At 36.5% G+C, this 72,089-nt stretch overlaps 1 protein-coding gene across 1 annotated transcript; it reads right to left on the minus strand.

Annotated features, from left to right (window-relative positions):
- Positions 1-4,147: 4,147 nt before the first annotated feature.
- LOC138707433 (Kruppel-like factor 3) lies at positions 4,148-54,900 on the minus strand. Its single transcript, XM_069836844.1, has 2 exons — positions 54,804-54,900; positions 4,148-5,378 (listed from the first exon to the last, which is right to left on the minus strand). The coding sequence occupies exons 1-2, from the start codon at positions 54,819-54,821 to the stop codon at positions 4,314-4,316; spliced, it is 1,083 nt and encodes a 360-aa protein (XP_069692945.1). The 5' UTR covers positions 54,822-54,900; the 3' UTR covers positions 4,148-4,313.
- Positions 54,901-72,089: the final 17,189 nt, after the last annotated feature.

Here is a 72,089-nt window from a genome sequence, read left to right on the forward strand (position 1 = left end):
GTTGTGTTGCCTCAGTGGATCGTCCTAACCACATACTCAAGGAGTCTCATATTATGTGATTATGCTGTTTTGGTTTACACAAAAATAGAACCGGACGCTTGAAAAAGTCAAAGATTGATATGTAGGGTGGAAGTGAAATAACCCTGCAGATTGAAAGGGACGATAGGGTACACGTAAATGAATAGAAAACCTGTATTACGTTATGTGATTAAATGCACGGTTAATTAGAAAATTAAGTTTGAAGTTTGAGCAGTCCGGCAACATCGCCGCTAACACACTCTACTCGTGATACAGATGTAAGAGTCAACTAACTCGATGTGTCTCGGTATGTGAGCTGCTCTCTGCAAGACGTTGCCACTTAATCGCTTCGTGCAATGGCTTGAATTTTGAGGTTTTCTAAATTAAATTTACATGAAAACCGTGCACGTTATTGAAATACGCCAGAGGGATAAATTATTCTTTATTACGTAAAGATTAATTTCTGGTCGTACAGAATTCATCTGTTATGGTAACAATGGCTATAAGAGGAAAAAAATTCGCTTCGGCGCCGTGGACCAAACCCTGGTCCTTGGTTTTACGTACCAAGTGCTCTTACCACTCAGCTACACCGAAGTTCAATCCACAGTACCGGATCGAATCCCACTCCTTTAGTGTTTTTTCCTTTGTGGTCTGACTCCATGTTCGGCATATAAGTTGACATATATTAAGTTAACTGCCATTATACAAGGAGCGCACTCAAATCAGTGACTTTAATGGCCGGGATTCAACATTCAATAACCATTGTTACCACAACAGATAAATTCTGTAGGACCAGAAATTAATCTTTACGTATATTGTTCGCCCAACAGTGCATATACTGTTGAATCCCGGGCATTAAAGTCACTGATTTGAGTGCGCTCCTTGTATAATGGCAGTTGACTTAGTATATGTCAACTTATATGCAGAACATGGAGTCAGGCCACAAAGGGAAAAACACTAGAGGAGGGGGATTCGATCCGGTGCTGTGGATTGAACTTCGTTGTAGTTCAGTGGTTAGAGCACTTGGTACATAGAAATAAGGACCCAGGTTCGATTCCCGGCGCCGGGGCAAATTTTTCTCCTCTAATAACCATTATTCTTTATTAGTTTTCCTATCGATATAGACAAAAATCACGATCCTACTCGCAACAGTTACTGGATACGAGATTATTAAACATTTGAAGGAAAAAGAAAACTATGAACATTCCCCAATATGATATTATAGTTTTTTGTTACATACAACATGAGTTATTCGCTCTGGATATCTGCAAAGCTGTTGCACTTCCACCCTGTAGAGTGAGAAGAATAATGTGTTGGAAGGAGTAATGGTAGAAATACATTTTTTCTTGGTTATTTAACGACGTCGTATCAACTACAAGGAGAAATACTTTTATTGTAAATGTAATTAAATAGAAGGCAATGAGTTCCAAGTTTGGCGATGTTCTGTCAGATGTGACGCGGTCCGTGAAAGGTTGGAAGTCTCCCATGTGGATGATTGCCCATTACTGAGGTTTGTCGGGGGAGTCTAGCCTATGTGCTACTGAACCCTCGGCTCGTCCCTTCTGTCGTAGTGTGCCGTCTACTCTGGAATTTACTTAATTTGCTACGTTCGAGCCGACTCAAAAACTTCCCATGCCGGCGTTGATGTATTTACACTCTGAGCTGCATGGCGAGTTTCGTAATATGGTGAGAATTTCAAGGGTCAATATGTCTCGGAGTGGCGGGATGAGTGTCTGCCAGGCTCGTAGTCTTGTGTAAATCCAAACATGATATATATTGGAGTCAGCTGGGCACCTTGTCAGTCAAAACTTGATGTTAAATAATGAGATCTTTCCTTCCGGAATGCGTGACTTTATTTGCAACTAGATAGCCTCGTCAATGCTTCTGCGGTCATTGCAGACAATCGAGTTTATAAACGAAAAATTACCAGTAAAATCGTCTTGAAAATTCAAATGTGAATTAAAACTTGTTCACTCAAGCCAAAGAACAAACCAAGGTAACCTAACTAAGCAAGCCATGCCAATCAAAAACTAAATAAAAAATCTAAAATAATTGAACATATCCCAAGTAAACAACCATCGCAATAACCTGACAAGATCCAACCAAACAACATAAGCCAATGACTAATCCAACTAAGTCAAGCCAGTGCAATCGAACCAATTGATCAACGGAACAAAGCGATCCAATCCAAGTAGGCCTAAATTCCATAACCCAACAACCTAATCCAATTCAATCCAAAAATCTAGCCTTTCTAAAACAATCTCATTAACACCAATCAATCAAACTCATCCAAAAACCTAAATCCATTCGGAACAATCTAATATATCCCAAATATACGACCAACGCAACAACCTAACGCAGTCAAAACAAATAACATAACCCAACAACTTAATCCAACCAAGTTAAGCCAATGCAATCGAGAGACGGAACAAATTAATCCAAACCAACTAACAAACCTATTCTATAGCCCAACAACCAAACCCAGTATTCAACCCAACGCAGTCAAAACAAAAATCAAACCTCTCACAAGACAATCCAACCAAGCTCAATCAACAAAAGAACTAATCCAAAAACCTAACATTATTCAACACAATCCAACAGATCCCAAGTAAACGACCAGCACAGCAACCTAACACAATCCAACAACCAAGTCAAGTGGAAACTTACAAAACCTAACTCAGAAATGTAACCTGATGCAGAAAGAGTACTTTAGTAAACAAACCCTAAATAAGTCAAACCAAATACAATCCAACTCACTTCATCCAATGCAAGAACAAAATTTCTACTCATTGTAGTGAATACCTGACTAGTATAAAGTGAGGAACGGACACGCATCTAGATGTGAATATTGTATTGAGTAATGTGTTCCCAACAATAAAGAAACGTTAGAATGTAATTGTATGAGATTTTAGACTTCATGGTGGTTTCTGTTCAGAAGAGGAATTCTGGGTTTAGAGCCACGTGTTGACGAATGTCAGGTAATCCAAGGACAATGCCCGGACTCATGTTGTTGTCAGCAATTTCACCCACGCTAAGTAATCGCTCAGTTGATTCAGCGTAGTTAATCTACCGATTACAACCAACCGTGTGTTGAGAATTTTTAGGCTATCTGCTGTTAGTTACGGAATTGTTTGGAGGTTCCAACATCAGATTGGGCCTATATTTGTCTATATTACCTAATGGTGAAATCTGCAAGTAGTTCCGTAACATTTGAGATATTCATTCTAGACACACATTCGAGAACCTTGAATTCCTGCTCTGAACATATTTGTTTTTCAGAATAATAGATTTCAACTGCAGAAAGTAAACGCTTTAACATTCCAGTGTTAAAGCGTCGTTAAACTTATGTTTAACTTTAATTGTCATATTGTATACCTACTACAATTTTTCAGTCATAATTCTAAGACATATCTTGGATTTGCTTTATTTATTGCTGTAATTTTCTACACAAGCATTCATGTTTATTAATTGCCTCGAAGTTTGCGCCCACGTCGTCCTTCCAAGAACGGAGTTTGAATCCGGCTCTGTATAATGTCTTATTGAATCCCGATCGGGGCCCTGCATTCCCAGTGAGCGAATATCTTGAAATTAACAATGGACTGAAACTTGTCTGGTTATCCGTCAAGGACGGGAATGGTAATTTTGCCAATCGCCTCAATGCAGGTGGGTGTACGTTGCCAGTTTATTTACTTATTCTACTTAAAAAAAACTCGCCTTATATGTCTCGTTTGGGATTCATCTAATTAAAGACTTACAAAATGCTGTTCACACTGCATCGAACTGGTCGTGCTGGGCTATATTTTCAAGGTGAAAAGAAAAAAGCGAGGAAGACGTGGTGACAGCTCGGAGGTGTTGTGGTTGGAAGAGAGATGTTCACGGACAGGCTCGCTGCAATAAGTTGAGATATTATCGGCTAGAGCTGTGGGGTCTAGTTTATTTTAACTGGGTAAAAGTGGTTTCTTTTTCTTTTTCTGCTTCCTTTTTAACTCTGATTAATGGAAGGTTCCACTAAGGCCATTCGACTTTCAGTAATTGATCAAGGACCGATCACTCTTCTGGGTTCCCAATTTAAACCGAGCTGTCCGTGTAGGATGAGGAGGTCTGCGGGAATGCGGCTGTTCGTCACAAGTGCAATAAGAAATGGTACGTTTATTGAGTATACATGAATCTACACACTACAGCAAGTGTATTTACAGATGCTCGCTCGTGGCAAGATTTACAGATTTACACATTGTCCATGGCACATGGGGCTGGCCTTTCTGACTAGGTGGGTGATGCCGGTGGCTGCGGCGCCGCTACATGGTCATGTGGCGCTTCATGTGCAGCGAGAGGTGGTCGGACCGCGAGAAGGCCCGCTCGCACAGGCGGCACTGGAACGGGCGGTCGCCAGTGTGCTTGCGGTAGTGGCGCGTCAGCTCGTCCGAGCGGGCGAACTTCCATCCGCAGCCCTTCCAGCTGCACTGGTACGGCTTCTCCCCCGTGTGGGTGCGCAGGTGCGCCTTCAGGTGCGACGACTTGGTGTACGTCTTGCCGCAGCCCGGGTGCGAGCACGTGTGCACGATCACTTTCCGTCGACTCCAGTTCCTGCGACGCCTCGGCTTGGGCGGCGCCTGCTCGGCGTTCGCGGGGGGAGGGGGCGGCGGGACGGGGTTCCTGGCGTGCGGGTGCGGGTGCGGGTGTGAATGGGGGTGCGGGTGCGAGTGGGGGTGCGGGTGCGGGTGAGGGTGTTGGTGTTGATGGGGCGCCAGGAAGGCTCCGCCGGCATTCTGCAAATGACCGGCGAGGTGCGGAGACGACGGGGGCGTCAGTATCTTGAAGTGTGTGACTTGGGGGTGGTGATGAGTGTGGCGGCTGTGGTACAGGTCGCCGTAACTCGATCCGGACGGGTGATGGTAGAAGTTGCCGCAGTTTTCTGGCGTGGCCGGCGGCGAGATCTGTCCGAAAGGAATGTGTGTGGAAGGCGCGCTGCTTCCTCCGTTCGGAGGGTAGATCTGCGACGCCTGTCCGCCGTACGGGGGCGGGCAGAATGGCTGCATCCCCGAGTACCCGGCGGACGTCTGGCGCTGCAGGTACAGCTGGTCGGAGGGCACGGGTTCCGACTTGACTTTCCCTCCGGGAAAGTAGAGCGAAGACGGCTCGGGCCTGGCGGCGCCCAGGTCCTCGGACGGCAGGTACAGGTTGCCGGGCGACACCACGGGCACCTGCTGGTCACCCGCTCCGGAGCGGCAACCGGGTTCGTAGTAGCCCGGTTCCGCAGGAAATGCACAGTCTACCTCGAGCTTCCGCGGCGCCTCTGCGTGCGCGTGGACTTGACCCCCGGGCCCGACTCCCAGGATGACTGTCTCTATGTCTTGCCACATCTGCAACAAACAGGGACATGAGTTATAGCCGTTCACCCTACTGTCCTATAACTATGCACTTAGGCTGGCAACCCTTCCCATGAAAATACTGAAGAATTCAGAACCAATCAGAACGTAGCGTTTTCTATCAGCTGCTTCTGCTACTACGCAGAGCGCCGCTGTGTTGTCGGTTTGCTACCACATGCGTAACTTGTGTTAGTGTTATAAATAATAATAATAATTTGTAGCGATGGTGTGAAATGTCCTTCGAAGATGGTTACTCATGGCGTTAGAATCTTTTGCGTAAAGACGTAGCAATGAATAATCAAGCGTCAGAATTGGTGCGAAGTACTTGTGAATTTTACAAGAAGAAAATTTTGAAATGGACATAATATTATAATGTGATATAATGTAAATGTTCGACGTTGTGTCTCTGAAGATAGCGTGTGCGTTTCCGAACCCAACGGTCCTTGGTTCGATTCCCGGAGGAAGCAATGCAGGAATATTTCTTCCGTACAATAGCAAACCTAGGACAGGTCGTGATTCACATACCCAAGGTCTCGATTAAAGGATACATCTACTCTTCTGCCATTCATCCCTAATGTTATTGTAATATTTATTTATTAATATTGACTATAATTAAAAGTTACACATTAAGTAGCATTTGAATTAATGGAGTAGAGTAGCAAATTCCAAGTGATATGTCAGCTGGTTTGTAGTGGTCATTGTGGCAACGCCGCATCCCTCGCTACCAATATTATGAAAAGCTATTAGGTGCGTATTACAACGGCTATTATGATGCAAAAATACCAAAAAAAAAATGAAAGAGGTCTTTTGCGATAACGGAAGCGAGCGTGTTGCCCTTTTCTGGTGGAAGTAAAGGAAATTGCGTTAACTGCCCGGTCACACGTTTCCCGTGTAACTGCTGTACGTAGGCCGAATGCCCGCATAGCAGTGTAGTGTATTCCCGAGTCTGTGAGAAATTTGCTGGTTGGGCAGGCGAGAGTGCGCGGACCGTTGCCGGCGACGACGGCCTCGTTCGCCCGGGCACGGCTGCGCGGGCCTCGCGCTGGAAGACGCGTCGCGCAGGGTCCCCTTAAGCCTGCATTTCATTAAACTTGATAAAATCCTTCCGATGCTTCTAAATTGTCGTCCTCGCCGGTGGCAATTTTAAGAAACAACAGGCTCTGTTTGTAGCAAGGCTTGTTTTAGCGCTTCGCAGATGAGTCATCTTACGGAAGTTGTTAGTTACAATATTGTGTCACCTCTGTACATCGGAATAGGCCTGTCACTTCCTTCTCTTCTGTTCTAAACACAGGCGTTTCAGAGCTAGAGTATGTCAAGTGCATAATCCTGTTTCAGAATTATTACTCGTAGTTGCTGAAATTGTCACTTGTCTCAAGGAATATTTTAACTGGTATTTATCTGTTGCTCAACATCCAGTCCGTTCCACATTTTCCTATCTCGATTGGAATGGAATTTCTAGTCCAGGAATTTTGAACGTAACTTTCTATAGATTAGGAATAAGTATTTGTTTCGTTTGTTTCCACCTTCAACGTCGGCCGCTGCGAAGATTATAGAACAAGTGCAACCGAACGTTTTTGGGGGAGGAGACAGCAACTATAAGAATGATGAGTCGCGAGCCACATGTTATACTGATAATAATAAAGGAGAGGTTAAGTGTCCTATCCATAATGCACCAATTTTCAATTAGCTTATTTAATAACCCATCTCAGGAACTACTGAAAATATCATACTGAAAATTTTATAGGATGAAGATAAACGGTCTCTAAACAATGTGACATAAACTTTAACAATAAATATAAGTTCTAAATAGATTTTTGAAGTTTTAAAGTAATAATGTTGATGTTTTGTTATTTTTTTACAAATTTTCTCAGGGACTATAAAAAGTAGGATGAAATTTTGAACACATATTTACAACGCATTACTGAAATTCACACACATTAAGTGGTACATGTCTTAGATAACGAGAGAAATTTTTAGTAGAAAAATAAGAATATAAATTTTATAAGATTAAATTCTTTTTAAAAAATTGTATTCCTGACAGATGTGCATCAGTTTGCTTAGAAACCTTGTATTTTTGTCATTTAAAATTTCAATACGATATTTCAGCAGCTCCTGAGATAATGGGTCACTAAATAAGCAAATTTAACATTGGCGGTATAGGGTAGTTAATCTTCGTTTAATCGAATATAAATTCACAGAAAAAAGCTGTTTGCAAATGTTTGTAGAAAATTGCATGCATATTTACCTAATGGAAAGTGTGAAACTGGCTTTTTGAAAATACAGTAGCATTGCTGATATCTGGGTTTTGTTCAGTGGTGTTGTGTTGATTTTCGTCACACAAGCTCGATTTAATTTTGTATTTTTAATTTTTGAAGATCTTTGCTCACATACACAGGGTGAACCATAAGTAATGTCGCTAATTTCAGGAGGTTATTCTTTGAGACAATTCAAACAAAAGTTGAACAAATTTTGCTCGTTTGTGCTTCCATTTCGAGATGAAAATTGTTTTATTGAAATACTTCATTGCGTGTTTAGGAAAAGCCATTGATTCAATTCCCAATATCTTCAGTCAATTTAAGATAGCAGGGTATAATGATAATAAATGATTAAAAGAATTTTGGTTTCGTCATTTAAATGTGCAGAAATTTGATCCTTTTCAGATCGAAAAGTTACATTTGTTCAGATCAAATTTCTGCAAATTTCAAAGAACAAAACTAAAATTCTTTCAATCATTTATTATAATATACTGCTCTCTTAAATTGACTGAGCATATCGGGAATCAATTCAGTAGTTTCCTCAAAATACGCTGTGAAATGTGTCATACAAGATATTTTTTTCTTGAAAAGGAAGCAAAAATGAGCAAAATTGTATTAAAATTATTTGTTAAAAATATCTCAAAGAAAATTTGGTCATTATTGGTTGAATAGATTAAAAGATAAAATATTTAAAAAGTGGTAACACTTATCAGTCTTAGTCATTTCACCTTTAAGTCTCCCCTTAAATCATAGATTATTATCAGCTCTTTAGGGTAGAAGACATCTGTCATTGGATCGCCAAACTACAATTCCAGATGTTCTATTTGCAGTTGTTCCGGTGTACAGTACACATAAGAAGCAAATGGAGACCAAAATAAAAGAATTTCAGAATATGTTTTCACAAAACCTATTAATTTCTAATAATGGTTTTTCAATACCATCAGTAACTTCCACAAATAGTGATACAGGTAAAAGGTAAAAGGTAAAGGTATCCCCGTAACATGCCATGAAGGCACTTGGGGGGCATGGAGGTAGAGCCCCATGCTTTCCATGACCTTGGCACTAGAATGAGGTGGTGTGGTCGGCACCACGCTCTGACCGCCTTTTACCCCCGGGAAAGACCCGGTACTCAATTTTATAGGAGGCTGAGTGAACCTCGGGGCCGTTCTGAAAGTTTGGCAACGTGAAAAAATCCTGTCACCACCTGGGTTGTAGATAATTAACTTTAGGAAAATTTGACTGTTTTTTTTTTTGCAGAAATTCAAGTGTTGAGTAACATTAACTTACACTGAAATTACTTCGTTGCACTATTAAAATATGGTGTTGTAAATATGGTGTTCAAATCATTCAAACGTGTTGTTAAAAGAACTAAAATGCTAAGCAGAAATAGCAATCGGGGTGATTTCACACATGCGAGCTTTTTCATAAATCAATTTGCGGATATCCACTCGTAAAGCAAACGACTAGCTAATGTGTCCACTTATTATGTTATATTCACCAATATGGACTAATCATCCCGCACAGAGTCGGACCAAGTTTCGCTGGAACACTCGTGTTCAAGAAATAAAGCTCTAAACTCGCTAGTAGACCTAATTTAGTTTATTAATTTCTATTTTTGCGAGAACAAAGGCGGGCCACAAAAAAAAAGCCATGGTGGGTTGTATGTGGCCCACGGGCCGTAATTTGGTCGACTGTGCGTCTAGAACATCTCACAGTCACACTATTTCCTTGTAGTTACTTCTTGACATGAACAGAGGTCATGATTACATTGTGTATGCTTTAAAGTGGAACACCAAGTTGATAAATTTCTGCTCAAGAAATGATAATTTGTTCTGGAAGACGAGTGCACCGTTGTAAAGGTTGTGACCTCAATGACGTAATGTTTAATTGCAATACGTTCCACGGTCCTTGCCTTACCGACAAATATTCACGGTACGCAGTAAGTCAGTGTCTTTAATAACTTCGAAGCATTCAGCTAATTTGAATAATGCTTAGATATACGAAGCGCATATGGTCGTCACGATGAGACTATAGAAAACAGAAATTTATCATTTAGGTTGTAGAAGTAGTTGTAATGTTCTTACATGAAAGATGCATTTACGACAGATTTGTTCTCTGAAAAATAATTTCATAAACTTGTAGTTGCCTAAGAATGTTGAATATGAATCCTGTCTGTAATGCCTCTTTCACACTAGACGATCGCAACTATTGTTCGAAGAGATTAGTCGTCGATGTGATAATTGAAAGAGCAACTAATCTGATCGACTGCACATTTCCTCCTGTATCATTGGTGATGGCGCCGGAGAATGAAGAGGTATTGTTGCTTTCTTACCTGTTGAAAAATAGGAAATGTAGAAGGGCAAGAAAATATCATGTTCATTCTCTTATAAGTGCTCAACATGAAAGGGATTATTCTGTACACTTCGTGACGATCTAATTGAGGATTAAATGATATATTTTTTAATTCTTTCAAAATGTCCAAAAGATTATTTGGCTCTCTACAATCACAATCGATAAATTAGCACCTGAGGACAGTAATGAAACACTTTCCTGCACGTTGTTTTCAAGCAAGACTGACTGCAGAAGTTTGGTCGTGCCGATCGGTCGTCTAGTGTGAATGGCGCAATTGAAAATAATGCCCCACCTCGAGCCGTTGCGATTACAGCCTGCAATAGTGAGCGACTGCAAGAAACTGTTGACCAGCTCGTCAACTGCTGTTACCTCGTATGAAAGCGGAGAGGCTGATTCTATGTTAAAATGTGTTTTACAACAAGTTTCACCAAACGATCGGGGGATTGTTCGTCTATTGTCAAGAGACCTAAAATGCACATGTTACATTAAGACATTGGCAGTATTGAGAGACAATTTGTGTGTTTTGGAATAATTTGACCGATTGATTATAGGCCTATTAAATACTTTAATCCAATGAAGCATTATGGTCTAACCGAAGTACGGGTTGCAAATACTTATTACGTTAGTTCATAAATTACTTCATTATTTTTATGACTAACAAGTGATTAATATATTAATATAAAAAGTGAAAAAATATTCATTACTTTTGCCGAACAACGTTCAAAATTCCATATTCTCACTGGTGTAAAGCAATATACCACATGCCAAGTACATCCACTCTGTCGATAATTTATTCCATTATGATTAATAATTTTACTTTTCTCATTACACTGTATATAACAATATGTATTGAGATGCAAGATCTTCACGGAAAAACACGTTTACAGCATGTCTGCCTGTCTGTCTACCTGCCTGCCTGCCTTCCTGATTACCTGCCTGTCTACCTGCCTGCCTGCCTGATTACCTGCCTGTCTACCTGCCTGCCTGCCTGTCTGTCTACCTGCCTGTCTGCCTGCCTGAATACCTTCCTGAATACCTACCTGCCCACCTGCCTGCCTGCCTGTCTACCTGCCTGCCTACCTGCCTGAATACCTGCCTGCCTGCCTGTCCACCTACCTGTCTACCTGCCTGCCTGAATACCTGCCTGACTACCTGCCTGCCTGCCTGTCTACCTGCCTACATAACTGCCTGCCTGCCTGTCTACCTGCCTGCCTGCCTACCTGCCTGTCTACCTGCCTACATACCTGCCTGCCTGTCTACCTGCCTGCCTGCCTGTCTGCCTGCCTGCCTACCTGCCTACATACCTGCCTGCCTGCCTGAATACCTGCCTGCCTGTCTAACCTGCCTGCCTGACTACCTGCCTGCCTGTCTACCTGCCTACATACCTGCTTGCCTGCCTGTCTACCTGCCTGCCTGAATACCTGCCTGCCTGCCTGCCTGCCTACCTGCCTACATACCTGCCTGCCTACCTGCCTGCCTGAATACCTTCCAGCTTTCCTGCCTACCTGACTACCTGCCTGCCTGTCTGCCTGTCTACCTGCCTGCCTGCCTGTCTACCTGAATACCTGCCTGCCTGTCTACCTGCCTGCCTGCCTGAATAGCTGCCTGCCTGTCTACCTGCCTGCCTGCCTACCTGCCTGCCTGACTACCTGCTTGCCTGCCTATCTACCTGCCTGTCTACTTGCCTGCCTGCCTGACTACCTGCCTGACTACCTGCCTGCCTGTCTACCTGCCTACATACCTGCTTGCCTGCCTGTCTACCTGCCTGCCTGAATACCTGCCTGCCTGCCTGTCTACCTGCCTACATACCTGCCTGCCTGCCTACCTGCCTGCCTGAATACCTTCCTGTTTGCCTGCCTACCTGACTACCTGCCTGCCTGTCTGCCTGTCTACCTGCCTGCCTGCCTGTCTACCTGCCTGTCTACCTGAATACCTGCCTGCCTGTCTACCTGCCTGCCTGCCTGAATAGCTGCCTGCCTGTCTACCTGCCTGCCTGCCTGCCTGCCTGCCTACCTGCCTGCCTGACTACCTGCTTGCCTGCCTATCTACCTGCCTGTCTACCTGCCTGCCTGCCTGACTACCTGCTTGCCTGCCTATCTACCTGCCTGACTACCTGCCTCCCTGCCTGCCTGAATACCTGCCTGCCTGCTTGTCTGCTCAGCTGTCTGTCCGTCCATGCGTCTGTGTACAGCAGTTTCTACTGAGATCTAAACGAATTTTATTCGCGTTTAGTATGTACTAGTTAATACATCAGGTCAATGGCTGTTCCAGCTTTAATGTAGGGTAAAAAAATTCGGCACTGAATAGATCGGATCGAAGGAAGATCGATTGTGCAGAAATGAGATTTAGAAGATAGACCTTTGTGCAGAATATTATCGACAAGACGAAATAAACTACCTCACAATCATTAGAAAATAATTAAGAACATTAATTTAACTTAAATGAGAATAGAATAGTGATGAAAGAAAGCTGGTAAGATCACATCTCACGGATGGACAAGGAAGCTTCACTGTACAGTCCCTTCAGGTTTAAAGATTTGGGCTGTCCTAAGAGAAGATGGCAAGATGATTTTCCAGTGTGATTGGAACTGATCGATAGGTTTCATCATGATTTGTATGAAGATGATTATAATTGTGATGATAATTCACCAGGAAATATTTCACATGAAATATTATATTCTTTTATTTAACCCTCGCAATAGCCTACCAAGTGGGGTATGCTGGTTACCCCAGCTATAATATTAGTGTATGAAATCAATGTGCACTAGAACAGGCATTTGTGGCTTTGTGCTTTTGCTAAATAAGCTTCTCACAAAACAAAATGCATTGTATATTTATTGTTTTCTAGTTTTGTTAGTAATATTGTTTAAAGATTACCCCGCTTGTTATGGTATGTTATGTTTTCTTCCTCTTCTCGGAAATGTGTCATATTATTCGTAAATTTTGTTTTAGTTGTTTTTATGTTGTAACGACAGACGGACGGAAAGACAGACGGACAGAGAAGCGGACAGACAGACGGAGACAGACGGACAGAGGAGCGGACCGACAGATGGAGATAGACGGACAGAGGAGCGGACCGACAGACGGAGACAGACGGACAGAGGAGCGGACCGACAGACGGAGACAGACGGACAGAGGAGCGGACCGACAGACGGAGACAGACGGACAGAGGAGCGGACCGACAGACGGACAGAGGAGCGGACCGACAGACGGAGATAGACGGACAGAGGAGCGGACCGACAGACGGACAGAGGAGCGGACCGACAGACGGAGATAGACGGACAGAGGAGCGGACCGACAGACGGAGATAGACGGACAGAGGAGCGGACCGACAGACGGAGACAGACGGACAGAGGAGCGGACCGACAGACGGAGACAGACGGACAGAGGAGCGGACCGACAGACGGAGACAGACGGACAGAGGAGCGGACGGAAAATGGGTTCGAACGGATAGGCAAACAGATAGATATATAAATAATTTTAGTATCATAAATAAATAAGTAAAGTTTAAATAATGTCACTAAATCTTTGATAGGCGGGAAAATGCACATAAGTCAAAAAGTCGATTTTTTTGTTCTACCTAATCACGTAAGTCTAGTATTTTTTCTAATTTTTGAAATAATAATATTTCTTGTATGTTAAATTGAAAAGGGTCTTACTTTGGCAACGTACATGAATTTCATTATTATACTTAGGACCTATATTTAGTTAAGAACAAATTTTAAAAATCTCTTTCCTGAAAAATTCATTTTTCTGACTTATGTGCCTTCTTCCGCTGATCAAAGAAATAATAAAAAATTGCTTTAAACAACTGAAAATATACAAAAAAAATTACTGGTGTATTTCAACTATCTCACTTGGTATAAGGAAGGCGCTGAAAAGCTTGTGACCATTAGGGTTAATATGAAGTCACACACAAAATGACGATTTAATTAAAATCTGACGAGATTGATTTGTTTTGTATTGGCGTGTTATCTTGTTATAATTTTACATTGCTTTAATATTTCAACATTGTTTGTCAACTGTGTAAATGAAATTGATTCAAAATACAAACAGACTTATAAAATAATTGATCAGGCAATTTTTAATTACAGCGACATGAATAATTCTCACAGAATACTGCGTATAACGAATGGAGGTACCACTGACTTATTGATGTTGTGTTCGAGTGACGATTAGCTACGTTATAATTACAAATATATAGCTACACATATCGTATTTGTCCGGTTATCATTGTTACGGAAATTTAACTCAATAAAATTTTGTCCAGAGACATACGGAGTTTTAATGTTTGATGATTTTACGGGTCAGTGTTGCCCATAAATAGTTAAATTACATCTCTGCGGTGGAAATTTCTGATCCTAGCAATCCTTCCGTCTACATCAGGGAAGGGGAACAGCCTCTCTCTCAGAGCTTAGCTCCTCCCGCTAAAGTTGCTGTTGTACACACACGGAATTAAAAGTTGGAGCTCTTTTTGACGCGTGTCAACCTGTATGTAGGCAACAACACGACTCTCCACAAGTAGCCTATATACAGGGGCTCTTGTTACTGCACATGCACATTGTGTTGTGAGCGAAACATGCAATAAGGAAGCTCCAAATTGTATTTCCGTACCTGTACGTACGTAATCATGCGGCCTGCTCAGTTCCCCGTCCCTGGGCTGTATGTTGTTCTCTTCCAAATCATTTGGACGGATTTCTTTCTTTTGTGTCATTATTTACTGATGAAAGCCTGCAGAATTATTCACAGTTAAATGCGAGCATTATCAGCTGTTACTTAATCAACAACATTGCATCAAACTCTTCATCTTCACGCCACAGTTAACAGGAACTCGCTGTAGATAAAGATCGCTACACGTGCTGTATTCAACACTTGAGGGTAATATTTACGGCTTAGATTTATCTTCCCTGGCGATTAGTGCAGTGCGTCCATTATTATGTAAGTTGATTATTTAGCCGTGTACATTCTTGTGGAATGAGAGCATTAATTGTGCGCAATTCTCCGCGCCTTCCCCTGACACCAGCAGTAACGTTACGTTTATGCTTTTATGGTTCCGTTTCAGTTGCCGAGGAATTACGGCAAAGAGACTACGCTAAAACTGTAAACAATGAGCAACTGCAACTAACAAAATGACTGGATAATGGATCACTCACCATGTGACAATGATAAAATACACGATTTTATTGAAACATGTGACGAATTTGGGCAAGGAGAAGCTAGGATCCGATCCCGGACGCATGCCTGATGTGACTGAAGCAATTTCTGTTGACTTCTTTTACACGTGTTTATAATTGGAAATTACGTACTGTAGAATCTCGTCAGTCCGAAAACCGATAGTCCGAAATTTCGGTTAATCCGAAATGGAGAAAAATAAAAAATTGACGAAAATTTCAGTTAACCTCGCCGGACTCAATATCGTTCTTTGAAAATTTAAGTAAGATGTTAAAAAGGATTACTCATAAATTTAAACGTCCCGTCAGTTTTGAGATTAATTCCTAAATATAATATTTCTGATAATTAGAGCTCGTTCATTGACCTAAAATCACAGAAAAATTACCTATAAAATGATCTTAACCCTTTCTAACCCAAATTAAATTTACAAGCAATCCATGTTGAAACAAATAGCTGTATTAGGATCAATTCAGTGACCAAGTTACGGGAGTGGCAACATTTGAAACAAAACTATATTGTTGAAAATGTATTGAAATAGAAGTTATCCAACAAAATTTACCTTCATATGTAACACACAAGTATATAAATGTTATAAAGTTAATTATTGCCATATGGTATCTATAGGTAAGAAAGGATTAACGGTGACCACTTACTATGGATGCAATGCAACATACGCCATCTCGTGATACAGCCGCTTAACTTCGAAAAAATGCCATGATTTATGCCACAACCTTCATATTTTTTTAGTAACTGTACATATTGGTCACAGGAAACGATGCAAATTACTGTATCGTTTACCTCACACACCAACAATATAAAATTCATTGGGATTATTGGAAATAAAGCATTCAAACAATTTATTTCGTCGCCTGGAATCGGACTAAAAAAATAATAAAGTGTTTTTGATGGCTATTGCAGTTACATTTTTGGAGAGGTGTTATGTTATGATTCACTACTTTGGCATGTTGAGCAAGATGGTTGCATGAACATCCGGTTGCGGAGTATCAGGCTGGGTGACATGGATTATTGCGTATCGCCTTCCTTTTATTTCATCGTGGACTGAATAATGAAGCTTTTCATACGAGAACGATCACATGGATGTTTACTTGGACTTTCATACCAGACTAGCCATTTTGCATTTGTCAGTAATTCCGTAAATATAATGCAGATTGCGACGCTAGCAGGAATTAGGACTACTCCGATAAACCCTGTCCTCGCAAATATTTTCATAAAATATCACGGGAATCGCGTATCCCAACCCTTAGATTTGGACTGACATGGGAGAAATGAGAAATATCTCCCCTATAACTCTGTTTACCATTTCGGGAACTCGGACTCTGTCCCCTGCATTCCCCCTCAAATCAAATAAAACTAATTTCACACGAATATTCTACTCTCATAATATTTGATTTTATTAAAAAACTAAATTCATAATGCTATATGAATTCGGTGATGCTTAGCCATATGTATTATTACGTCTTTCTCTGTCACAATTTTGACAGGCATGGTCCAGTGAGCAATATCCAGAATGCCTAATTGGAGATCCTATATCTTTTTCGGGGTCGTTCTTTGGATTTGGTGAACGTTACAAAACTGCTGACTGAAAGTTCACTTAGTGATTCAAGACGGCGCTCATCCCGTCGGATCCCGGTCACTTAATCACTCGTAATGAGTAAGGACCGGATTTTTATGTAATATCAAGGTATGAAATATGTACATATTTATGTAAGAAAAATAAACTGAATATGTACCAAAATATGTAAAATCATGAAAATATTTAATATCAATATCTGCGCTGGTTTGTATTGTTAAGCCTAGATATTTGTAGTATGGTACAATTTTTTATTTTCTGTTCTTCATGACGATTTCTACTGTTTCTGGTGCTCTTCCTCCATTTGTGAGTATCATCATTTCTGTCTTGTTCACATTTATATCAAACTTGTTTTTATTGCATCATTTTACTATGATGTTTATTGTATCTTTTAACTTTGTAAGGTCTTTACACCTACTACTATGTAGTCCGCTTATGCGTATGAGATTATTCCCTCCTTAATTTTCACAATACAGAGTAGTTGTATGAGAAAGGTTGCCTTTTGTTCATTCATATTTACAGTGGGCGGTAAGGGGTGAGTGCCTCTTTTACTTCCTGGAACTTAGATGTTATGTTTCGTCCCGAAATATATCCTTTCTCGGGTAGGTGAAAAGGCTTATTTCAAATTGTAAACTTCTTTTTCCTTTTAAAGAAGTAAAAATGAATAAAACCTCCAAATATGTAGACTTATGTAATACCAAGCCATAATATGTAATGTTGGGTAAATATGTAAAAATTTGTAGTAACAAATTTTAATATATTAATGGAAATTACTAGATTCACAAAGATTTGTTATTTATATACTGTTAGGTTAAAATAAATATAATATGTAATTATATAAAAATCCGGTCCCTATAATGAGTGCACCTCTGCACATTAGTGTGTTGGACATTGTGCCACTGTCATATATTCTGTGACACAATACATTGAGGGTAGGTCACTAAAGGGAAAACTGAGAGGTAGAACTTAAATTGAGTGGATTCGATCCGACATCGGTACTGGAATCCGGTGTGACTTAGTGGATAAAGCGTCAGCACGCAGAGCTGAAAACCCGGGTCCAGTCCCGGTGCCGGAGAGAATTTTTCTCTGTTCTATCCATTCTTCATCAAATAATATGAAAATTCACAGTTTGGAACACCATACAGCAACAATATTGCAATGCACTGGAAACAAGAAAAATAAACATAGACTGACCGGCTGATCAACACTGAATATCGCTTGTGCCGAGTACGAGACCTTATGAGCGCAGAACAAACTCCGCTCTTAGTTTCACATTGTAAACAGACACACAGAACATAAACCACATTCCGCAATTCTGGTGGAAATGCAATTTGGAATTTTGTACACAGTTCTTAAGATGACTATTACATTCCTACTACGTCATACTACTTTTGACCAATAAAACGGTACGAAAGGACGAATTTCAACCAATCATGGCTGCTTATCGCACAATTTTATCGCGTCCCTAGCATTTGTTTAATTTTATCGCGCCCCTAGCATTTGTTTAATTTTATCGCGTCCCTAGCATTTGTTTCTTTGTTTGCCAACATTTGAAACTGCGCTGGTCTGGACGTCAAAAATATATATATAATTACAAACCACTCCAGTCGATGCACAGTAGTTTCAAATATGACTCTCATTGGCATTCAAGAACAAGAATTAATAAAAATCACTGATCATACCTGTGCATCTTCTGAAATCTGATTTACAAATAAATGAAGAGCACCATTCGGAAATCCTGAATAAGTTGAATACACCATGTAGGCCTAAATTAACGAGTTCCATTTCTATTACGCACACGTCCAATATAACATCAATTGAACCACCAACCACATTCAAATTTGAAAATTGTACATTCAATAATTATTCCTTTTAAAATTATTCATGTTTATTTTTTATATCATCGTCGTTAATTAAAACTTTTCTAACACTTGTGTATATTAGTTAGGCTATGTTATAGCTTCTGCTATATGATATTATGGATAATCACGTATCAGAGATTGTTTAATATTAAGATTTATTGAAAAACATCTGTCAAGTGACGTTGGATTCGGACAATTGAAGTGGAATAAGTTATTGCATTTTAATAAAAATGAAACTGAATCAACAAAGCCTTCTTGACTAGTAACATTGCCATCGTGTATAATAGATCGAGAACTTCTCGACGAGAAGGCATTGCTCACTACTGCCATCTAGCATGCATCTAGCGTAATATTTGTAATGTTGAGATGGTACAATAATGCATTTGAAGACAGTTGTATTTTCGTAAGTCAATTAATATTTTATTGTATTGGAGTACTTCGTTACTTCTAATCTTTATGTACTTTCTTCTAATCGTGTAATAGTCAATTAAATCCCACTCGAGTTTTGATTTTCTCTAGATAAATCAAAACGTCGTTGATAAAAATCAATTTATCTGTCAGTACTAGGACGGAAAAGATGGCTTGAAGTACATAATAATGTTTTCCATTGTACAGGAACTTTATACTAAACACCATCTCCTCGCCAATCATAAGTTAGGTATAGGCCTACCACTATTTATGCTACATTTGAGAATCACCGGTAGCATTGTGGTAGTAGGTTATTTAATGACCCTTTGAAACACACAGCAACTCAAATTCAGATTTTATGATATTTTGGAAGCTGTTCTTGTGAATTACAAGTTGTGACTTCGCAAACAGGATATTCAAGTAGTCTACCAGCAGAGCTAAATATTTCAAGCCATTTTATAAACAATTTCTTTAGCTTTAGACCCTACAGTTTTGACAGCTAAGTCTTTCTTTGTAGGCTATGTGTCTTTTCCTACAGTAGTTACCCTACACAAACTTTCGAGGTAGAAGTTTCAGACATAAACTGTGACAGTTTCCCTTACGAGTCCTTGTCATATTCAATCATTTCTTCGTAGTCTATTAAAGATCTCTCACATGGAACATAGTTTTCATATATATATATATATATATATATATATATATATATATATATATATATATATAACAATGTTCGAGCTATTCCATCTCAAATCGACCGAAATATAGAGAAAATTGACCTTACAATTTCTAAATACAATAAAACTTTTTTCGTACGTAGAGAACTGTGATACAATGCTTTGTGCAAAGTTTTTTAGGCATCAGAACTTCATAGTGTTTAAATTAAAAATATTTAAATTTATCGTATTTTCATAAAATTTGCAAATTTAAACTGTTGTAGCTCCGAAACCCTTTCACCCAATGATCAAAATCATGGTTTATTTTGATTCTGAGAAATTAAAGTTTATATTGACATATAAACAGATTTTCTTACTTTTTATGGAAATGGAGAAATTTAGATTTTTCCTCATTAGGACACCTTTGCCAAGGAACAAATATTTTAAAAATATATAGTTAGATTCCGCATTGAAAGTACAAATAAACACATATTTTTTACTGATGGCATGTTGATAAAGTATTGAAAATACCAAATAAAGAAAATAAATAGTACGCGCGTGAACTAACCAGCTGACTGTGAGGCGGGAGCTAGCCGAGTTAAGCAAGGCCAGGAGACATAAACACGTGATGTGTCGTCTAGCAGTCATGGCTGTGCTAGCTTTATCACAGGTTTTCATAAACACAGGAGTAAAATGACGCCAAACGCTCGCTTATCTTCAGCTCTCGGCCAGTGCGTGCGGTACTGCACCGTTCAAGTCTAGACGTGTGAAAATAATATATTTAATACCCTCAAAACTTATTGCCTAAGCAAACAATGCCGAATTCCTCTTAATAATGCAAGGTTTTTTCTCAATATTTTTTACATTTTTACAAATGGGCAAAAAACCTAAAAGTAATTAAAATCAGATTATCTGTCTCTCTGTATACAATAAAGATAAGGCTTACTTCTTAACATAACCTACTAAATGTCAGCTTCAAAATGAGCTTCCGTTCAATGTTCCGCAGTAAATGGTTCCAGAGTTCTGAGCGCTGAAAGATGCTTGTTTTTCTAAAAGACGCTAAATTTGTCGCTCAACAATACGCAAACCGTTTGACTTTCGATAGTATATTTTTGCAGATGCACTCTCCTCAGCAACTTGTATAAATAGGGAAAAAGTTAGAGTATAAAAAAATGCGAAGTTTTTTACTGATCGATTTCATATGGAATAGCCCGTTCATTTTAAGCTTCTCGTAGAAGTGTGGCAAGACATACATTTAGGCTACTTGCACTGAATTAGACATTTCCTTCTGCTTCTGTATTTAAGTCTCCTGCTTGCTTGAGAGCGAGTGCTGTTCGCAGTTCGATCTCCACAACGACGTGTCGCGAATGTCAGCTTTTCGACTTGGGTCACTCTTCCACTGCGCGCTCAACAATGCCGAGATATTTGTCGTCATTGTCACGCACAGGGTGATTAGCAGTGGTCGCCACATCCGCATTCCTCCCGGCCTCCACAGTGCGTAATATTTCTGATATTACGGTGTTCGGCGAATTATCTTCACCTGCTAGATTGAAAACTCTTGAAAACTGTGGTTGCTAGCAGCTTCAGTTACGTCAGCGATTTGCCGATTACAAAGCGAATGTTGTAGTTCTGAATAGGTATTATCTGTTTGGAAACATCGTCAAAATGCACCACTGGGAACCTCTAAAATGTAACTAGTCGATGGCTCTGTCATAGCTGAATGGTCCAGACCTTCGAACTGTCACGCAACCAATCCGGGGTCGAGTCCCGGCCATTGAAAAATCCTTAGCGGCAGTTGGGGCGGAGAAGGTCGCAGTTGGTGTTTTTCTCGGTTTCATCCCGATTCCTCATTTTAGACATCAACATTATTCCATTGTGTTCCTCAATTGCCGGCTAGGGAAGCAAAGAGCGATCTGGTCTAGGAAATCTAGATACACAACAAACTTCAGTGTAGTCAGCTAATATGATTTCGGAATGCGCCTAGCAGAAGGGTAAACGTAGTAAATTTACTAGGTCTCACTGCTGGGTCATAGTAACTCCGAATAGAAGGCCTAATGTGAACCAGCCGTTTATAATAATAATAATAATAATAATAATAATAATAATAATAATAATGATGATAATAATAATAAGGGATGGTTACAGGAGAATGGAGAAAGTCACACAACGCAGAACTGCACGTATTGTATTTTTCACCTGACATAAGTTAATTAGAAACATTAAATCCAGACGTTTGAGATGGGCAGGGCATGTAGCACGTATGGGCGAATCCAGAAATCCATATAGACTGTTATTTGGGAGGCCGGAAGGAATCAGCCCTATGGGGAGCTGGCGATTTGCTTGCAAGATTGTAGTGCCGAGAGATGGGAGAAGTGGTTTCACTCGTCGTGTAGAATAGAATAAAAAATGTAAACAACTCAACGACCTAGTAATTGAGGCGTTCCCTGCAATAACAACTTAACTTACGTCACCTCGTTTTTTTCCCCGTTTCCAGCATAACTTATATTGAATCCTTAATAACACTTCTCCCAACTGACAAAATATTATTTACCTTCAACAAACACAGTGCCCTCTAGAAACATTTAAATATCGATCTGCAGCATGCTGTTATAGGTACGAGATTTAAAATGTTTGATTCTCTATATTTCAAATTTAAGATATGTGGTACAATAAGCTCAATACTACAGGGGTTTGGCTACTTCCCAAGTGGCGTAAAATCCATCCATATTAAACCGAAGTGTTTTCTGATTCTGAATTGTAGGCATTTATGGCAATTGTGATTGTAGGGGGTATTACATTTGCAACACTGCTTCTATTTTTTCTTTGCCATCTGGCAGTGATTGTTACTTGAATTTTAGTGGAGCTTCCACTGTTCATCCTATAATTACTGATCGAGGTTGTATTGACAAAAACTTAGCTGCAATTAAATGAATTTGTGAGGCTTGTGAACAATTTAATATAAATTTCTTCGTGTAGAGTTCCTTCTCGCTTCATAAAGAAAACTTGGAGTGTAACCAGAATTTTATGTTCAGCTGTATACAGGGTGAACCATAAGTAATGTCATTAATTTAAGGGGGTTATTCTTTGAGATATTTCAAACAAAAAAGTTTCATAAAATATTCCTCGTTTTTACTTCTTTTTAAAGATAAAAATTGTTTTATATGAAATATTTCATAGCGTATTCTGGGATATCCATTTATTTAATTCCCAATGTGCTCACTCAATTTAAGAGAGTAGTGTATTATGATAATAAATGATTGAAAGAATTTTAATTTCATCCTTTAAATGTGCAGAAATTTGATCCGAACAAATGTAACTTTGTAAAATTGTTTGCAGAACGATGAGGTACATTTGTTCGGATCAAATTTCTGTAAATATAAAGGACAAAATTAATGTTCTTTCAATCGTTTATTATCATAATACATTGCTCTTAAATTATTGGTTCAGCATATTGGAAATTAAATCAACGGCTTTTTCAGAATACACTTTGAAATGTTTCACATAAAACAATTTTACCTCGAAAAAGAATCAAAACAAACAAAATTATATTAAACTTTTTTGTTCGATATATCTCAAAGAATAACTCTCTGAAATTAGGGGAGAGTTAGGTAATATCGGACATCGGGTAATATCGAACAGTGCGTTTCTTTCATCTACCAGAGATGGTAGTACCTGAATGACGTGGTTGCGTAACTGTATGCGACATCACAGAAACGTAACCATGTCATTCAGGTACTATCACGTGGTTGTAGATGAAAGAAACTCACTGTCCGATATTACCCGATGTCCGAAACTACCCAACTCTCCCCTAATGACATTACTTACGTTTCACCAGATATAAGTTATAATATTAGGATGTACAGTAGCTGCTAGAAGCATGGGGTTGTGTTAGTGAAGACAAATTACGCTTCTGTTTTCTATCGTACTTACAAATTTCTGTTAATCCTACTTCATTAGTTGACTGCTGGGATGAGAATAGATTTGGCATTGTGAACGAAAGGGCACGCGATTAAGAAAATAGAACATTATTTCAATAGTGTTTAAGTAAAGTGCAGTAACTGTTTTTTTTAAGTTGGTTATTTAACGACGCTGTATCAACTACGAGGTTACTTAGCGTCGGTGAGATTGGTGATATCGAGATGGTATTTGGCGAGATGAGGCCGAGGATTCGCCATAGATTACCTGGCACTCATATTAAGGTTGGGGAAAATCTCGGAAAAAACCTAACCAGGTAATCAGCCCAAGCGGGGATCGAACCCGTGCCCGAGCGTAACTTCAGACCGGCAAGCAAGTGCCCTACCCGACTGACTGAGCCACGCCGGTGGAAATGCAACATTTAATAATCGGAATGTTTGTTTTGTGCTTGTAGTTTGTCTTTTACAGTATGGGTTAAAAAATTATGTAATCGATAGACTCAGAAAAAGTTGAATACTTCTAAACAAAATACAAATTGAAGAGAAAATGTCACTAATAAAAGAGAAACCTTGCTCTAATTTACACAACGGTAAATACTATCGCTGCTAATGAAAGGCATTTCGGGATATTGACTGTCATTGCAAAACTGAATGTCACAGTTTGATAAGTGTTCAAGAACGAAATTCGTTACACAACCACTTTGGGAAACTGGTGGGTTTGGAAAACAGATGTTTTCATATACCGACATTTGTTTTGTGTCGTAGTTCAGTAATGTATTGGAGATGGATACAAGACTCCATGTTGCTTTGTGGACATGTAAAAAATAAAGAGGAATGATTTCTTTAGTGCTGTTACCATGAAGAACAACATATAGGCCTACGGTATATATATATTTTTTTTTAATTTTGTTTTGTATTTTTGTCAGAGTATAAAAATAATAATGAACTTTACCTGTATTGTTCTTATTTTATGACACTGTAATGAATATCGAAATTTAGTGTAGTAAATGTCTTTATTTTAAAAAAATATCATTATTCCGCCTTCCATAACAAAATTTCGTACAACAATCTACTTGCTGAATTTAATTTAATGTCTTTTGTCAGTCCTAGATTATTTGCTGAGCAACTTTTATTGTATAAAATATTCAACAGTCTACTGGATAATAACGAAATATTATCACAAATTCAGCTTAACCCTAGAACATCACATTTAAGAAATCGTCAATTGTTATAGGCCTATTATAAAAAAACCAAAAATTCGGCACAAAAAATTCACCAGTGTTAAAAATGTGTTCAAAATTCGATGAAGTATGTAAAACATGGGATCTAGATTTCAGCATTTCTTACATGAAATATAAACATTTTCTTATTAATATACTGAAGGTAGTTTATTTTAAATATTATTGCTATCTATTTGTTAGGCCCACTCTGTAATTTGCCATTTATAGCTACATTTTACATCTTTTGGTTATGACATCTATATTTATCTATTCTTCATTATTTTTTATTTTGTATTTTTCATTCATATCTGTATCTGTGTCTCTTATTTACGTAGTATGCATTTGTCTGTTTTTTTTTCATTTTTAATTTGTATTTTTCATTTGCATTTAATCTTTTTTTTATCTCTTTCTTATGTTATTTCCAATTGTATGTTCTAAGCAAATATTTTACTGTCTATTGTAATTGGGGCTTTGCCCTGTTATAGATGTAAATAAATAAATAAATAAATAAATAAATACATAGAAAACTAAATAAATAAATAAATAAATAAATATGCTCATTATTGTACTATTTACTAGACGGGTCTTATTGCACGCATGACTTTAATCTTGTTTTAAGATTGATTTTCGTATAATTTATTTAAGTTCTGTATAGAATTTACTGTGGTATCAGATATAAACCTAAAATTAATTCAAAACTATAAAAAATGGATTTAAAAAACTTTGGAAAGAAAACTGATGCGTACATCAAAGAAGTATCAAAGATATGTGAAGAATGCCCTGAAATTAATCCTGTATCAGATATCAAGACTAATTTACGATTTTGTCCAAGAAAACCTTTTTATTCAATAAATTAAGCCCTGAACGTTTCATGTTGTTTCATGTTAACCCTAAAAGAAAAAAATGGCTGCTACGATGTGAGCAACGTTAAACTTAGGGTAAGTTATTTTATGTTTATACGTTAAATATTTTAGTTATGAAGAATAAAAATAAGAACACATTTAAGCACTTTATTTGTAATGTTTGTTTTCAGTGTATTTTCTACCGAATATTAACTGCATTAATCGAACAGAGTTTATTACAACTATAGCATTCCCTTTATTAAATATAAACATAGACCTTATTCAGTTTTATTAAAAATGAAGAGCTTAAGGGCCGTATTCATAGACATTTTTCGCTTGGGTTTCCGGTGGATGGTCAGCGTTTTTCGTATTCATAAACCAGTGTTAGCGATAGGATATGATTTGAATTCTGTACAAGTAACTAGTGGATAGCCGGGGCTAGCTTAGTACGCTCGTAGCGCGTGCTGCGAAATGTCTGTGAATAGCACCCTAAATATCCGAAAACTGGAGAACTAGATTTAACGTCATTTGGGAAATAACAAACTCATATGTGAAGGCAAATATTTACAGAGTGTTGCATTATGTGAGATGAATATACGTAATCTTTGTCAAACAAACGTAGCGCCGAAACTTGGTGGTCTATGGTCTATAGCGCAATTCACGTGATAACATTCCTTGTCGCACCTGCCTGCGGTGAGAGCAAAAGGGTGGTTTAATGCTTGTCTCTCCATCTCGCCTCGGTGGCTCATTCGCCCAGTATTTAATTGTAGGCTAGTTGTTATTTTTATTTAAAATCAGTTCCTTAAGACTTAAAAATGTTTTAAATTTCATTGTTATTATTTAAATAATTACCCCACTTCCACTGACATTGTTAGATATTAATTACAATTACTATGTTTTAAGGCATATTGTTAAAATAATGTCATGAATTGAAAGTTTTCTAAATTAACTTCATTTACGGATGGGAAGGGAATAAAACTAATAAAAATAGGCCTAAAAATCACGTCTCGTCAGTTAATTTCCTTTGTTATGAACAAAATAAAAATTCAGAAGCTTTTTTTTTTTTAATTTAGCTACCTGTATCGTTTATAGACCTATAAGTCTAATGTCAAATATATAGAAACTTTTCTCCAAAATAATCACAAGAAGAATAACAAAGACTATAGACGAGAATCAAGCAGGCTTCCGCGCAGGCTACAGTACGGTAGACCATCTATACTCGGTGAAACAAAACATTGAAAGATCATAGGAATTTAACCTACGCCTTAGCTAGCATTCATAGATTACACGAAGGCCTTTGACGCTGTAGAACACACAAGTGTAATTCAGGCAATAAAAAGACAAGGAGTCGAACCAAAATATACCCTGATACTTGCTAAACTCTACAGCGATTCGCAAGCCAAAGTAGCCACAGAACGAGAGGGACAAAAATTTAAAATGGAGAGGGAAGTGCGGCAAGGAGACCCAATCTCTCCGAAATTATTTACAAGCTTGCTGGAGGAGATATTCCGAGAACTGGACTGGGGAAAGAAATTCGGAATCACAATTAATGGATATAGGCTCACAAACTTAAGGTTTGCTGATGACGTGGTACTATTCGCCAGTAATGCAAACGAGCTACAAAATATGATTCAAGAACTAAACAACAGCAGCAAAAAAGCCGGCCTTTCGAGGAACACGAATAAGACACAAGTAATGACAAATAGCCAAGACATACCAATCATAATTGACTCCAAAATACTACTAAAACCCAGAGTAGCGATAGCATGGAAAGCTTTCTGGGCCCTAAAATTCGTTCTTTTAGACAAAAAAAAACTAAGCCGAAAAATCAAGATCAAAACACTAGACTCCTGCATTTTCCCATCACTACTTTACGGATGCCAAACCTGGAAGTTGACGGAAACACAAAAGAAACGCATTCAAGTTTATCTAAGAAAGTGTTAGGATTATCTCTTAAAGACAAAGTACCAAACACCAGGATAAGGGAAATAACCAAATTGGAAGACGTATCCCAACGAGCCGCCAACTTGAAATGGAAATAGGGAGGCAACGTGGCGAGGCTCCAGAACACCAGATGGGCGTACATTTCTACAATGCGGAGCCCCCGCACGACGAGGCAGATCAGGAACAAGATGGGACGAAGTCTTCAAGAAGGAAGCAGGAGCACATTGGACTAGGACCGCACGAGACCGCAGCGGCTGAAGAGACATCCGAAGAAGGAGACAGGAAGTGCTAAACACGATCGTCTAGTGCCCGACCGGGAAGAAGGGAGGAAGTGCGCGAAGTGCGGAGTGAAGAACACGATCACAGTGCCCGATCGCAAAGAAGTGAGAGAGGAATAAAGAGGTGAAGTGCGGAAGTGATCCAGTGACTGCCCAGAATTGAGCGAATTCCAGCAAAGCTAACCACTGAGCGGACTAGCTCCCCGCGCGAGTCTTACCGAGCTACCCCTTGCAAGAGGCGGCCTTAGTCCTTCAGGGACAAATCGGTTATTTATTTATTCATTATTCAGAAGCCCACAAAACAAAATTAGATTCACATTTAATAAAAATACATTTCTGTAATATTTACTATTATTTACTGTACAATACATAACTTTTTTTCAGTTTTTCAAGGGAGTTTCGGAAAGACTTCAACAACAAAACAATTAGAGAGCACTTAAATATCTCAATTACGCGTTATTTGTTCATTTGTGTTCTGAGGCTCGATCATGCGCAGTGTCTTGTATCTGGGACGTTGAATATTCCAACAGCCCGATCTTTCTTTGAGAAACTGTAGACTACATTTCTTTACGGATGAAATTGCTTACTGCCATAAAACAATAACGAAGATTTGGAGGAAATAAGCCTTTTACGTGAAACATTTTGATACTGCAAGACTGTCAATGGTATAAATATTGACGTCAGAAAGAAATTCGCATATTTAACATATTAGACAAAACCTATTTTTATTATGGAGGGAGAGAGAAGGGAAACAAAAACAAGGTCATTCAGGACCTCTGCAACAAACTCTGGGGATCGATAGATATCGCAATAAGGATCATTTTTCATAAAACAACCCAGGTTCTCCTATGCCTCGTGTAGGAGCCACGCGACATGGAAAAAAAGACAGGTTTTAGTGACATTTACAGTCAATTAGGAAATGAATTATTCATTTATTTCTTCAAGTACCTTTGCGGACAGGTTATAAGTCTCCTGTCATTTTGCTGCCCCATTTGAATGTAGCGCTCTTCGAAACACGCTTCTGCTGCTCATGGAAGATGTACTATTCACGATGTGAGGGGACATGTGATTCAATATAACGTCCCAACGCACTTCAACCTGGTTGTACGAGTATATCTGAAAAACATCTACGGGGAGCAACGGATAGGGAGAGCCGGATCTGTTGCGTGGCCAGCGTGATCACCCGACTTCACGCCCTTATTTTTTTGGAACATGTGAAGTAATACGCCACTCGAATTGACACCAGAGAGGAACAGACTATGCGAGTATTAGCTGTTTTGATCAAATTCTACACAGGCAGATAACCACTGCTACGACGGTGTAATGAATGTAATCAGATTCAGGGTAGACGCTTTGAACACCTTTAACTTGTCAGCAAACATACTTGAAAAATAATTAATTTCATAATTGTTAATGTCACAAAAACCTGTCTTTTTTTCTATGTCGCTTAGCTCCTAAACGAGGCAACGGAGAACATGGGTTCTATTACGAAAAATGATCCTCATTGCGAGATCTATCGATCTTTTTAACCGGTCCTGAATCACCCTGTATGTGTAGAAGAAAGTTTTACCCGTATTTACTCGAAAGGTACAACATGATGAAGACCAACAGTTTTAACGAGCATAAAAGCCGGTGACATACTGTATGTAACAAATCTAGGCTTCACACAACTATCATAATAAGGAGAACATTATTATATATCATGCTTAGAAATAACTTGCAGGACAAATCATGAGAGACGTACATCCGAAGTCAAGAGTTCCACAGAATCCTGAAGCACTACAGTAACTCATTAACTTCGCTGACATCGCCGTGGGGGAACGGGAAATAGCAGATCTGCTCTATGACGAACCGACCCGATCCCTGATGTCAGACAGGATACTTTACAGTAAATGTCTCCTTCATAGCCGCATGGAATACAAAGATGGTAATCCTTTATGTGATTTTATTGTTCTCGCCACTCTGTATAGAGAGAGCAATGCATAAGTAGCCCTAATGCAATCACATCCTTAAATTACTTATTCAGTTTATGCAATATCTTTTGTAACTCACTTCTTCTGTTCATCGCTAATTTTGGAACAGAAATGCTGTTTTGCAACGGTATAGTTTCTTCTGCTGGTTCGTGTCTACCCGGAGAGTAGGAATTGGTTCATAAAATTTCGGCCAGTGTATGGGACAGATACCCATCCTGCATCGTGATGAATTTAGGGAGCTAAAATAAGTAGCGAAATTCGGTTCCGCGAGCCATTTGTAAAGGCTGGAGGATCATCGTGTTAACTCCGTATTGGTCGGATGATTCTTTAGAGCAGCGGTGACCAAAGCGAGTGTAGTGATTACATCGTGTAAATCACAGACATTCAAACGAGTACGAGGAGTTTCCTGTACATTGCTGTGTGTTTCATTCAAGTACTGGTGGTAAGCAGTGGCGGTATCATGTCGCTTTACAAACTCTGTCTCTACAAGCAGTAAGAGGTGGTTTCGTAAAGAATTAGGAGAACTTTTTTGTTTATCTATCGGAGAAAATGTAATATATTTACTTTGCTCAACTGTTCAATTAGGAGTATATGGAAACATTCATTGCCACGCTGAATAATAATTATTATTATTTATTATTATTATTATTATTATTATTATTATTATTATTATTATTATTACTGACCACTAAGTATGTGTTTCTATAATTCTTCTGTACGTGCATGAATATTGATATTTTTAGATCTTCTTCCTAGAAGGATAAAATTATTAAGATTTGTCTCAGTTTTAATCTTCTTAATCTTTAGATGAGGGTAATTATTTATTAGTTAAACATTTAATAATAATATTGTAGAATAACTGATTCAATATTATGTGCCAGCGAATTGTTAAACGCCAGGAATTGACATGTCTTAAATCATAGCCAGGAAGAGAACGGTGACATAAATAAATGTAAGGAAGTCAGCTACCTAATTGGTTTTGAAAAATCTCGTACCTTTTAATAGAACAGAATTTCTCAAAAGAGCAATGATTAAAATACTGTAGCTTAAATAACTTGTCCATAAGAAGTTTTTAATTTTGAAAAACTACGAATTTCTCGACCAAATATCGAGAGAAGAATTTAGAAAATTCCTGATTATATTCAAGAGGATGGTTAAAAAAAGAAGCAAGAAAAATCGTATATTATTCACAGGCTCTTGATGACACCAAAGTTTGAAATTTTTATCCGCAGGATTGATCAAGATGTTAGTACAGGAACCACCACTGGTTGTAGTTTTCATGCCAAGTACCTTTCCTCCGTCTCCTTACTTCGTAGGCTGTCTGTCTCATGTAATCACTGCAGCTCGAGTTTTGGTCACCGCTGGTTTAGAGCAACGGTTTTCAACCTTTTTCAACATGTGGCACACTGAAGGTGTAATTTAAAGTTCCGCGGCACATTCATATATTTTAAACCAGGATCGTTAAGCAGCCACTCTCAGAAGGCTTATGGTCCGTCCCAGGAATCTATGGATTAGAAAGACGAAACAAGACCTCTGCGCAAGTGCTAGGGCTAGGGCCAATGACTGCCCTGAGGGAGGCATTGCTTGAACGAAGCGAGCAATCGCTTGCAGGAGCGGATAATTTCTATCTGAACTCTACTCTATCTTCTACCACGAACATTTTACCCCTTAGCGGACTCGAGCTGATGCTGCCCGCAATACATTCCGGCAAAAATAGACTCCACTCCCATATGCGCGAAGTTAATCCACAGAATCCTGGGACAGAGCATAGCTTCTTCCGCTACAGTTGCTGTTGTACGTAGATACTCATGCTGACTGCTCTGTTTACAATACGAGTATCTCGCCCCTGATCTAAAGCAATGGTTCCCAACTAGGGGGAAACCTTTGAGGGTTTTAAGAGGAAATGAGAACTATAAAACACAAATGAGATAAATGTATGTGATTTAATGTATAAAATAAAATATTTTCAATTTCATACTATTATTTTTGAGTAAACATAGGGGAGAATGACAGTGTGATGAAAGCGCATGGGGACAAAAAAGGTTGAGGGACACCGAAACAAAAGGCAAATAATTCACAAATGGAACTAACGCACTTTTTTGTATTTTATTGAAGTTTATGATAGAAATGTAAAAGTTAATGACAGAAAATGATTACAATACAACATTAATGTAATAATAATTATGGTATTATGCATGTTTTATTAAGTTGTTACTCAGGAAACATGAAAAATATAATATTATTGCATGTTTTGCCGATGTATTTAATGCAGGGTATATATTTTTTTGTCCATATAGATAAGAAAATACGATATTTTTAAGGTTGGTACGATATTCTAACTTTACCAACTTGGCAACCCTGGCTGGGCGTCAATCGTTCTCTTCTCCGCCGCTCGCACACCTGCACTGTGTTTATTGAATGTGTTCAGTCAAATTTTCCTCTTGTGGACTCATTTTCTTTAATACATTTTGCATTTTCATTTTTTCAATTTTTGCTACTGTTTTACTTTTTCAATTTCCTTGCTGCACACCGGTTGAAAAAGGCTGGTTTAGAACTTTTGGGTCTATTATGCAGCGGTGTGTGAACGTGAGACAAGCAATCGGCTGATAGAACTTGGCTCTCTGTGGACTATCACGCACACAATTTTGTTCTTATTATTATTATTATTATTATTATTATTATTATTATTATTATTATTATTATTATTATTTCTTTAGGTTTTATTATTTCCTTAGATTTCTTTAGATTTAGATTTTTAAGAAGAACTGCTGGCTATAGCCTACTAGATTAGACAAGAAGAAGAATAAGAAGAAGAAGAAGGAGAAGAAGGAATTGGATATTTTGAAAGAATTAAATACAGTATTGACCCAATTTTAGAGAAAATTCAAAATTATATACAAAAATGGAAATCTCATATACTCAGCATGCCTAGAACATAGATACCACGCCAAGCACTAAATTACCGCCCTTTAGGAACAAGATTTTTGGGCCGTCCGCTGAAACGATGGAGTGAGACCGTAACAGGCCACCGGGCTCAATACGTGATAAGAAAAAGAAGAAGAAGATTTCTTTTGATATTTTTTTTACGAAAGTGACACAATAATTTCCCCTTATAGTTAGATTTTACGCGTTTACGTAATAATAATTCTGTTCTTTGATAATAATATGAGTCATATTACTGTTTATAGTTCATTTCTTGATTTTTTAAAGATATTTCTTAGTGAAATAATTTAATATCACTCACATAGGAAGATGGACGTTCATATTCTGGGTTACAAAAATAGGGCATCCTGTTTAATCTCAAAATTAATAGGCTACTACATGTGAATTTATTTATACGCTTGTACATTTTAAATATGTATTATAATTAATTCTTCAGAAATTTACATAGAATACGTACTTGTATATTGTAGTCTTTCCTAATTTTTTTCTGTTTACGAAAATAGGCATTTAAAAGTGGTAAACATGATAAAAAATAAATCAGCTGGCTTTTTTAATACTTCGAAGAAACCCGTCCCTTTCCATTGTAAACATCTCTTTAGTTCTTCACCCGCGCGTAACATTTTTTTTAACCGACAGGAAATTTCTTTAACAATGGGGGACCCTCGGCCGCTCATATCTAAGGGTATTGACTGTACCTGGCCAGGCCTGGGACTATTAGAGTTAAAATAACAGCAACGAAAGTAGAGAAATTCTGCATGTTTCAATCATTTCTGCAAAACTCGGTTGTGTAGAGACATAATGGGTGCTAATGGATCGTCCACCTCTGCTTCGGCATGTGAACGCGAGGCCAGCAGCCGGCTGGTCGGTCTGGGCCCTTCAAGGGCTGTGGCGCCACGGATTATTATTATTATTATTATTATTATTATTATTATTATTATTATTATTATTATTATTATTATTATTATTATTAAGCTTTTAAATTATCAAGAATTCCCTTGACATATTTTTAAATGAATGGACTTGAAATGTTTGAGCGATTCTTCTGATATTGTTTTATATTAATGAGAATTTAAAATCTTAGTGGGCCTTTTGAACATATATTTAATATGAATGGGCAGCTATAATTCGAATATTAATGAAGATGTCAAGATGCGGGGGCTGTTATGGTGTTATTTACGTAAGGAAAGGTCTTGAGTCCATCTCTTCCTGGTCTCAACAATTTGGGCTTAACCTAAACGCATGTAAATCACAGGCTATTCTGTTCGCGAACCGCAGATTAATTCCTGAAGTCAACGACCTGAATATTCCACCTGTGAAACTGAATAAAACAATCATCCCGTTTAGCTCTACCGTAAAAAAAATCTCGGAGTGCATTTCGAATCTAATCTCAATTGAGATACGCATATTAAATATAGATGTAAGAAGGCATTCTCTATTCTCCATTCACTAAAAAGATTGTATCATTCATTAACCATCTAAATTAAAACAGACGCTGGTACAGACACTCATTCTACCTCACTTCGATTATTGCGACGTTTTGTTCAGTGATCTCAGGATTGATTCCGCCCAGAAACTACAGCGTGTTCATAACGCGTGCGTCCGCTTCATTTGTAATGTTCGATACTATGATCATATCTCACCTTCTTTCGAGAAGTTATCATGGCTTAGGTTACATGAGAGGAGAAATCTGCACTCACTTTCTCTCTTATATCGAATTATGCACACTTCATCCCCCTATTATTTATTCGCTCGTTTTCATACTCTCTCTCGCTATCATAATATTCATACTCGATCACAACGCGATAACACGCTAGAAATTCCACTTCACACATCATCTCTGTATTCCTCATCTTTCACTGTTGTTACCTCTCGTCACTGGAACTCTCTGCCGCCTGAAGTCAAGGGCTGCCGAACATTGAAATCTTTCAAATCCAAGTTAGAAAATTATCTTATGACGGGTTGCCAAACTAACTTGCTATTATGACAAGTGTTGTATTGCATGTTTCCACGTATTCACATTTTTTTTATGTTCTAGTGATATTTAACTTATTATATATTTTTGTTTTCATATTTTCCGATAATGGTATATCTCTAATGTGATAAGTTGAGCTATATATAATCATAATTTTCCTTACTGTGTGTACTTAAAAATATTGTATTCATTGTATGCTTTGTACTGCACTATTTTATTACTACTATTAGTATTATTATTACTATTATTATTATCATTATTATTACTATTCTTATTTTTATCATTATTATTATTATTATTATTATTATCATCAATAATTGTCTTATTTTTTATGCTTTGTATGCCTCATTTATTTTGACCTGCTGTTCACATTTTATTATGCTTTTTTCTTTCTTTCTGTATGTTATATATTAAGTCTGATTTCTTCATACTTGTTGTTTATATTTTATTATTATAATTATTATCTTATTCAGTTTTGTGTGTAAAATTGCAGTGTACTTTGTAAATTTGTAGTGTTTTTGTAATGCAGTTTTTACTCTTGGTTGAGTGTTAGAGAAGGCCGTATAGCCTTAACTCTGCCAGGTTAAATAAATCATCATTATTATTATTATTATTATTATTATTATTATTATTATTATTATTATTATTAAGACATTTCAACTGAATTTTCGTTCTTGTGACAAAATTACCTCAAACAGTGAAATACCACTGCTTCTTTACTCACTGAAATAAGCTATCTTCCACAACGTCGGGGAGAATTAATCGCAACAGATAGAATACGATACTGACAGCCAGGCCTATATCTTCCTTTAAATGTGTTGTGGAGTTGCAATTTGGCGCGGATGACTCGATGCTGGTGCGGAGATGTGGACATGTGTATTTCGTTTCGAGAGGAAACGGCTGGCAAAATGGGCGATCAATTTATCAGTGGAAACAAATACGACGGTCGAGTAGGCGCTTTCTGGAGCCTCTTATGGGCGGCTATGTCATTGTTAATGGGCCAGCAATGAGATTTACAACAGCGCCAACAAATTGGCCCTTAGAGCACATGGCAGTGGTGTAAAATTGTAAGGCCGGCTTTTATCATTTTATTGGACGAAGATCCTTTGACGCGGTATCGTTTACCATCCATTATTCTACATTAAACTTGGGTTATACCGACGATTTATTTCACTTAACAACAGTTTGCACATCGCTGCGAGGGGTGGTCGTCTGCCGGGCCGCAGCATTGGCGGCGTCTCCGACATCCAGCCGGCAGTTCCGCTAGGACGACGCGCGACGGTTGCGCCAACTGACACAGGATGTCTCAAGAAGAATGCAATGTGTCACTATGTCACATAATTTGTCATACAAGTTGTAACGCGTTTCGTAACAATTCAGTTAGGTTTTGTGTAACCCAGCGTTTCTCAAACTTTTCTGAAGTGGGGACCACATTTTCAAGTCAGAACAGTTCCGCGGACCACCTTACTCTTGTTCCCTTCGAAAGCAAATTTATCATTTATGTAGCATATTTTAATACCAGTATACTTATATTTTAATGTACAAATAATTAATTAAATTTAATTTAATTCAATTAATTTTATATTCATATTAACTAATTAAGTAAATGTTAATAGAAGAAAATTTCTTATATCGTCAACTGGAAAAACAGAAATAAAAAATTAATGCAGAAACATGCCAGATTTCAACAAGTAAAGATGCAATTTTGCATGTTCTATTATTGGTGTACGACGTACAGTACGTGACCATTTCAATGTGCATACAGAGTGTCGGCAAAACTATTAAGAAAGTCATAAATACGTGAAAAGTTTCGATAATTTGCTCCTGTTATGAATTCACGTGGTCCCTGGCTGAGTTACAGGCACGGCGCCAGATGTGCACGGAAAATATGGCGAGAAACACCACGTTCATAGTGCTTTAAAACTCTCTTTTGTTGTTGAGAGTAGAGTGCGAAGTCGATAGACGGGTAGGGTAAATAAATTTCATAAAATGTCAGTACTGGGAGAAGAAGTGAAAGGTGATTGCCATGTGTCATTTACAAACTCTGAAATTTTCGGCTATAATGTGATACGCAATTCGTTTGAATTTTATTTTTTCTTCTGTCTTTTTTGAAGGACCACAAGGGCAGAATTCGAGGACCACAAGTGGTCCGCGGACCATAGTTTGAGAAACGCTGGTGTAACCCATTTACCAGGAAACTGTTTTAAAATTTGTATAAATTTACCACCATTCCAGTGTTGAAATACGGGCTTGAAGATGGACATTTACAAAGAAACACATTCAACTACAAGGTGCATGAGAAGTGAAATTACTACGATAGATTTGATTACGAATGAATGAAAGATGAAAGAAATGAATTGATAATCATTAGTACTTATAATAGACAAAATAACTCAAGGATTTTTTATGGAAAAAAAAAGCAACCATAGTCCAAAATCATAAATTTTCAAGAGAAACAAAAACTATCTGGCATGGATGTTGTTGACACTTGAAGTATGAAATTCATCATGCCATATATTAGGCCTATAGAGACTTGGAAAAATTGAAGTAGGCCTACATATGTAACTTAAATTGCCTCACAGAAATACATGTGTAGATGTAGGTAACTATGGACAAGAGTTGGTTTAAGAAGAAACTACCCTGTTGTGGCTGAAGTGTGCGCCCCTGTAATCTTCTTTTTTATATCCTGCTTCTTCTCCTTTCGTTGCTTACGTTTCTTTCACGGGGTTACTTCTACACCTGAAGTGACTATTATACTACGTTGCGCAAGTATCCTCTTATTTATATATTTATTTATTTATTTATTTGTTTGTTGTTTATTTATTTATTTATTTATTTGTTTGTTGTTTATTTATTTATTTATTTATTTATTTGTTATTTATTTATTTATTTATTTGTTTGTTGTTTATTTATTTATTTATTTATTTATTTATTTATTTGTTTGTTGTTTATTTATTTATTTATTTATTTATTTATTTGTTGTTTATTTATTTATTTATTTATTTATTTATTTATTTGTTTGTTTGTTGTTTATTTATTTATTTATTTATTTGTTTGTTGTTTATTTATTTATTTATTTATTTATTTGTTTGTTGTTTATTTATTTATTTATTTATTTATTTATTTATTTATTTATTTATTTATTTGTTGTTTATTTATTTATTTATTTATTTATTTGTTTGTTGTTTATTTATTTATTTATTTATTTATTTATTTATTCTGGTGTAGTTAAGGACATCAGGCCTTTTCTTCCACACCACCAGAAATACGAATACAATAACAGAAATAAAAAGGAAAAAAAAAACACTATAAACAAAGTAAAGTCACACAAAAATATACACAGGTTGCAGCCACACAAACTTTAAATGAGTGATTAAGTATAATTAATTGTATCCTAATTAACTAACATAAACAAGAAGCTTGCGATTTTAATCTAGAATAAAAAAACATAAATCAATACTTCTAGCAATACCTAAAAGCATTAAACAAGACAAAATTTTCCAATTTAATTTTGAATTGTGATAAAGTCCGGCAGTCCCTGACGTCATTAGGTAACGAATTCCAGAGACGAGGTATTTCTACAGTGTAGGAGGATGAGTATAGAGACGTTCTATGATGAGGGATAGAAAGAAGTGCTTGATGTCGATTTCGAAGAGTTGTAAGAAGTTGAAAGCGCGATAAGAGATAATTCGGAGTAGAAGTATGCATGATTCTAAATAGAAGAGACATTGAATGTATTGTTCTTCGTTCCTTCAGACGCACCCATGAAAGTAACTGGAGAGGTGTTATATGGTCAAATTTACGAGTATTGCGGATGAATCTTCTGCACACATTATGAACACGTTATAGTCTCTCAGCTAAAAGTGAACTTACATTAGTAAGGAATCGCAATAATCAAAATGGGGCATAACATGCGTCTGAATAAGATTCTTTTTTAGACTAAGTAGTAGAAATCCTTTCATTGGAAACAAAGAGTGAAGTTGAGAAAATATTTTTTGCAATTGTGTGTTACTTGAGTGTTCCGATTTAGATCGCTATCCATAAAAATGCCAAGAATTTTAACTGTTTCACTGTATTTAACAATAATCCCATTCAATATTATATGTGGTATAGTACTACTATCAAGAGTACTTCGTAGACGATTATGTCCCATTAAGGGCAAGAGAACACTAAACCGAGGAAATGTACAAAATGTAAATTATATCTATATTAAATAGGCTATAATTACATAATGAAGTTCACCGCTGTAAAGTAAAGATCAGCAAATCTGACCGTGAAAGGAGTGAACACGGGTTCAAATCCTAGTTGAGACAAATTACCTGGTTGAGGTTTTTCCGGGGTTTTCCCTCATCCCATTAAGAGCAACTCCTGGATCACTTTCGGCGCTGGACTCTGGACTCATTTCGCTGGCATTATCACTTTCATCTCATTCACACGCTAGATAACCATCGCAGTTGATAAATCGTCGTAACATAACCAATTAAAAATTACATAATCGAATACTTAACACATCATACAGTCTTTTCGAAGTCCTGCCTCCTCGTGCTATCTACAATTGAAGACTTTCCCAGAATAAGGATGAGACCAACAAAACTGTAATCCATGTTTCAAGGGAAAGACAACAACTTCAGAGGCATATTTCATTAGGCCTGTATTTACTATCACAACCATTTGATTGCACAGCGATACAAGTTCATTCAGCCATTGAATTCAATAATTTATTGTTATAAATAAATGATTTAAAATTACTTTTTTCACCTCTATTTCCACCTATATTCCACGTATATTATTTCAAGAATTTGACGTTACTTCCTTTTCCGGGGAGGTCTTCAATTTACGACTGAGGCCGCGCAGTCAGAAATCTTAATCACCTGTGAAGGTTCGTCCCCATCAAACTTAAAGCACACTGGTCATCAACTATGTTAATATTAACATTGGTTGAGTGTTTACTTAACTTCTTCAACTCTCTATCCACACTAAATTCAAGTGTTAGAAAAATTAATAACACGTACAGCGTATAAGGGAGAACGAAATGCTATACACGCGTCATTTATGAATCCCTTCAACATGATAGATAATAAAAGAGGGCAAGTTGGAATGTCTGGCTTTGCAAAGGCGGACAAAATTAAATTCGGAAAAGATTCTTACTGCTCAGCTTTAAGGCTCCCGTAATTGTTCATAAATTTCTCCTTCTCATTTTCAAAATAATGTTCTTATGGGCGAATTCAGAAATGCATAAAAAGTGTTGGAAGACCGGAGGGAAAAAGATCTTTGGGGAGGCCGAGACGTAGATGGGAGGATAATATTAAAATGGGTTTGAAGGAGGTGGGATATGATGATAGAGACTGGATTAATCTTGCGCAGGATAGGGACCGATGGCGGGGTTATGTGAGGGCGGCAATGAATCTGCGGGTTCCTTAAAAGCCATTTGTAGGCTATATAATCAGAAGAGCACCAGGAATTAAGAAATCTATCGCAAAGCTGTTTTAGTAACTGTAAATAGGCCTAGTGACTCAGACGCTTCCATGTCTTCAGAGTTACTTTTAAAATATTTAAATTTGATTGGCAGTGTCCTTTGCGGCGAACGTTTCATTCATTTTCCATTACTACATAAAAGAATTATAAAATATATTTAACCCTGCTGTTCTGTTCGGGTCTATATGACCGGAAGTGAATATTGTTTCCTTAATATTTTCTTGAAATAGTAAGATATGCTTATGAGATTCAGTGACTTTGTCTAATAATGCAATATACGTTAGTGATTCAAAAGTAATTACAATTTTTCAAATAGATTTGTTGCAATTTGTAATTGTTACTTATGTAATGTTCGGGTCAATATGACCCAACATAAGATTTTATTGCTTTCTAATGTGGTATTAATACTTTTCTAGAAATTGTATTATACTTTTATTATAATGTGTAGAAATTCAATTATTGCCGACAATAAGATACATTCATTTACAACAATGGACAGGTTTCCTGTTATTTTTCTGAATGAATTCCTTCTAAGCTGTGACATTTTACCTGAATAAATATTTCAATGTTGTTTCTCAGTTTGAGTTCAGACACCATGACGGAAAGACCATTGAGTAATGCTCAGTTAGTATCAATTGTGAATTCCTCCGATAGTGAAGAGTTGTTTCAGAATTTGAAGATAATGTAAGTTGTGAATCTGAAAGTGAAAGTGATGACGATTCTGACAGTCAATATTGTTCAGTCAATTCTTTCAAAAATCAAGGTATAGAATGGCAGTTGAATCCACCTCCACAACAGGGCCATCTTTCCCCCTCGAACGTCATCAAGACTACACTGGGAGTTACTAGGTATGCCACCACTAGAATAACTGATATGTTGTTGTTGTTTTCTAATGCCAGGCGTTTGACAATAAAGTCATTTGACCTCTTGCACTCCAATATTTTTCATGGCCTAGTGTTGTATTATAAGTTAAACATTCGAGTCAAATAAATGTTTTTCAATTTGTTGTTATTAATTTTTAATAAGAATGTACAAAAATAAAATAACAAATGAATAATATGGCAAAATAAAATAACAAAACTGAATAATAGTAAAAAAAAGCAAAATAATGTAACATTATAATAAAATAAGAAAATAAATAATAATAGTAATGTTAACAATAACGTTAAACTATGTTATTGTAGTCATACAAATGTTTACAAACATGATTTTGTAATTTTATATGTAATTTTAATAGGTCGGGTCATATTGACCCGAACAGTACATTCGTATAGTAAAATGTAACAGAACAGCAGGGTTAAGGAGAAAACTTGATCATCCAACTCATCTCATACAGTATATAAAGAATTTAATGTTTTAAATATCAAGCAAATTTATATGTATACTATTTTGAATCACTACCATAAATATCAAGCTACATTCATATCATCCGATCACGGCCACAACACAAGAAGATACAATATTTCGCTTCCCCTCATTGAACCAAAATGTAAGACTGAAGCAGGTTTAAGGCACAGTTCTAATTACGGTCTAAGATTATATATAATGATTTTATAAAGAGGAATCCTAAATTAAAATATTAAACAATACATTATTAAAAAACAAGTGCTTGAACTGTTTCTAAAATTATAATCATGTAAATTCTTATTATTTATTTTTTTTTCTGTCACTTTAACAATGTTGTATTCTTAACTTAGTATGTTTATGTATAGGCTATGGTACCGTTTTGTTTGTTTTTGTTTTTTTTCTTATTCTTTTTAAACTTCGTGTGTAATTACATTTAATAGTTTTAATCAGATTATTATTATTATTATTATTATTATTATTATTATTACTATTATTTTATTTATTATTATTTTAATATTATTATTTTTTCTTCTATCCAGTTTTCATTATTGGTCACACCCGACCTCAAGCACCTTGCTTTTTCGGGTGTAACCCAGTTACCTTATATTTATACAATAATTTGTAATATGTAGACTATTTGACTATGAGATTTGTAATCAATTTCGAATTTTGAAAAATATTCATATACGCGTATTAAAATAGTATTGTAAAATCTTTGTTATTGTTTGTAATTTTTGCTTGCAATAAAAATCTTGTAATCTTGTAATTTTGCTAATGGCGCTCACAAACTGTTAAAGAGGATAATTTCATTTTAGTTTGAGAGACCCTGAAAAAAGGGGAAATTTTTATACATGGGCTATAGCTTGAATAATTGACTGACTTCATGATCATAAAATTAATACAAAATAATAATTTCTCATTCTATTAGATTGCGCAGAATTTGAAATGACCCAGCTGGACCTCGCGTAAATAGGTAACAATCGATAACAACAGTCACTAATTGATAATTATTAATATGGTTCGAATAAAATAGATGTATCAGGATAGGCATCCTTGGTCCGTGCGTTTTGTTTACAAACATTAACTGCTGGGAAGGGCACTCCCCACCCCTTAGCTAAAACATCAGTGAGTGGGCAGTACAACCCTAATTAATGTCTGTAAACAAAGCACACGGACCAAGGATGCCTATCCTGATACAGCTACTTTGTCCGAACCGTAATTATTAATATATACCGTACTCATAAGAAATATTGTTTCTTAACCAAAATAATGTGCATAAAGAAGATAAGATAATTAAAGAACAAGTGATTTTGTTAACAAAAATTAAAAATTTGTCACCGAACAAAATTAGCAAATGTGAAAGAAAATATCTTGATGTGGCCGCAGACCAACGTGGAAGTACTGAGCCCAAACTTAATTAAATTTCTTCATTGTCGTGAATAGAAAGAGCATTTGTATGATAACAAAAACTATTTGGTGTTCAAATATCACTTTTACTTTTATTTTTCTATTTTCGTGCACGTTACCACTTTGTAGAACAAACAAACTGTTCGAAAGTTTGTGTAATAATTGTCTCAACAAGCGTCGAAAAATTAAAGAGGTGCACTGCATTGCGTCTGAAGGCGGCGGAATTAGAAGAGCGGACATCGTGGCTCTAGACAAGACTAATAGTAAAGGCTTTATACTGGACCCAACTGTTAGATTTGAGATGAGCCAGACCCAACCATCTGAGGTCAACAAAGAGAAACAACAAATTTATGAGCCTACTATTCCGTATTTTCGAGAAAAATATCAGATGGAAGGCACCTGGGAAGTGCATGGTTTAATGATCGGAGCGAGGGGCACCATCCCACGATCAACTGTAAACATTATCAAAACATTTGGAATCCATGACATCATTCCAAAAATAATTACTTCTAGCATTAAAGGGTCTGTGGAAATTCTGAAAAATCATTTATACGGAATACCATAATCCCCGTCTCTTTCTATCCGTTAGTGTGTGATTGTTACAATATATGTACAAATTTATTATTTCTTAAATTTAAGCTCCTCTATTTTACTGTAATCATTATTCTTATATGTGTGTTATTCTGTGTTTTTTTGCAACCCAGGATGCCTGGGCAGACTATTTCTTGGAAATAAATTATATTGTATATTTCATTGATTAAAGTTCACGTTAACACTTTGTTAAAAACATGAAATTACTTAGTCACACGTTAAAAAGTGTTAAAATTTTTAAAATTTTTTAAAAATTAAAAAAAAAGGTATACATTTTTTGTTTATTTATGTTTATTTGTTTAATCATTTATTTATTGTTTGTTTATTTATTCATTCATTCATTTTTCATTTACTCATTTATGTACTTGCTCATTTCCTCATTTATTTATTTATTTATTTATTTATTTATCTATTTATCTATTTATTTATTTTATTTATTTATGTTTTATTTATTTTTATTTATTTATTTATTTATTCACTTATTAATTAATTAATTAACTTTTTCATTCATTCATTCATTCATTCATCCATTCATTCATCCATCCATTCATTCATTCATTCATTCATTCATTCCGCCTCTCTTCAAGGCCTGATTTCGTGGTGATTGTTCGCTTACGATAAATAATCACAGCTCGCGGATTCTCTGTACAGGGTATGCGGTTAGTTTGGTATAAGGCCCCTTCTCGATGCGACACCAGATAAGCACAATTTAGGAGGAAGCAGCTAGTTTCATACCGCCACTTCCCCAAGCGGAAACAGAAGCATATTCTGCTGCACCGGCAGCCACGAGTGTAATTGTCGAATCGCATAAACACGACGTAGTCTATGTAGGCCTACACTCACAGCTCATAGGGAAAAGAGCCACATAGGCAAGAAGGAGGATGTGAATGAACTTTTTTAATTGCTGGTCAGAACCTGCTTCCAGGAACAGTTAAATTAACCCTAGATTGAATACATTAATTTTAGTAACACGAATAAATACTTGGGGTCTTCAAAGATTCCGAGAAGCTGTTTTTACGTTGTGATTTAGTTTTTCTCTTTTGTTACATTACTTTTCATATAGGCCTATAATTATAGTTATTTAGCCATTCTTTTATTAATTCCATGTAAGAGGGCTGAATAATATCACTGAGGGAAATTGTCATACAGTAAACAAATGACAATCGCTGTTACAAACGGCATAGTTGCGCTCCGCGGTCAATTGGGAGGCCTAGGCATGGCATAATTGCGCCCCGAAGAAATCAGGTAGCAGAAGGGACATGGCATAGTTGCGCCCCGAAGAAATCAGGTAGCAGAAGGGACATGGCATAGTTGCGCCCAGAAGAAATCAGGTAGCAGAAGGGACATGGCATAGTTGCGCCCAGAAGAAATCAGGTAGCAGAAGGGACATGGCATAGCTGCGCCCCGATGGGCATAGTACACACGAAAGTGATTGTCATAAAATAAATAAATTATTTAAAAATATTACAGTGATAGCGGCATTGAAATCAGGTTAGGCCTAGCATATGATCAATTTTACTATTTAAAATAACACTTTTTTTTATCGATTACACACAATAAATGAACTACATTTTTTGTTTGTACATCAATATCTTAACCCTACGGTACAGGGGTTTCGAAATTTGAAACTTAGAACCATTGTGAATTATTAACTCTTTACCCTTTTCACTAAACTTAACATTCATTTTAAATTAACCTCACGCCACAGACGGTGTGAAAATCACTAATAAAATGTCAAGACAGCTAAGGCCCCATATTCCAACGGCTCACTCATTTGAATATGTCAGTTAATAATTTCCAACTTCATGGTGTTCATTTTAACGGTAGGCTATTGATAATCACTGCATAAACAGTGGAAAAACAGTTAATAAAGTACTGCCAACTTCATGGTGTTCACTTTAACGGTATCGATAATGAATATTAAATCGAATAAGAAATCAATAAGGTTGGTTGATTACGAGACTCGAGTTTCTGTAGTGTCTTTTTCTCTGCTTATTTCATAAGGGCGCAACTATGCCATGCCCCTTTTCTCTACCTGATGGGAACGGGGCGCAACTATGCCCACAAAACAAGGACCCTTTTTTATCTGCTGCATTTTATCTGACCGTGGGGCGCAACTATACCCTGCCCGTTACAAAAACTTGATCGAAATTAGCTACTTACTTAATAAGACATTTTCGACTTCCCTGCCGCCACAATACAGACAGTGAAAAGAATGGGATGTTTTGTTGTTGCAGTGGTAATAGTAATATTACTTTGGAAGAAAACGAAAATTATAGGACCAAATTTCCATAAGTAATTTAACGACATTTTTCAACTGTTGTTTTCTTTATGGACGATGGAATTCGGGATAACAATAAGGCATTTGGTCGACATGTTTGAGTCGCCATGATGTTTGAGTCATAGTTTTAAGAGAAGACGAGAAAAATTATAGGCCTATATTACATTTGAGATATCCAAGAACAAAAGTAATCGAATGTTAAAATTTTGTAACTTCAACAGATAGGCTATATTTTATAATATTTCTCACTAAACCACCTTACAACTCTCTTCTAGTTCTAAACTAGTTCTAATGATGTTACGCCTGTAAGTTCCTTTTCCTTCCGTCCCATTATCTTTTTGTATGAATTGTTACCTTCATTGGCAGAAGTATTAAACCTTATTATATCCAGTAGGTAAGAGAAAAATGTAAGAACTTTAAAGCAGTACTCTTACAATGAGACTTCAGTGTTGAGAGTAATGTTGTCTCAAAAGCAGTGGATATAATAGAAACTCTGCGCGTCAGATTCCTACCAACACTTTATCGCCTGACTTGGAAACACGTTGGATTAGAATGCCTATTCAGTTCACAGTACAACTCCGAAAACAAGTCGAATTTCCTTATAAGAGCTTTAAATAAGTGAACCCCTTTAAACGAATCATATCTAAGGAATGTAAATTATCCTTAGGAGAAAGGGTAGACAGAAGCCTGAGAGTATCTGAGTAGAGACGCGACGTCTGAAATTAGGGGAATTAAAGCCTTGGTTTTTTTGAACCTTCGCATGCGAGATGCGAGGTGCGAGACCCGCCTCGCACAAATCCGGACTACACGAGAGATAGTGAGTGGTTTCTATAATTGCGAGATGCAAGGTCTGCGTACCTCGCAGTTATAGAAACCACTCACTATCTCTCGTGTAGTCCGGATTTGTGCGAGGCGGGCCTCCCACCTCGCATGTAGCATGCGTCGGTTCAGAAAAACCAAGGCTTAACTCTACTCTAAACAGAAAGAACTCTCGATGTGAGAGATTTCCTGGATTGGCAATTGGAGCATCTTCAAATACCTCTGAAATTTCCTACATGATTGTGATTTATTTGTTTGTTTTTATGAACTGTGCATAGTTATAGTACGAATGGCCGTACTGGCTCGTGCGAAGGTTATTGTGTACATGAGTTTGTATAATTGTGTAGGCTATCAGTAAATGCACTTTATTCATTCATTCATTCATTCATTCATTCATTCATTCATTCATTGTCTTTATGGTATTTTACAATTTTCTATAAGTTAGTAAGTAATTTATCTTTATTAATTTCACACAAAATACATAACGCATACAGTAATTACAAAAGAATGACATTGTTTGTCACTAAAAAAATAGAATACAAACTGTAGTAAATTCCTACTACTAAAACTTGAACAAAAATTGAGTTTTCTTTACTCAGTAATGAATTGACAATATTTTGCAACAAAGAAATGAGTGAAACAGATCTTTCCAACTTAGCGACTGTAAAATTTATTTTTTTAGAGAAGAAAACAGAAGTTTCTATAATTTATTCTGTGCCTTTCGAATATACAGCATGCCTTCCTATGTTTCCATTCCGAGATAAATATTGAACTTTTCTGAGAACATGTTGTAATATCGCGTGGCAAGAATCACAAACTTCAAAGTATAATTTCTAATGCACTTAAACACCGGGCTCAAAATGTAAAATGTAGGCCTATATTGTAAAAATATAAATTACTTTTGGGTCCTCAAAGGACCCACGTGCTGATTTCAGTGTTCAGAGCGTGAAGTAAAAAAAAATAAATGTGTGCAACGAACATAATTACATAACACTGGATTTTTTTACCACGTTTTACTTGTTTCGAAACAATTCAGTTTCTTTACCATATTTATAGTTTATATTATTTGACCATTATTCAAAATATATGCCTAAATGAAATCATCCAATATGCACACAAGAAACCGAATATATTCTTGTTTCGTTTTCTGGATTACACACAAAAGTTAGTCTACACTTTGCAATGCCGACATAGGCCTAATTATAAGTTGTACGGTGGTGCATGTAATCATCTTCGCACAGTATCACATAAAATTGCTATTCGTATAATGTATTTCATTTTACATTTATATTCATGAATGTTGACATTTGAAACTGATGTAAATAGCATTAATATTTTATCAGTGGGTTGTAATGATAAAGCATATTCCCTTCTTTTCAAATAACCAGCGGCACAGTTAATCTCTTTACATATCGTTTAATGGAAAATCTAAAAGATAAATGAGTGTGGACGGGACTGTTGTATTAAAACGCGACATTGCGGTAGATTTGCTTGTTCCTGACAGCCATAGAAAATTATATACTTTAAATAACAAGGATAGCAAGTGCCAAAATTGAAAATAATGAGTTTACACTAGACTAGTTTGGTTATCATCTATGAAATGTACTATGTTCTACGGCCTCTGTAAGTCGTTCAAAATTATGCCCCAAATGGTATGAATGTGAGCTCCAGAAAATATTTCTTAAGAAAGATGTTATTTCACAAAGGTGTTCGTTATTATTTTGTTACAGATAATCATTACCAACATATTGATCCTAGGGAACATCATTACCGTCTTTTAAATTTTATTGTATGTACTATGCAAACTTTATCTAATTAACAGTTTCTCTAATATATCAAAGTTTCATTATTTGACAGCACCTTTGTTACTTAAATCATCCGATTAAAAAAAATATGATGTTACTATATATAATCATGCATACTTTACTCTGAATTATCTGTTATCGCGCTTTCAATTTCTTACAACTCTTCGAAACCGACATCAAGCACTTCTTTCTATCCCTCATCATAGAACGTCTTTATACTCGTCTTCCTATACTGTAGAAATACCTCGCCTCTGGAATTCGTTACCTAATGACGTCAGGGACTGCCGGACTTTATCACAATTCAAAATTAAATTGGAAAATTTTGTCTTAGTTAATGTTTTCTAGGTATTGCTGGAAGTATTGATTTGTGTTTTTTTTTCTTTTTCTTTTTTTTTAAATCTAGATTAAAATTGCAAGTTTCTTGTTTATGTTAGTTAATTAGGATACAATTAATTATACTTAATCACTCATTTAAAGTTTGTGTGACTGCAACCTGTGTATATTTTTGTGTGGCTTTATTTTGTTTATAGTGTTTTTTCTCCCTCTGTCTTATTTCTTGTGTAGCTTTACTTTGTAAGTGTATTTTTTCTGTTTATTTTTATTATTGTCTATTATTATTGTCACACTAACATTACTTATCCAACTTTCATTATTTACTTTCATGTTTTTTTATGATCTACATATTAATGTAATAACTATGTAAGCAATTGTATTCAATTAGAATTAGAGTCTGGCTGGGCGGAAGAGAAGGCCTACTGGCCTTAGCTCTGCCAAATTAAATAAATAAATAAATAAATAAATAAATAAATAAATAAATAAATAAATAAATAAATAAATAATGTAAATTTGTTTAATCGTTAGCCGAAGATTGTTATTCCTTTGCTTCAAGAAAAATCGGGACGGATTAAAAGCCGACCTATCGGGAATAATGTTAAGGCTTGATTACTGTAATTAAGACGTGCCAAATATTTTGTTAGTTGTTAAAAAAATCAAAGCTCTTTCTTCACGAAATAAAAATGCCTGAATAAGTTATTGTAGATCTACATTTGAAACTGTGGTAGAAGATACTAAAAATAGCCCACTCTTGCTTCGTCCACAATGCCTCTTTGGCACGTTTGCTTTGATTACGTTCACTTTTATCTGCGTGCAAACACGAAGGGCTTGCTTCCATGCGACGAAGTCCGATAGGAATAATTATAATCGAGCCCTCGTCACAACAAGCCTCGCGTGACAGCCGCCGCGCGGATGCGTGGTTATTGTTGTGCTCTCTTCCGCCAAAAACAATTCGTCGTTCTCGAAGCGATTACCCTATCACAAACGTTCGTCCTCCCGATTTAAATATCATACGTGCACCAAATTGTTGATTAGACGCGTTTATTTGTCAAGGGACGGAAACAACGCAGCTGCGAAATGCATGCAACGCGATCCTGCTGTTGAACAATTCACTGCCTTGTAAATAACTTCCATATTAAAAAGTAACATTTTGTATTTACAACTCAATTCTTCGTGACGTTATAGCATTACTACATTGCAGTATTATTACAGCTTGTGACATGTTTCATTTGGGAATAGTATTATTATTATTATTATTATTATTATTATTATTATTATTATTATTATTATTATTCAGAAGAAGAAGAAGAAGAAGAAGAAGAAGAAGAAGAAGAAGAAGAAGAAGAAAGATTGCCACTTTCAGAAAAACGCCACAATTGGAAGTCAGAATATCTATCGTACCTCAAAGTTCGGTACCAAATTTGTGAGACAGTTAACCATTTGTCTAAAATCATCCAACAGATACGGTTTTCAAATTTGTACTATGGCAGCTTTAGGTACAAATAGAGAAGATAATGTATTTCCATTTCAACGCAGGTGGGAATTCGGTGTAACGTGACTAAGTAAATTGGACCATGTTGGGTAACTTTTTATTGTCATTAACATGTTTTAAAATGTATCTCGTATGGCAACATATGCCCTATTAAGTTTGTATGACGTCATATTATTTTACATTACTATTATTGTTATTGTGATTGATAAGGATTGTAATAATAATAATAATAATAATAATAATAATAATAATAATAATGACTTAACCAATTACTACAAAGCAGGGAATAATGCATTTTCCAGAATGACGCCACAGTTACTCTGAATATCTCTCGCATCATCGAAGTAAGATATTAAATTTGCGAGAGGATTAACCAACTACACGTCTAACATGGCCATATTCATAGACATTCTTAGCTCGGGCTTCCGGTGGATGATCAGCGAACTAACGTTTTTCGTATTCATAAACCACTGTTAGAAATGTGATATGATATGAATCCTGTACAAGTAACCAGTCGATAGCCGGGGCTAGTTTAGCACGCTCGTAGCGCGGGCTAGCGAAATGTTTATGAATAGCACCCACATAGTTCAACAAATCGCGCTATCACTTTTATACTGTGAGTGTTTTATAAGGTATATTATGTAAGTAGGGACATTGGGGAGTAGATAATTGTTTTTCCAACGCATTTGGAAACTCGTTTAACACGAACAAGTTATGTTTACCAAATTGAATTTATTTTTTTTAATAAAAATAACTTATACTTTGAAAGCAGCTCTTACGTTAAGAAATTTCCATTGTATTATAGAATTATTACTTCACAAATTTTTTTTACTGTTGCCGACAAAATAATAATAATAATAATAATAATAATAATAATAATAATAATAATAATAATAATAATAATAATAATAATAATAATAATAATGCAGTATGTTGAAGTAAACAAATCAATGCCATGGTATTGGCCTAGATTATTTAGGTTAGAATGACGACAAAATTGGAATTAATAATACCTGCCACATATCAAAGGCAACAGGTTTGTCACAGTTAAATACTAATTCTATGTTATTTTGAGGTGTGAGCCTTTATGTACAGGAAGAAAAATAATTTCGCAATCTATGCAGGTGCAATTATATTTAATGTGACTACATATATTTCAGGAATTCTTATTACGTTCGAATTTAATTGAATATTGCAAAGTCGCTTTTATGTCAATACTTATTTTTGCATCAAATCAAACAATTATATTGTTAAAATATTGGCACTGTTAATGGTGTGATACAGTGTGACAAAATAATAATAATAATAATAATAATAATAATAATAATAATAATAATAATAATAACAATAATAATAATAATAATAATAATAATAATAATAATAATAACGACATAGAATCCTTGGGTTCTATATGTAATTTTTAGCGTAACGTACAGGATAGTAGCAGAAATGGAACTGAGAACGTCTGTTAGATATCTAAGTAATTAAATTTGATAGAGTTAGTGACTCGTCTAATCTCGTAAAGCGGGTACCGTTTTAAGAATGTTAGCATGGAAGTTTCATGTAAAAATACAGAACTTGCAGAAAAGACGATCTTTTCAATGCAGATGAAAATCCGATATTACGTGGTACAACGTGAGCATGGTCGACTTTATCATACTGTGTTAAAAATTATATTAAAAGTGTTTTACGTCAATTTCTTGAGTTAGGATGAAGTCATTTATGTTATACCTTCAGAGAACCGTTCTTTAGTATTACGAAACTTTGGTAATAACATTTTTACTTGATCATTTAATGGCGATCTATCAAATACTAATTTACAGAATTGGTGATAGCGAGATTGTATTTGGCGAGGTAAGGGCGAAAATTCGCCATGAATTAGATGGCATTTGCCTCACCGTTGTGGACAACTTTAAAGAAAACCCAACCAGATGCAGTAAACAGCCGAAGCAGGCAAAGTAGCACTGCAATTATGAAATTAATATATTAGCAAGAATAATAACATCACTACATGCTCTTGTAAACAAAGGCTTGGTTTAATCCTAGACAAAGAAGACAAGTCATAGCTTCTAGATTCTAGAATAACATGATGTATGGAATTGAGAACATTTCTCACATTTCGAAGATAATGCAATTAGCCAATCCAATATCGTAGAACAGATAGCGTTGATATATTTTTACTCTGTACGTTTTATATAAAAATAAGAAACTTAATAGACAGAACAATATTGAGTTTACTACTTAGTTGTAAATTGTATGTGACGAAACTAAATTATCTTGACCATGATTAATATCTTACATATTTGTACTAAATATTGTACGTACTAAAATACATAGTATTTATTTTAATGTTAGTCTCGCATGACGTCATACAATATTATTTTGTGCGAGATCGTGCGTATTTGCTTGTTTTCCGCACAGAACCAAGACGCGGTAAGTGTGAAATACCACATTCAGTATTCCCAAAGTAGGCTAACACACATAACAATTTCCCTCTTCTTACCGCTTAAGCGCGACATTCATTTTACTGCTTTAGGCTTTTAACATATTATTTCTAGACACGTTTAACATAGTAATAATTATAAATTGGAAACCTACCACTGCAATTTTACCTAAATTGCAATGTTAATTATTGTTTTTAAATATTTGCAGAAATTAAGTAAAGTCTACTACTCCACGAAACTTATTGCATTCCTGATACAAGTAACATTAAGGAAGCCGTAAAAAATCAACAAGATTCCAGGTGCCGATGTTATTACTGGAATATGTTATATAAATAATATTGTTAAAATATAAAAATGAAAAATAAATCATTACATAACCTTACCGTTTGTTTTAAGTTCGCATTTATAGACTGGGGGAAAAAAAAGACAGACGTATATCACGGCCTGCTGGAGTATAGTAAACACAGAAAACATTTTATAGCAACAATGTTGAAGAAAGATATTTTGGTTTTCCGAAGTTGCCGTCATTAAACAGAAACCAACATGGAGATTTCATTGCAACTAATTAGAAATTCGTCTTTCAGGTATGTAATAAACGATCTTCGCACAAAATAATGTACGATACACGAGCGGTATGTTTATTTTCATGTTCTCGGAAATTAAAAAAGCTCAACTACGTTTCGCTTTTTCAATCTTTTCCTCGACCATGAAAACGTCAACATACCGCTCTTGTAACGTATATTACTATTACAAGATCGTTACTGTTAGTCACATTACACACGCTGCTAACAAAATTAGCAGTAGTAGTAGTAGTAGTAGTAGTAGTAGTAGTAGTAAAAGTAGTAGTAATAATAATAATAATAATAATAATACTTCAAAAATTACAAAAATTAAACGAGGAAATGAACATGCAGAATTTCATTCTGACAGAGTAGTGTAGTATGTTATGTATCGAGAATAACAATACAAACGAAGTTGAGAATATCACATATCGAAGATAACAAGTTTGTTAGAGTTCACTAGATCTCGTTTCGCATTTGTACTACGAGTGTTTTGGATAAAAATAAAAGCATGGTGATAAAATAACCGCGATATAAGAAAAATATACCGAATGTTACATACACATACGTAAATAAATACGTGATAATTTGGAATCCTTACTTTCCAGCAGAATCCGTCAAGCGGATGCGGGATGCGGAGGCAGACCTCGCGAGCTCGCGGAGACTTCGATGCGCGCTGAGTGCCGGATCCACTTCGTTCACGGGCATTTCGATTGTGGATATGACTAGGACGCGCGCTGGTTCTACCTCTTCGCTATAAAGCATCACCTTCCAAAATAAAATTCGATTTTCACGTATTTAATTAGATCCAGCTGTAAGCGCACTTAATTTGTACTTCACATTGTATCAACTGTGATTTTATCACTCATATTTTTACTCGTAAATTTATATCACACTTTAAATAAATGACGAGCTTTTCAGATGGGGGTAGATGTATAGGACACAATAAAACCAGCTCTAGTTTTGAAGAACTTAAAAGTTCTCTCGTATACACCTAAAATTTGACTCGCTCCATATGAATTGTGTGTGATAACGTTCGACTGCTAATGAGCAAGGGTTCCATGAAGTAACACCTTCGGTCAGAGCTATGACAAATAACACGTGGAGTGTAAATCCAACGCCTTTTAAAAGTCAACTTACGTCCTCACATTCTGACACATTAGCACTCAATTACTCTAAGATAAGGATTCACAACGAACTTGTATTTCGTCTATAAACCACGCCGACTGACTAGCACTTATGTCGAAGAAAATAATCACAAAATCCTGGAATTGTTACTGAATTTTCGCTGTACCACGAACAACTGTGAAAGCTAAGGCAGCCGTGGCCGGTGGAATGACCTCGTCGCGAGGGTGTGTTATTTCTCACTCATGCAACCTCACCCCGCGCGCCTCTCGGGGCCCAGAGATTTTTCCCGGGCGCGTGGGGTGCGGGCCCGCTCTCAGACTGGGGCTGCGGCCCGACCACGTTCAGACGGGGGCACTTACCTCCTGGAAGTCTGCCATCCCTCGCGAACGGGCACCCTCTGGACGGAGCACGACGTCTTCGCATGCACGGGGATCGAGGTCCACGCTAGGAATGGCTCCGCGCAACAATAACACCTGTTCTTATTGGACTAGTTTCAGGAGTCTCCACGCGGTCGCGCCGTTCGTGATGTCACGCCCGGCCAATCAGCGCCCTTGACGCGCGCCGCCGGCCAATGGCGGCTCTCGCGTGCATTCCGGCGCGCGTCAGCGGGGCTTGAACTCGGTACGCGAACGCGGCGCTGCGTCGTCCGGAGTCAGAGCGGCCGCAGCGGTAACCTGACCGCCGTTTTCGAACAGTTCGACCCTATGGCCGGAGTCTTGAAGCAGGTCTCTTCCGAGCAGTGTATGAACTCCACCGGGGAGAGGGAATTGGCTATTGATTATGAAATAAAATAATTATATAATTTTTGGAAATATATACAGTAGATTCATCCTTCAAAATTTTAGTCTGTTTTGTCCCATAAAGTATAATAAAATAAACGAAATTAATAACAGTTATAGGTCCACACCTGTGGAGTAACGGTCGGCGCGTCTGGCCGCGAAACCAGGTGGCCCGGGTTCGAATCCCGGTCGGGGCATGTTATCTGGTTGAGATTTTTTCCGGGGTTTTCCCTCAACCTAATATGAGCAAATGCTGGGTAACTTTCGGTGTTGGACCCTGGACTCATTTCACCTACATTATCACCTTCATATCATTCAGACGCTAAATAACCTAGATGTCGTAAAATAACCCAATAAGAAAATCATAACAGTTATACCACTCAACATGAAATCCTAAGTTACACGCTTTAAAATGTTACCCAACCTTCGCTTTCCTCGGGGTTGACAATACAAAATTTGTAGAGGGATTCAGTTTTCATTTATTCTTAGTATATATTTTAACCTGTCTTGCTTTTAATTTCTGATTCTTTCTAAAACCAGATGTAATTTATACTTCTTGTAAAAGTGTTAATCTTTTTATAGTCCAGTGAAGCGCATTCGGCTGTTTTTCTTTTAAAAAGTCAATCTCTGCATTATTTAATCTTGTGAAGTTTGAACAGATACCTTTACAACACCATATAGGCTTTAGCTTAGCTTTTCTGAGGTTCTCTTGATTCAGGAAGTAATAGCTATCTCCCTAGGGATAGGCCTAAGTTGTGCTTCTTAACTGTGGTGGAAGCTACTGTTCTATGGAAGGAAAAAACAAGTCCTCGAACGGACAATTCTAGCAACTTTTCTGAATGATTAAAACTATTAGTTGTTTACATTTAAAAAATGTATTTGATGAATGCAAGGGGAAAACCTGAGAAGTCCTAAATTATCGATTTTTTGCTTTGGATGTAATTTTATAGCTCACCGTAGATTAGTAGGGTTTAATTACACAGAATAACAACCTGATTAGTTCAGAGAAATTACAAGAAGTACAAACAATGCAATAGAATGTAGTGGGTCTTGAAACTTTTAATTTGCTCTCCTTTAAAAACGGCAATATATAACTTATCACGTTTTTCCCGTATACCAGTGGTCGTCAGCACTCGCTGAAATGTGCAATGGGTACGCGGTGCCGTCCCGTGTGCACGGTCGTGCAACAGGGAGAGATAGAGAGTATACCCGCTAGCAGATACGAGAGCACTATAGTGCACAGCGTTTTCCGCGGGTAAGAGAGGCTAGCCCCAGCGTGCTCTGTGCTGACGACCCCTGCAGTAGACGCTTTATTTGTTTATGACTTCAGTTTTACTACTCGTGAAAGACATCTCAATGTGAATATTTACGTGTACATTAGATACTATTTGCGGACGATATTACTCCTTGCAGACTTGGAAGATAATTTACAACACTCCGCTTCGGAGCTCAAAGAAATAACTCAAAATTTGATTATCTGCATTAAAGATAAACGAATCTGTTGGTATTGAAACATCAATTTGCAAAAAGAATGAACATTGCGTAGGCGTCTGCTTTTGTCCTACTTTGAGAGTTACATGAAGGAATTTATGACAGAACAGTAATAATTCTAAATTATAACAGATCGATGAGATTAACTCACAAAATACTGAAACCCAATATGGTCCAGGGAATGACCGGAATCAAAGGGTAGAACACACTGGCAAGACCAACGCTGACATCGCAGTGACGCCTGGCGTAACAGAAACAGAATCATGAAGAAGCTATGCTCTAAATGAAAATCGTTGAAAAGAAATAAGTTCTTATGAACATTCTGCAAAGATTATAAATAAAACCTTTGACACGTAATATCGATAACTTTAAGACTCAACAACCACATGTCCTCCATATGCACAGAGCATATAAATGTCGACAGCTTCTGAATTGTCACCTAAGGAAAACAAAATCTCGTAGGATACCACAAAAACACTAGCAGCGTAGCTGATTCAATGATGAGGAAGACGAAGACATTCAAATAATGTAGGTCTACTGATATATTCATTTAAATATAAATAAGTTATGTATTGTGCCGTCCACACCTGTGGAGTAACGGTTAGCGCGTCTGGCCGCGAAACCAGGTGGCCCGGGTTCGTTTCCCGGTCGGGGCAAGTTACCTGGTTGAGGTTTTTTCGGGGTTTTCCCTCAACCCAATATGAGCAAATGCTGGGTAACTTTCGGTGCTGGACCCCGGACTCATTTCACCGGCATTATCACCTTCATCTCATTCAGACGCTAAATATCCTGAGCTGTTGATAAAGCGTCGTAAAATAACCTACTGAAAAAAAAATGTATTGTGCCAAATTAAAATATATCTACATTTTATACCAAAAATATTTTATTAATGGTACTAAAATACCTAACACTTCTAATGCATTTCAGAAATGTGGTTTCACTACGCGATCAAACGTTCAGCTGTATCGGCGAAATCTCAAACTGATATACCTATAGCAGTTTGGGTGGTGGGAAAAGGCAAATTTCGGAACTTTCATCTTAATGGAATGACATTTACCATTGTAAAGATAGGACATTGGTCAACTTGAAATTCTTAAATTGTTGATCCCAAAGTACGAAATTATTTTACAATTTCTGATTTAATGTCTTACAGAAAACCTTTGTCAGAACATATAGCCTATCACAACCTTCAGAATACTCCCAATGTTATGGGGCCTAACTGTACCACAAAAGATGAAATTGATTCTTTTCGCATATGGTCGTCGATATGTTCTTTCATACAGTCCCAGATCAAGCGCTCGCGTCCACTTTAGTCGTTTTTGTTCTATTTTCATCTGATTGGTTGGCCTGTTCGAGTTGAGTTGTTGACTGATTGATTGGTGTTAGTTTTTTGTTTCACTGCCCGGTCGGCTCATTGGCTGGTACGGTTTGAGTAAATTGATTGACTGATTGGTTGGTTCCTGTACATTGAGCGATTGGTTGATTAGCTTGTTGATTGATTGGTTTTTCTGGCTGATTGATAAGGTTGTTCTACTAATATAATTGGCTGATTTGGCTGGATATTGGTTGAGTGAGTGACTTTTTGATTGGTTTGGTTGGTATGATTTGGTTTGTTGGTTGTTTGGTTTGGATGGTTGATTTCGGTTGAATGAGTGAGCAACTGGTTTGTTTGTTGGTTGATGGATTGGTTTGGTTGTTGATCAACTGAGTGACTGGTTAATTTATTTATTGATTTTGATTGATTGATTTCTTGCTGGTTGATTCGTTTAGTTAGTTGGCTTCGGTCGATTTATTTATTTATTTATTTATTTATTTATTTATTTATTCATTCATTCATTTATTTATTAATTTATTCATTTATTTATTTATTTATTTATTTATTTATTTATTTATTTGTTTATTTATTCATTTGTTTATTAATTAATTAATTAATTTATTTATTTATTTATTTATTTATTTATTTATTTATTTATTTATTTATTTATTTATTTATTTATTTGGCTGGTAGACTGATTTGGTTGGTTTAGTTCTGTGTTGATTGTTTTGTTGGTTGATTAATAAATCGATTTGGATGGTTGCTTGGGTTGGTTGATTGATTGGATGATTGCTTGATCGTTTGGTTTGGCTGGTTGGTTGGCTCGGGTTGATTGATTGAATGACCGGTTGCTTGGATGGTTTGGTTGATTGATGTATTGAGAGACGCTCCCAAAACCAATTTCCTTGTATGAAGTGTACTGAGAAGCGATATTTCTGTAAGATTATATTCACAGTATCAGAGCACATTTTCTTCACATTTCGTACGAAGTGAATGCTAGCGTAATGTAGGCCTACAGCTTGAAAAACGGAACAGCTCGGTTTATTCTTACACGCGAAACATTGGTTGGAATTTTACTCATCCCTCCTCGCTTCCAGCATCAGCTACCTCTGTTCTGTCATAGAGGAATGTTATTTATTTGTTCAGGATGTCTTTCCATCTGCCTCGGTGTCTTCCGACCTCTGTTTTTCTACTCGTAGTATTCTTAATTTTTTTTTCATTTATTCCATCATTTGTTCTGTTTTCATGTTCTTACTACTTCACTTCAGTTTTTTTTATATACATTTTCTTGGAAATATTTAGTCCCTTCAGTTTGACTTGTAGATCCTCAATTTAAAACTGATATTAACAGTCTCACACCAAATGATTCGATTCTAAAGGATGTCACAAGAAGAACGTCGAGTATTTCCTATTTTCTGTTTTCCTCTTTGTCTCCGCATATGATCCATATATCTTAATGTCGTCTATCATCTGATATCTTCTTCTGCTACAATCTCTTCTCCCGTTCACCATTCCTTTCAGAGCATCCTTCAGAAGGCAGTTACTTCTCAACCAGTGACGCAGCCAATTCCTTTTCCTCTTTCTGATCAGTTTCAGCATCATTCTTTCTTCATCCACTCTTTCCAACACAGGTTCGTTTCTTACTCTGTCTGTCCATTTCACACGATTCATCTTTCTCCATATCCACATTTCAAATATTTCTATTCGCTTCTCTTCACTTCGTCGTAATGTCCACGTGTCTGCCCCATACAATGCTACACTCCACACAAAGCACTTCATTAGTCTGTTCATTAGTTCTTTCTCCAGAGGTCCGCAGAAGAAGATTTTTTTCTGTTAAAAGCTTCCTTTGCCATTGTTATTCTCCTTTTGACTTCTTGACAGCAGCTCATATTACTGCTTATAGTACACCCCAAGTATTTGAAGCTGTCCACTTGCTCTACTGCCTCATTTAGAATTCGTAAGTTTACCTTCTTTACTTTTCTTCCTATGACCATGGTCTTCATCTTGTTGGCATTTATCTTCATCCCATACTACTCACAGCTGTCATTATCTCTAGTAGCATATCCCTTAGTATTATCTCATATTCTGCTAACAACGCCATATAATCAGAAATCTTATACACTTTATTCTTCTTCCTCCTACTATCATTCCTCCCATGTTCTGAAAACAGTTCTTCACTAAATCCTCCAAGTAGATGTTGAACAGAGTAGGTGATAAAGAACATCCTTGTACTCCTCTCCATACCAGAGTATAATGAGTATCGAAATTCAATGTGGATGAGAACTGCCAGATAAATTTTTCCTGCAGCCTCTGTCAGGGATAGGGTTCTCTTACTGCCGTGAATCTATGACGACCAGCGTCATTTATTTATTATTTTTAAATTCTAAACAAAATTACTTGGATAACAATAGGCTAATTATGGACTGCTTTCTTTTTGTCTATCACAGTTTTAGTTTTTAGGATGAGTTATGTCTTTCGGTTTAATCGTTTGTTTCTTTCACGTATTATAGGCCTACTATTTTATTTTATGCTCGACAATGCCGAAATGTAATAATTATACACCTGGTACCAGCCCTTTAATGGATCTTATTAAAGTACACCTATTCATTAAAGTTCAGGTGTTCCACCAATCAGAAAATACCATTGTAGCAATATGAAAGCGCAAGTATCGATTATTTTCGGATATGCAAACGAAAGACAACTAGTTCTGTTACTATAATAATTAGCGTTAATTGTAAATAATATTCAAATAAATTCAATTTGTCATCTCGTTTTCAATGTCTAATCCAATTTCAAGGTTATATCAAGATTAATATTTATTTTACTCTCTAGATTATATCAAGGCCAATGTCGACATTTGTTTCTCGGAAAAAATCAATACTTTCGCGTCTGCTCACATCTCACAATTTACGAGGTATTGCACAAGGTCAGTTCCGCTCCTCAGTCAGATAAGAATAACATGAATACTTATGAATAATTTCAAGTTAGAAATATGGTCGAGAATAAAACTTCGTCGCTTGCGCTCGTTTCATAAACATACTCACGTCTTAATTACTACCATTATAGGCTCGTTGCATAATGTACTATTATGAATTTCACATTTTTATCGTTAAATAATAATTTTTACATCACATGTACCAAAATGACAGCTGTGAGCAGTATGGGCCTATACGTGCGAGTATACTAACGATATAGTTGCGCTTTTTATCCCAAAACGTTAACCTTTCGGCTCTCTCGACAATTTACACGAATATCTGTTCTTGATATTTAATCAACTTCAGAATATCATTTTATACATGCACTCTTAAAGGTATAGCCGACCGTCTTTTCAAACGTAAAGCGAATGCAGTGGCAAGGTACAGAAGATATTCTTCACCTAGCTATCCGTAAGTCCCATGACGATTTTGAGCCACTCATCCTCGTATGAAACAGGAGCTGTTGAGCTGTTTCTGAGTGCGGGGATTAAGAAGACATCGGCACCGCGGCCCTCTGCATCACGTGGACGCGCATATGGATCGGAAAGTCGTACCTGTGGATTAGCTCGCACTTCACGTATCAAATCGCTTGTCATGCGCAACCGTAGCTGCAACGCAGGGTTTCGTCCAGTCATTGTCATTCCCGCAGTCTTGCCTAACGAACCTGGACAGGATTACAGCAGAAGCAAACCCAATACCTCATGTTAATTCAATTACTTGACCTTCTAATGAAGCCGATTACCATGCTTGTTAAAACTGTTGCAATGTTTATACATACATACATACATACATACATACATACATACATACATACATACATACATACATACATACATACATACATACATTTATTTATTTATTTATTTATTTATTTATTTATTTATTTAACAATAACATATACATAAAAACGTTACATTAAAATACCCCGAAAGAGCAAAGCTCGTGTTCGGGGACAGTTCCGTTACATAGATATACATACTTTGTAGACAAAATACTTAAGAAAAAGGGTCACATAATGATGATAATAAATTTAGTAAGTAATAATGCTAGTAATGCAGCTGGCTACGGACTGGAAGGTCCGGGGTTCGATTCCAGGTGGTGACAGGATTTTTTCTCGTTGCCAAACTTACAGAACGGCCCCAAGGTTCACTCAGCCTCCTATAAAATTGGGTACCGGGTCTTTCCCGGGGGTAAAAGGCTGTCAGAGCGTGGTGCCGACCACACCACCTCATTCTAGTGCCGAGGTCATAGAAAGCATGGGGCTCTACCTCCATGCCCCCCAAGTGCCTTCATGGCATGTTACGGGGATACCTTTACCTTTTATAATGCTAGTAATAACTGAGTGAAAAAAGAGACGATGTTGAGATTTGTGAATTAATATAAAATTATTATTAGTAGTATAATTAGTACAGGTCATGTTGATATAGTAACTAAGATAAGATAGAAAAAATATACTTAGGATAGAAATAAACTTGTTTTACAATACATGGTACATAATATAAATACAGGGAAGTCTGTCATATAAATTTTTTAGTTCTGGATCTGAAAATTTCATTGTTTAAAGTAGTCAATTCTGGATGAAATTTTATTATCGAATTATATAGACGTGGACCATAATTTGTACTGTGTAGTAAAGCAGCAGATGTGAAACATTTAGGTTCAACTAATTTAAGAATTTCATTTCGTCTTGTATTATGATCATGTGGCTGAGCTACAAAATTCATTCTATTTTTATGATAGAATTTTATTAAAGAGTATTTATAAATTTGGTCGATTCTAAAAACATTTAATTCGGAATGGATCAGATTTTTTGAATAATCCAGTCGCCTTTTCAAACAAATTTTGATTATACGTTTTTGCAACATAATTAGAGGAAGAAGAGCAGTTTGTGTAATGCCTCCCCATCCAGTTATACCATACTGGATAACAGATTCAACTATAGCCAATAAACCAAACGTAATACATGAGTAGGTAAGTAATGGCGAAGGTTTACAAATTTGTAAATTGTTTTACGGATCCTGTTACATTAAAAGGTGATATGTCTATCCCATTTCAAGTGCTGATCAACAATAATTCCAAGGTATTTCACATCTACAGATTCTTTCAGGCAAGGGCATTTACAGATTGTAGAGAGTTTACAAAATGAGTTGTGGATTATTAATTTTAAATGAAAAACATACATACATACATACATACATGCATACATACATACATACATACATACATACATACATACATACATACATACATACATACATACATACATACATACATACATACATACATACATACATACATACATACGAAAATAAATTTACATTCACTTCTCCTTCTCTTCGAAATCTTGAACTCTTCTATTCCTTCGTACCTGTCGTCTCGCTTCACTTACCTCTCTTCCCACCACAATCTGAACACACGCTCTCGCCATGAAACAATACTAACAATACCATCCCATCGCACCTCCTAATACTCATCCTCTTTCACAATAGCCCTGCCAAGACTCTGGAATTCGTTACCTGCTAGCATCAGGGACTGTCGAAATAAAATTCAATTCAAACGCAAACGTACTAGGCACTTGGTCAGTAATTGAGACTCGTTCAGACATGGTTTCATGTAAATAGTTCTCTTAATCTACCACAAAATATTTCAATATCCGGTAATTTCATCACTATAGAATTTTGTTATTGTAGGTTTAATTTATAATTCAGTAAATACAAAAATATTCTTTGTTCTTAACTTCTATGATAAAATGTCTAGCTTTCATTAATCAGATATTCTTGTCGTACTTTAATTTTTATTGTAATTGTAATTGTAAATTTAATATTAATTGTAATTTTATTGTTCATGTTATAGTTGTAATCCCCTGGTAGAGGGTCAGAGAAGGCCTGACAGCCTTATCTCTACCAGGTTAAATAAATAAATACTACTACTACTACTAGTACATACATACATACATACATACATACATACATACATACATACATACATACATACATACATACATACATACATACATACATACATACATATATACATACATACATACTCACACTCACACACACAGTGTGATTCCCTCGCTAGACGCCCTGAAATTTGTCTATAAAATTGTTATTTACTTAAAGTTTGTCTTGAAATTTTGTATGCACATATCTTTAACAATTTAAAAGAGGATATAACCTTTCGCAATAGGTTTGGATTCTTCCAGTGACCTTGATTGATTTTTGTTCCGCTACACTGCATCATAGTAGTGTTGTCTCGAATGTCTAGGAATTAACAATGTACACAATGGTAGAGCACGTATTCCCCGTTCATAAATACTGGCAAACGGGTTCATTTAAAAGATGTCAAAGGGCAAGTCAGATTGAATTTGATGTGAGAAGTGTGCCTTCAAAGTGCTGTATACAGAAATTGGTAAGAAAGTTAGAGACAACGGGAAGCCTTGTCACACAGCATTCAGAAGGCCGGAAACTGTCTGAATAGAGAATACTGTCTGTAAAGGAATGATTACTGGCGTCGCTATCAAAATCATTGCGAAGACTTTCCTAAGAAACTAATCTCCCATATTCCACGCGTCAAAAAACTGTAAAAAAATTCAGAACTACTACCGTGTATCATGTGTTCAAGAATTGTAACTGGCGGACCATGAAAAACGTATGAGATTTTGTTTATGGTTTAATCTGAAATGCCCTTTGACAAGCTTTAAATGAACCCGTTTGTCAACGAGGAACACACGCTCTTAGGTCGTGTACCTACATTGTTAATCCCTAGACATTCGAGCCAACACTACCGAGATGCTGTGTAGCAGAACAAAAACCAATCAATGTCACTGGAAGAGTCCAAACTTCCGGCGAGGGGTTAGATCTTGTTTTACAACGTTGAAGGTATGTGCATACAAAATTTCAGGACAAACTTCAAGTAAATGCCAGTTTTATAGACAAAAGTTTGGGTCCTCTAGCGAGGGAATCACACTGTAGCCTATATATCGCACCTTGGAAAGAAGAGGACCACAAGTGCAAAGATTTCATGAATTGAGATAACACTGCTGCCTACAGAGAAAAACTTTCTGTCTCTGTTTCTATATGCCCACAAGCGGATAGGTTAAAAATATGAGTCAGGGCGTATTTGTGTCCGTGTGATACTGCAAATCAAATGGACCCATTACACACTAATCTTCAAATATCTCAATGTGCGATATCATACATATTCCAATACATAATGTGTTACTACATGCTTTGGTTATCCTATTTGCAGTTTATAAATATTTTTCTTAATTTTTTTAATATATATTATTAATTAGTGCTGTGATACTATAAACTATTTTGCACTTTGATGAAAAAAGCAAGTACGAATATATGGTATACAGAGTAGAAGTATTATAATTGTAAAGAGTTTAATTTCAGCTTATTCCTTGGAAAAGGTACAACTAAAATTTCTGTTACCACATCAGTCCCAAATGAATACTAAGAAAAAAATAATTTCGCTCTAAAGGTTAACACTGTTTTACTCGATAAGTACTATCCGTAGATTCAGATTTTTACTCTTATCATTAAACAAGCTGCAAAATGAACCGTTTTCTTGCAAATTACACAAAAGTTAACACGTATCGTTAGTTCTTGCCATTAGAAAGTCTGGCAATCCTACTGCGGTTACTAAGGTAAGGAATGCTTCTATTCAAATCTGATTTCGTGACTGAGCCAGCGAAGCGCTCTTGTCAAACTACGCAAATTTTCAATTAACCATGCATTTAATTACAAATTAGGTTTTTAAATTTAATCTAATGTATTCTATTGCTCCCTTTCTTGTTAGGAGGGAGGGAGGGAGGGAACATCCCACGCACTATATCCTGAGGTTTATTGTAAACCCCCCTATATGGGAGAGTTGCGTGCCCACCGATCCTCTACGCGCACCGACCTAACCACTTGACCCCCTTAACGACCGATCCCTACAACCAACAGAGTCCATGTACCACTCCTGCTTCAGCAACCCCCCTCCCCAAGACTCCCTTAACGGTCCGAGGCTGAAGTCCTCCCCCGAGAAGGTCTGCCCCGGGTTCCGTTGCAGAAGCTATCCATCATCACTTGAATACAATCCACGGAGGCCGGTCGAGAGAGCCAGCAGCTTCGGAGGGCCACCTGTAGAGCGATCTGAAAACCAAAAGAAGTAAGGGTATGACGAATGAGAGGTTGATAAGGGAGGAAAGGAAGTGGCGAAGACGAGTGAGTTTCCAATCGCCTGATGAAGTTATCTGATTTTCATCCATAGGAGTGAGGGAAAAACCCCGAAAAAAATGTCACCCAGGCAACTCCTCCCGACCGGGGATCGAACCCGGGCCCGCTGGGTTCGGAGTTAGAATTGCGAAACCCTCAGCCACAACGGTGGACATTGCTCCCTTTAATGGACACAGTTATATCACTTCCGTCCTGTAGCCTATAATAACCGCAGTCGCATAATTTGATGTCACCAACTTATATACTAACATACCAATTACAGAAACACTATTAATACACTGATCAAAAATTTGAAGGAAAACAATATTCCTAACCACATATGAATGAAGTAGTAAATATTACACATTAAATCACTAAAGAAATAAATGTCACATCCAGCAACAAATTTAAGGGAAGGCATAGGTGAAATTACTAAATCTTACAGTTTTCATTTTTTTTCTCAAAGACCAAGGACACTAGAATAAAATTATGTGACACGTTTCCTTATTAAGATGAAATAAATGGCAGGAATTTTTTTCAACGTGATTTTCTTTAATTTTCGACGTGTGGAACCATTAATATATTAATTTAATTAATTTATATATTAATGTAATTAATTTATATATAAATGGTTCCACACGTCGAAAATTAAAGAAAATCACGTTGAAAAAAAATTCCTGCCCTTTATTGCAACTTAATAAGGAAACGTTTCACATAATTTTATTCTGGTGTCCTTGGTATTTGAGAAAAAAAATGAAAACTGTAAGATTTAGTAATTTCACCTGTGCGTTCCCTTAATACTATACACAAAGAGAAGGACTGCCAATTGGATCACTAGTATACAGTATGTAGACAAATATATTTATAAGTAACACAGAACACACACATAATATATTAAATAAATGTATATATGTGTGTATGTGTGTATGTATGTATGTATGTATGTATGTATGTATGTATGTATGTATGTATGTATGTATGTATGTATGTCAAGATTTTATTACTGTTCTCTCCTTGTTATGCCAGGAATTTCCGGCATATTTTATTTTGTTCAAAATAGGCAGACAATATGACGCTTAAAATGTAAATATCCAGTGAAAATAAAAAATGAATCTGACTAAAGCGCATCGTTGTTTAATAACTGTGTGTACTCCCTTTCTCATCTTGTCTTGTCAGAATAAAAACCAGTTATTGTTCTTCGTTGCACATCATCACAAGAACTTTCCCCCACTTCTCAACACTATACGCAAGATGTCCTATTATATTTATGGTACGGGCGGACCCTCTGTAGGTGTTTGTAAGGTGGCTTAATAATGGTTTAGTTTTTGTAACACTGTCAGTATTTTAAAAAGTATCGTTATTATTTTGTTTTCACTCATTTTGTAGTGGTTATTTTTGTTACTTAAAATTTCCGTGAAGGGAAAACGAAATAGTGCACGGAAGAAAATAGGCAAGAACAGGACAAATGAAAATATTTCCAACAGAACGCCAACTACAGTAACGATACCTCTAGCAAATCCATCGCAAAATAAAGGACATTTTATCGACTTTCGTGTTCTTCGTAAATGTCGTCAATGCGATGTTGTAAAAATCTACTTGAGATAATACCGGAAAATATATATGCAGTACATTTTGTAGAAACTTTCTTCCTGAGTATTTGCAACTTTCAGCATTCCACGTAAAACTCTAAATTAACTTTACGTTTGGGTTGTCTCATCTTGGCATGTTTTAGATCCTGTAATTTCTAAAATACTTTAGTAAGTCTGAAGCAGATGAAACAGTTCGTGGCTAGAGGTGTAACTCGAAGGGGTAAACGACAGGAGATCTTCGAGCTGTCTTTTCGAGTCCCGTTAGGTCCGGACCGTCGTCCCGGAAGTGCAAGTGTCACTGCCACCGGAAGTCTCGTGGGCTCCATCGGCCGGAAAATAACTGGATGCTGTCATGGAGCAGAACAGTTCCGTTTTGTTGCGATGCGTGTCACTGTTTGAAAACCTTGCTGTCTCGAGTCTTCGGCCGCTGACAGACGTTGCGTCATTTCACTTTCTCGAACTCGCTGCAGCCACATCGAATGTGCACGTGCTAATTGTTCTTGACGGGAAATGTTGATGGTCAGCACATCTGTAATGTTCTAGTGTATCTGATAATCTCGATTCCAGCTATTCTTTTCATGTTTTCGGTCACAATTTCGACAAAACTATGTTCTTTGCGAAAAAAAACTCATCTCCTTGTACATGTTTTCAACTGGAGCAGAGACTTGCGGGTCAAATCCGGCAGCAAACGATGGATACTTTAGGGCGATAAAAAAGATTTTGAAGATGATGTACGTGGTGCAAGATACAGTATTTTGAGCTTCTCCACTGTCACAAAGCAGGTACAGCATCTAACATAAACAAGGAGTTGTGTATTAGCTCAACCATTAGAGAGACCAAAGAAAAGAGAACGTGTATGCTGGATCAGTTCCCAAGATCTGTTCTCCTGATCATATCATATAATATCATATATCATATCATATCACATCGTAACGTGTCATATCATATCATATCATATCATATCATATCATATCATATCATATCATATCATATCATATCATATCATATCATATCTTATCGCGCACCACACCATCAGACATGGCTTCTTGTAAATAGTTCTCTTATTCTAGCGCAAAATATTTGAATATCCGGTAATTTCATCACTATATAATTTATTCTAGGTTTAATTTCTCATTAAGAATAAAAAAAATCTTTTTTCCTAACTTCTACAATAAACTGTCTTGCCTTTATTAATCAGTTGATCTTTTAGTACTTTGATTTTATTGTATTCTGTATTTGTAAATTTAATGTTAATTGTAACTGTATTTTTAATATTGTATTTGTAATCCCCTGGTAGAGAGTAAGAGAAGGCCTGATGGCCTTATCTCTATCAGGTTAAATAAATATATATACTACTACTATACTACCATACCATGTCATACAACTTATGTCACATCATATCATATCATATCATAACATATATCATATCATATATCATATCATATCATATCATATCATATCATATCATATCATATCATATCATATCATATATCATATCATATCTTATCTCACACCACACCATCAGACATGGCTTCTTGCAAATAGTTCTCTTATTCTAGCGCAAAATATTTCAATATCCGGTAATTTCATCACTATATAATTTATTCTAGGTTTAATTTCTCATTAAGTATAAAAAAAATTATTTGTTCCTAACTTCTACAATAAACTGTCTAGCCTTTATTAATCAGTTAAACTTTTTGTACTTTGATTTTATTGTATTCTGTATTTGTAAATTTAATGTTAATTGTAATTGTATTTTTAATATTGTAATTGTAATCCCCCTGGTAGAGTGTAAGATAAGGCCTGATATCCTTATCTCTACCAGGTTCAATAAATACATATACTACTATTATACTACCACACCATGTCATACAACTTATATCACATCATACAGTATATCATATCATATCACATCATGTCATAGGCCTACAGTAATCATAAAACCTGCCATGTCAAGTCTTACCATATTATGTTATACTGAGATCCGAAATATTTGTCGTTTCTGTATAGGCTTATATCACACGATTAAAAAAACCAGGAATGTCACACGGTAATAAAAATCCATATTCATGTCTTTCTTCTGAAGGGAAGCAAACTTCAAAATCCTGTGCAGCGGACATAAGCGCGTTAAGTACGAGAACATCGTTCCTGAATGAAAGAGCTTCAGACAAAATTTATCGGCAATAGCTACATATCTCGCTCACGTGTAAAGGTGCAGTCAGTGCTTATGGCGTATGAGAGACGTCAGTCCGGGGGGTTGTTCCACTTCTGCATCTGTAATTCAACGCAGAAGAGAGAATATCGTCTTCGCAAAAATATTCTCTCTTCTGCGTTTATTATCTATAAACAAACGCCAATGTATTTCCTGCGGATACGCGGACGAGGTGGAGGAGGTGACATAGGCATCGCCCAATTCAATTCCCACTTGCTACAGAGATCGCAAGCGGAAGGAAGATATGCATACTAATGTATAATCATTAATGAATTGAAAGGAAAATATCATTTCAAGAAGAATGAAATCATTTAATGTTATGCTTGAACTAGCGATATGAAACGAGCTTGGTTCGAGTCCTCGGGGGAGAGGAAATTTCCTCACGATATTTCGGTCAATGTGTAGGACCGGTGTGCAATCAGCATGAATACAACAATGTTATGTTATAACAGAGACCGTTATGGTACTTATGAAATGGTAGTAGGTCGTTTAAATCGAACCAACCTAAATATTAACTGTTTCTCTGAAGGCAATGAGTAATAATAATAATAATAATAATAATAATAATAACAATAATAATAATGACAGTAGGCCTAATAGTAGTAGTAATAATAATAATAATAATAATAATAATAATAATAATAATATATTTGAATTAAAAGAAACGGTGACAAACATAATCTGCTATATTTTTAGCAATTTGTATGAATGCTGGTACTGATTGCCATAATATGTCGATTGTATGTGCGAACTTAAAATCTCTATCCATAATGTGTTAACTTATTTATTATATAATAGAAAATAGTGTATTACAATATAATATTGAAAATATATTAGTCAAGTATCTTCCAACAAAATCTGATGTTCACCAGAATGTTTTTTTTTTTTTTTTTTTTGGCAGGCAAAGGCAGGTATAGACGTGTTGATATCCTTGCTATTTACCATCAAAACAATGAGGCTTGTATTACAGATCCTACTGCACATTGTGAAATTGGATTTGAACAACCTGAGGAAATGAATGAGGAGAAGAAAGAAGGAATTCATGAACCTATCATATATTATTTCAAACACAGTGTAAATTTCAAGAAAACATATAAAAGTAGTAAGTTCATTTTTCCGCTCACGAATACTATAACCGAATTTTTATAGTGCATTTTGCAAAATACTCCTCATTCCACATTGTGCTCTAAAGAAATTATTGATAACCATTATTAAATTATCTTTTAATATATGGAGTCGGCCTGGGTGGCGCAGTCGGTAGAGTGCTGACCTGTGTCCGAGGTTGCGGGTTCGATCCCGGCCCAGATCGATGGCATTTAAGTGTGCTTAAATGCGACAGGCTCATATCAGTACATTTACTGGCATGTAAAATAACTCCTGCGGGACAAAATTCCGGCACACTGCCGATGCTGATATAACCTCGGCAGATGCGAACGTTGTTAAATAAAACACAATTATATATATATATGTGTGTGTGTGTGTGCGTGCGTGCATGCGTGCGTGCGTGCGTGTGTGTGAAGGAATCATTATAAGTTATGGATAATGTCATATTTATTATATGTTTTTCTATGTTATAAGATGTAATTTTTAATAAAAATATTAATATTTTAATAAAACTTCGACTTTACGTTAAAGCAAATTAAATTTAATTAAAATTATTAATGTAATATACTACTACTTTAAATTTGTGATCTTTAATAGTTACAGTATGTTGTGTCCTATTGGGCAACCTTTAATTTAAAGGCATTATTATTATTATTATTATTATTATTATTATTATTATTATTATTACTATTATTATTCCTACTGAGACTTCAGTATGTTGAAAGACTTGTTAGGTATAAAATAAAGCAAACGTTCTAATGGACATGGAAGCCGCAATCATTTTGTTGGAATATTTGCCACAAATAAATAACATATCAACTAATGACTTTATTTCAAAGTGTGAGGTTAGGGTACTTTTTGTTCTTGCAACAGGTACTCAAAGTCAACCCCTTCATTTTTACGCATGCCTGAACACGCGTGACTGATGAGTTCGTTCGTTCACACCATGGTGTCCTTTCTGCACACATTCCGC

This window comes from Periplaneta americana, chromosome 10, assembly GCF_040183065.1.
Source record: "Periplaneta americana isolate PAMFEO1 chromosome 10, P.americana_PAMFEO1_priV1, whole genome shotgun sequence".
In the NCBI taxonomy this organism is placed as follows: domain Eukaryota; kingdom Metazoa; phylum Arthropoda; class Insecta; order Blattodea; family Blattidae; genus Periplaneta; species Periplaneta americana.